At 41.5% G+C, this 72,089-nt stretch overlaps 1 protein-coding gene across 3 annotated transcripts; it reads left to right on the forward strand.

Annotated features, from left to right (window-relative positions):
- Window positions 1-26,302: 26,302 nt before the first annotated feature.
- MATR3 (matrin 3) lies at window positions 26,303-57,120 on the forward strand (the record flags this gene model as incomplete). Of its 3 annotated transcripts, none has more annotated exons than XM_080698072.1 (14): window positions 26,303-26,350; window positions 41,505-41,566; window positions 42,746-42,787; window positions 43,087-43,199; window positions 44,404-44,456; window positions 45,775-45,900; window positions 47,171-47,296; window positions 47,913-48,080; window positions 50,040-50,171; window positions 51,478-51,521; window positions 51,621-51,996; window positions 53,544-53,766; window positions 54,234-54,355; window positions 57,070-57,120. In XM_080698072.1, the coding sequence occupies 14 exons, from the start codon at window positions 26,303-26,305 to the stop codon at window positions 57,118-57,120; spliced, it is 1,686 nt and encodes a 561-aa protein (XP_080554198.1). The 3 variants fall into 3 exon arrangements, with proteins under 3 accessions (XP_080554198.1, XP_080554196.1, XP_080554197.1); XM_080698070.1 differs by lacking the exon at window positions 26,303-26,350 and adding an exon at window positions 34,483-35,394 and having other exon boundaries at window positions 53,400-53,766; XM_080698071.1 differs by lacking the exon at window positions 26,303-26,350 and adding an exon at window positions 34,483-35,394.
- Between the last annotated feature and the right edge of the window lie 14,969 nt (window positions 57,121-72,089).

The raw sequence follows: 72,089 nt of genomic DNA on the forward strand, positions 1-72,089 counted from the left end.
TTGATTAGGCCATTGATTTGCTGTGGTACATAAGTAGTAGATAAGATGTGAGCCTGCACAGTGGTGCACCCCTATAATCCTACTGATTAGGGAGGCTGAGGCAGGAGGATCTAAAGTTTTAGGCCAGCCTGGGCAATTTAGCCAGATTCTGTCTGAAATAAAAAGGGTTGAGAGAAGTAGCTTGATGGTAGAACACACCTGGGTTTGATGCCAAGTAGTGCCCCCCCCCCAAAAAAAAAAAGATGTGAAAATAGTGAAAAAGGATATGATGTTTGTTTTATTTATTTCTGTGGCTCTGGCCTCAAAAGGGGATTTTGAGGGCAGAGGCTCTAAGCTGCTGCACACCTATGTTTACTATTGGTTGACTCTAACCCGGAGTGCTTTGATTGCAGATTATCCAGCTGTGGACCCAAGGCAAATGTGACCCCAGGTGAGTGCAACCCCTGAAGCCCCTTTGGGTCCCAGCTGTAGGCAGCTGCCTAGGTTGCCTTGTACCTAGGCAAGTGTTACACGGCTGGAAGAACAGCAGCTTATAGCTGGTTGGCATTCTGGTCTTGGTTCATGCCAACCCTGTGTTAACTATACCAGGATGTCAGCATAGTAGCTGCTTATCCATCAAAGTAAAGTCTTCAAGTACAGGAGGATTACAGGTTCAAGGCCAACCTTACCAACATAGACGTTTTCAAAATAAAAATCAAGCTGGGCATGTTGGTGCACACTTGTAATTCCAGTTTTTGAGAGGAGGATTGCAAATTCACCACCAGTCTCAGCTACTTAGTGAGGCCCTCTGCAACATAGTGAGCCCCTGTTTCAAAATAAAATTTAAAAAGGGAATGGACCCATCGTGGTGATGCACACCTTTAATCCCCGCATTTGAGAGGCTGAGACCAGAGGATCGCAAGTTCGTGGACAGCCTTGGCTACTTAGTGAGGCCCTTTGCAACTCAGACCGTGTTTCAAAATACAGAATAAAAAATAGATGAAGGTGTAGCTCAGAGGTAGAGTGCCCCTGGGTTCCATCCTCGGTACTATAAAAAGGGGGGGGAGTGGGGGCCACGTGTGGTGGCCCACATTTGTAATCCCAGAACGTGGGGGGGCAAAGACAGGAGGGTTGCAGGTTCGAGGTCAGCCCCAGCTACTTGGTGAGGCCCTGTTTCAAAAACAGAATAAAGCTGGGCGTGGTGGCACATGCTTGTAATTCCAGCATTTGGGAGGCTGAGACAGGAGAATCGGGGTTCACAGACAGCCAAGGACTGGGAGTGTAACTCAGAATGCCCTTAGGTTTCATTCCCAGTACCAGCCCCCAAAAATTGATCTGGGAGTTTAGCTCAGAGGTAGACCTTTGTGTAAAATCGTCACAAAAAGAAAGGCCCTGATTTTTCTGTGTAGCACTGGTCTAACCGGTTTGGTTGATATAAAGTTACTTGACTCACACCTTGGAAACAGCAAAGGTAATCAAGCTAGGGCAGGATATATAAATATGAGGTGGGGGGAATCGCCTAATACATTTTTAGTGATCTAAAAGGGCTTAATACCAGCAAAGAAGTAATAGGGTTTTTGCTAATGTCACTTAAACCAGTGTATAGCCCACGGTGGAAACTAGTCATAATCCTTTCATTAAAGGAATTTTATAGCCAGGCATGGTGGCGCACGCTTGTCATCCCAGCATTTGGAAGGCTGAGACCGGAGGGTCTCGGTTCGTGGGCAGCCTCAGCTACTTAGTGAGGCCCTCTGCAAGTCAGTGAGACCTGGTATCAAAATAAAGAATAAAAAAAAATAAGACAGGGGGTGTGTCTCGGGGGTCAAATACCCCTGGGTTCATCCCCAAACCCGCCAAAAAAAAGGGGGGGGGAATTTTATAACCATTTAAACATGGAATGCTCTATTAGAGAGGTGTTGCTATGAATTTTCTTTAAAATTACAGGTATTGTTGCATCATAATGCATGCCCTAGGAGGTTAAGGTGGGAGGATCACTTGAGACCAGGAGTTTAAGACCACCCTGGTCAACATAATGAGACCCCTTCTTTGTTTTTGTGACACTGGAGATTAAGCTCAGGGCCATTCTGCCTCTGGGCTATATACCCCCAGCTCTGTATTTATTTATTTATTTTTTGTGCTACTGGGGATGGAACTACACTCCCAGACCTACTTTATATTTTATTTGGAAACAGGGTCTCTTAAACCAGCAAGGCTGGCTTTGAACCTGCAGGATCCTCCTGTCTCCGCCTCCCAAGCAGCGGGGATTACAAGCATGCGCCACCACACCCGGCTCTATTTTACTTTTATTTTGAAACAGGGTTCTACTAAGTTAATGAGAGTCTCACTATTTGCTGCGTCTGTCCTTGAACGTGCAATTCTCCTTTCTCAGCCTCCCAAGTATGGGGATTACAAGTGTCGACCACTATGCTTGGCTAGTGAGGCCCCATCTTAACAGCAACAAAATTGGAAATTTCTGAATGTGGTGATGTGACTTTGGGAGGCGAAAGCAGAACTGTCGGTTTTAAGGCAGCCTGGGCAATATAGTAAGATATCATCTCAAAAAGAAACCTCACGTTAGCCGGGCATGGTGGCGCACACTTGTAATCTCAGTATTCGGGAGTCTGAGACCAGAGGGTTGTGGTTTGCGGACAACCTCAGCTACTTAGGAGGCCCTCTGCAACTCAGTGAGACCCTGTTTCAAAATACAGAATAAAAACGGGAGAGGGTGTAGCTCGCAGGTAGAATGCCCCTGGGTTCCATCCCCAGACCCACAAAAGAGAGAAAGAAACAAATATCACTTGATTGAGGTTCTGGGAACTAGGCCTAGACACAACCATACTGATACCTGCTATGAAGTGACAGTGTGACTACTCCTTTGCAGTGGTTTTGTTTTGGAAGGCTAACTTTCTGAGAAGAGATGCCTTGTGGTTCTAGCCAAATACCATTTGGTGACTCTGGAAATTGTCCGATAAAGCTGATTTACTTATTTTTGTGAAAAGTAAAATCCTAGGAAGTTTCCATAGGAAGAAGTGGTGAGGACATTGAGGTACAGGAAAATTAAGTTAACAAAGCTCATTCTATTCCATCAGTTGGCTTGCCCTTAAAAGGATCCTCTCAGCACAATGTTGAGGCTTTGTGTGAATCCCTCAAATGTCATGTGTCTTAAGACTAGTGATAAAGTGTGGTAGCCCACTCTTGTAATCCCAGCATTTGGGACGCTGAGAAAGGTGGCACAAACGCAGTTCAAGGATGACCTCAGCTACTTAGTGAGGCCTTATGCGACTTGGCCAGATCCAGTTTCAAGATAAAGAATAAAAAAATAGGGCTGGGGGTATGGCTCAGGTAGAATGCCCCTGGGTTTCATCCTTAGTAATGCAAGGAAAAAAAAATAGTGATACCCAGAGGGTTTGGGGGTTGGTTACCTTTATGGTATTCAAAGGGAGGAAGAAGGCAAATTGTGAGAAATAAAATGATTTCTGAGGGCTATCAAGTAGGTAAATCACATGGCAGGCAGCACTGCTTCTACTTCAAATTGGGAGCCTTGAACAAGCTTCTGGGTTTGTGTGTGTGGCACTGGGGATTGAACCCAGAGACATGCTACCTCTGAGATACACCCCAGCCCTATTTTTATTTTTTTCTTTTTTTTAAATTTTTTTATTTTTGGTGGTACTGGGGTTCCTGGAAGCCCTTCTACCTCCAGGCTACACTCCCAGACCTATTTTTACATTTTTATTTGGAAACAGGGTCTCCTAAGCCAGTGCGCGCGGCTGGCTTTGAACCTGCGCGATCCAAGCATGGTGATTACAAGTGTGCGCCACCACGCCTGGCTATTTTTTTTTATTTTCAAACTGGATCTTACTGGGTTGCTGAGAAGTTCACTACTTGCTATGGTTGTCCTTGAATCTCTGATCTTCCTGTCTTCTAAAGTTTTGTATATAATATATATTATTGTCACTATTCTGTTAAATCGATCAGTAAAGCATGTTTGGCTTGCCTGCCTTTTTAGATTAAGTAGAGCATTTTCGCCCTCATGAAAGGAGGAAACAGTGGCTGGTGGACAATATGCTCGTGGAGTTTTCAGGTAAATGTTTCTATTCATTTGCATCATTAGGGACCTTTGATGTGTGTGCCAAGTTTGTTGACTAGTTGTTATCCATCAGGAAATATTTGGGTACACATTCACTTATATTTGCCCCCAATAAATATGGTCTCCATGAAGTGAAAGAAGGAATTTGGCAGTTTGTGTATATGGATCTGAAACAAAAAAGATTGGAAGACCTGTTTCATGGCTACTCCAGGAGTTGTCAGCTATCCAGGCTACTGTGATGCCTGTGGTTGTGTTACACTGCTGGAAGAGCAAGCATTGTCTTTTGAGGTTTGGCTCCTAGCACTGTTTTGGTGTTAGGGTCAAGAACCTAAGGACGGTGTTCTGCACCTCTGAGAGTGGAGTGACTTCTTGTGGAGTTGGTCCTAGTCTGGGTGCAAACAATTTTGTGTTGGGGGGAAAAAGGGTGTTAGAAAAAAGGACCCTGGGATGGCTAGGTAGCTCAGTGGTGGGGCACTTGTTTAGCAGGAGTGAAACCCTTGGTTCCATCCCCAGCACCACAGGAGCAACCTGTCTTTCTTTACTTCTGAATCCTAGATACCCTCATCTGGATGAGAGATCTGCCTCCATCAGGACCTCATATTTGACATGCTTGTGTCACAGCAAAATAAGTAATGTATGTAATCATTTTGGTCATGTATTATACTTGGATGAAAGGTAAAACACAGAATCATAAATTCTAGAGAAGGAGCCAGGTGTGGTGCACGCTTGTAATCCCAGCGCTTGGGAGGCTGAGACAGGAGGACCACACAGGTTTGAAGCCAGCCTCAGCTACTTAGTGAGGCTCTCAGCAACTTAGTGAGACCCTGTTTCCAAATAAATTATAAAAATGGGCTAGGAGTGTAGCCTGGAGGTAGAAAGCACCTGGATTCTACCCCCAAGTGCTACAAAAAAAAATTTCTAGAGAAGGCTTGAGGTGTGAAGCCTAGCTATCATTTTCTAGAGCTCTGTTGTACAATAGCTGTACACTAGCTATTTAAGTTGATAAAAATGAAATAAAAATCACTTTTAATCTCAGTATCTGTGTTTGGCTAATGACTACCATATTGGACAGCCAGAATGTTCCACCAATGCCAAGAATTTATTATAATACTGTTATTCTAGAACAAAGGTCTGCAAACTTGTGTGGCCATGTGGTCTTTGCAAATACTTTGTATTTGTAATATTGAAAGCAGCCTTAATATGTCAACAAATGAGCATGGCTGTGTTCAAAAAACCATTTTAAACATTAAAAACAGCAGGGTACAATCACCAATCTCAAGCTACTCTGGAGGCTACAGCAAGGGATTGTAAGACCAGGTTATCTTGGGCAACTTAGTGATGCCTTGTCTTGATGATATTCATAAGCTATTTGGTGGGTGATATTTAGACATGGAGTTGAAGGCTTATTAGTGACAGGACCAGCCTGTCCCACTAAAAATTCCATGTTATCAGTACTTTTGCATTATATGTGTGTGTGTGTGTGTGTGTGTGTGTGTGTGTATGTGTGTGTGTGTGTGTTGCTGAGGTTTGACCCAAGGGGCATTCTACCTCCGAGCTACAACCCCAGCCCTATTTTTATTCTTTATTTTGAAACTGGGTCTCACTGAGTTGCAGAGGGCCTAGCTAAGTAGCTGAGGCTGTCCAAGAACCGCAATCCTCTCTCAGCCTCCCAAATGCTTAGATTACAATTGTGCACGGCCATGCCCAGCTATTGTTGATTTTGAAACAGTCTAAGTTGCAGAGGGCCTCACAAGTTGCTGAGGCTGGCTATGAACCTGTGATTCTCTTGTCTCAACCTCCCAAGAACTGGGATTATAAGTGTGTGTCACTATTTTCATCCCTGTTTCTTTGTGTGTGTGTGTGTGTGTGTGGTATTGGGGGTGGAACCCAGGGGCTTTCTACCTCCAGGCAGTACACCCAGACCTATTTTATACTTTATTTGGAAACAGCGTCTCAATAAGTTGCTGAAAGCCTCACCAAGTAGCTGAGGCTGACTTCGAATCTGTATGATCCTCCTGTCTCAGCCTCCCAAGCTTGGGGTCACAAGCATGTACCACCATGTGGCAGACTGGAAAAATACTAAGCACACCTCCTGGAGGCCTACTTGACCTTTTCACTAGTATGAGTGCTGTGTACTGTGACCTTTCGAGAAGCAATATAGATCAACTGTTCCAGGAAGGAGCCTACAGCTATAACCACAAGAATTTTTACAACACTGTTGCCTCCCTCCCCTCCTTCCTTCCTTCCTTCTTTTACTCTGCATATAAGCTGTTGCCTATCACCAATAAAGCAGGCCTTGATAGGATTAACTACTTGGTCTCGTCTCTCTCGCCCATTTTTATTTACAGATCGGGTCCCCCTCGCCCCCCGAATTACTTGTCCCGCAGGACGGACACGTGGCGCCCAACGTGGGGCTCGAGGCATGGACCCCCCTCAAACGACCCCTCGTCAGATGAACGCAGCTGCACCCCATTCTCGTGGAAGACGGCCTCATCGCTTGTGGGACCGTTATCTTTCTGGTAAGTCTTTTCGTCGTTCCATTTATCAAAATGGGCCATACTTTGTCTAAAGAAGCAGTCTTTATTAGAGACTTAAAATGTTCTCTCAGAGAAAGAGGGATTAGAGTTTTTTAAAAAAGGATCTTATACAATTCTTTTTGTTTATTGATAAGACATGTCCATGGTTTGTTATTGATGGCCCTGAAATTCATTATAAAAAATGGCAAAAGGTTGGCCAAGAATTAATTACCCTTGCCACCACATACTATAAAAGACTTAAATTTAAAGACATTAAAGAGCTCCACTCAGCGGTTAAAAATTATGGCCCTACTGCCCCTTTTACAATAGCTATTCTTGAAGGACTTTCTAGAGGAGGATATTTAACTCCAAGCGAATGGACTCAGGTAATACAATCTGTCCTCTCCAGAGGCGCCTTTCTCAGCTGGAAAGCTGAATTTTTTGATAGATGCCAAACCATAGCTGCCCGCAATTTACATAACTCTCGGGGTGCTGCCCACAACTGGACAGCTGACAAACTTACAGGTACTGGAAAATATGCTGCCGAAACTTAGACAGCGAACTCTCCCATTAGGTATTCTGGCCCAAACAGCTGAGGCAGCCCTAGGAGCTTGGAGGGCGATCCCTTCCAAAGGATCAATTACCGCTCCATTAACAAAAATTTCCCAAGGCCCTAATGAGCCCTTCGCTGATTTCGTTGCTAGACTCCAGGAATCGGCAGAAAGAATCTTTGGACCAGAAGACGGAGATAATAAATTAGTTAAACAATTGGCTTTTGAAAATGCCAACTCTGCCTGTAGGGCTGTCCTCTGTGGCCATACGAAAGGCTGTACGCTTAATGATATGATTCGCAGATGTGATGATACTGATTCCTTTACTCATCAAGTCTCTAAGGCAGTAAGTTTAGCCATAGGAGCAGTGGTCCAATCTAATCAACCCAGAGGAGAAGCTCGCCTCTGCTTCCGCTGCAAACAATCTGGCCATTTTGCAAAACAATGCCCGCAACTACTCTCTTCCCAAACTCCTACAGCAAAGTCTTCATTACCCACTACCCTCTGCCCCCGTTGTAAGAGAGGAAACCATTGGGCCAATACATGCAGATCCCAAATTGATATGATAGGAAATCCCTTGCCTCCCCTTTTTGGAAACGGGGTAAGGGGCCAGCCCCGGGCCCCAATAACCTTTCAGCCGGCCTCGGGGAACAGCCAGCCAAACACACCTACAAACCAATCTGAGCCACCCCTGGCAGCGCAGGCGTGGACTTGTGTGCCACCACCAACACAATATTAACCCCAGAGGAAGGAATCCAGATTCTAGCTACTGGAATTTTTGGCCCACCTCCGCCAAACACCTTCTTTTTAATAATAGGACGAGCCTCCACTACCCTTTCAGGCCTAATTATCCACCCCTCTTTAATAGATAATGATTATTCAGGAGAAATAAAAATCCTTGCCAGCTCTTCTAAGGGACCCATTACAATTAGCAGGGGACAATGCCTAGCTCAAACACTCCCCCTCCCCTTAAATACTTCTTTACCTGCAATTAGTAAAATCCAGGACTCCTCCCAACCAGGATTCTCTGATACTTACTGGGTCCAAGCTATCACCAAGGAACGCCCCATGCTCTCACTTAAGATTAATGGAAAAATTTTTGAGGGCCTTCTAGATTCGGGTGCTGATTCCACAGTCATATCTCAAAACTCCTGGCCATCGGCTTGGCCCTTACAACCTACCCTTACTAATCTACAGGGAATAGGACAATCCATGAATACCCTTCAAAGTTCACAGCTACTGACCTGGGAAGATGCCGAGGGAAATACGGGCACTATCCAACCTTTTGTAGTTCCACAGCTTCCCATCAATCTGTGGGGGCGTGATATTCTTTCTCAAATGAGAATTCTCATGTGCAGCCCTAATGATGTTGTTGCGCATCAAATGCTATCTCAGGGATTTATCCCAGGAATAAGGATTAGGTAAAAAAAGACAAGGATCCCCAATGCCCATCTCTACACCTCCAAAACTAGACAAAACAGGACTTGGATATGATTCCCATTTTTTCTAAGGGTCACTGCTCCTCCTGCATCCCAGGCAGACAAAATCACCTGGAAAAATGATACCCCAGTCTGGGTGGATCAGTGGCCCCTTCCTACTGAAAAATTGACCGTGGCTATTGAGTTCGTGCAGGAACAATTGGCCGTGGGTCGTGTTGAATACTCCACATCACCGTGGAATACACCCATTTTTGTTATACAAAAAAATCAGGAAAATGGCGATTACTCCACGACCTCAGGGCAATCAATAAAACTGTGGTCCCCATGGGGGCATTACAGCCAGGCCTCCCTACACCAGTAGCCATACCTAAAGGATTTTTTAAAATAATAATTGATCATAAAGATTGCTTCTTCTCAATTCCCTTACATCCAGATGATTGCAAACGGTTTGCACTCAGTTTGCCTGTCACTAATTGCATAGGACCAGCACCCCCGTTTTCAATGGAAGGTCTTGCCACAGGGCATGACTAATAGTCCCACACTTTGCCAAAAATATGTGGCCCAAACAATAGATCCCTTTAGAATACAATATTCCCTATATATTATATACTATATGGATGACATTCTCATTGCGGGCCCTAATCATAATCAACTACAACAAGCTGCCCAGCAAATAATAACAGCATTACAAGATAGAGGCCTCCGTATATCACCCGATAAAATCCAACTCACTCCTCCACAGTTTTTTCTAGGATTTGAACTTCTTCCAAACAATATTCTCTCCCAAAAATTTCAGATACGCAGAGATTCCCTATGCACTTTAAATGACTTCCAACGTTTATTGGGAGACATTAATTGGCTACGCCCATACCTCAAACTTACAACGGGAGAATTAAAACCTCTCTTTGACATTCTTAAAGGAGACACAGACCCCTCCTCACCTCGATGTCTTACCCCGGAAGCCCTAAAGGCTCTATCTGAAGTAGAAAAGGCCATAGCCAATCAATTTATAAATTATTATTCCCCACAAGAATCCCTAAAATATGTTATTTTACCTACATCATTTTCTCCCACTGGTCTTTTCTGGCAAACAGGACCTCTTATCTGGACCCACTTACCTGCCACGCCTACTAAACTTCTGCCAACCTACCCCTACCTTATAAGCCAGTTAATTCGCATAGGCAGAGAAATGGCTATAAAAATCTTTGGTAAAGACCCAGATGCTATAATTGTGCCATATAACTCTGCACAATTACAATGGCTTATAGCAAATGAAGATACCTGGATGATCAATCTCATTTCCTATCAAGGGATTATAGATAATCATTACCCTGCAGATAAATTAATATAATTTCTTTATAAGACTCCAATTATATTCCCTAAAATTATAAAAACCTCCCCCATACCTAAAGCCCTCACAATCTTCACCAACGGATCCTTTTCAGGATTAGCCGCTTTTAACGTACAACAAAAAATTACTCGAATTCAAACTCCCTTTTCTTCCGCTCAATTAGTGGAACTGGTGGCCATAATAGAGGCCTTTAAAACCCATACCGATATTTCTTTTAATTTATATACTGATAGTTCATACCTCGCGATGTTCATACCCCTTTTAGAAACAGTCCCATATATCCGGCCCACCACCAATGCCTCTCCCTTATTTGCTGTATTACAAAAATTAATACTTACCAGAGATCAGCCCTTTTTCATAGGACATATTCGTGCTCATTCCAACCTACCCGGACCCTTAACCAAAGGCAATGAGCTCGCTGATCGAGCCACCCAAATCATTATGTATAACTCTAAAAAACTTTCCCTTGAAAAGGCACAAGAAGCTCATGCCCTTCACCATCTTAATGCTAATACTCTACGTCTAAAATTCGCCATCACTAGAGAACAAGCACGACAAATTGTTAAAAATTGCAAAGGATGTTTAACATTTTTACCTGAACCACATTTAGGAGTCAACCCTCGGGGGCTAATACCTGGGGAATATTGGCAAATGGATGTTACACATTATCCGCCCTTTGGAAAATTAAAATACATACATGTATCCATAGATACTTTTAGTGGCTTTCTTTGCAGCACCTTACAAACAGGAGAAGCAACAAAACATATAATTAATCACGTTCTTTCCTGCCTAGCTTATATTCCCCTCCCAAAAACTATTAAGACAGATAACGGACCCAGATATACTAGTCAAAAATTCAAACAATTTTGTGCCCAAATGAACATTAAACATATAACAGGTATTCCTTATAACCCACAAGGACAAGGCATTGTCAAACGTGCTCATCAAACCTTAAAAAATATGATTTATAAGCTCCGCACCGGACATCAATCCATTTATATTGCCAATACAAATCCTAAACTATTATTAAATCATGCACTTTTTGTATTAAATTTTTTAACAGTAGACCAAAATAATAAATCTGCAGCAGATCGCTTTTGGCATCCTACCACTTCACAAACTTATGCACAAGCCTTATGGAAGGACCCTCTGTCACACAATTGGCAGGGACCCGATCCTGTGCTAATCTGGGGCAAAGGATATGCATGCATATATGACTCCAAAAATCAAAATGCCCGATGGCTCCCGGAAAGATTAATAAAGCCATATAATTCATCCAGGGACAACCATCCCTGAGAATTTTTGCATTTCCTCCCTTTTAGATAAAAAGAAAACGATGCCTCCTGCACAATGGCTGATAATTGTTATTCAGGTATGTATACCTCCTATTTTAGCAACATCTCCCCACCAAATATTTAATTATACATGGACTATTATCAATGAGGCAGGAGATATTGCTCTTGCCTCCTCCAGCATTGGTCCTTCTCCCTCTTGGACTCTCATTAGAAGTGGATTTATGTAAACTAGTCCTCGGAGTCCATTCCGATTGGGGAACCCCCAGCACCTTTTTACCCTTATCTGCCCCCGAATTACAGGATAGTACCACCGATCCTGTAATGCCCGAAGGAGAGCCACCCTTGCTGTTTTCCGTGATGGAATATATATATGTCCTGGACCCACCCACAGAGATCGTACCCTAAATCATAAATGCGGGTTCCAGGAAGCTTATTTTTGTGCCTCCTGGGGATGTGAGACTACTGGAGATACATACTGGAATCCTAGCTCCTCCTGAGACCTCATAACCGTTAAAAGAAAATATCCCCCTAAAAAAGTTTAAAATATCCCCCTAAAAAAGTTTATTCTGCTGGTGAACAGCCCTTAAACTCTGAATGTCCCTAGAAAAGCTCCCGTCATGGCTGGTGTAACCCCTTGCTCATTACATTTACATCAAAAGGCAAAAATTTTTTTTTTTTTTTTTTTGGTGGTACTGGGGTTCCTGGAAGCCCTTCTACCTCCGGGCTACACTCCCAGACCTATTTTTACATTTTTATATTTGGAAACAGGGTCTCCTAAGCCAACGCGCGTGGCTGGCTCCGAACCTGCGCGATCCTCCTGTCTCTGCCTCCCAAGCGCGGGGATTACAAGCGTGCGCCACCACGCCCGGCAAAAGGCAAAAATTTTAATTGGGGTTCCCCCGGGGAGCAGAATGAGGCCTTCGATTATATAAGGACAATAAAGACTTTGGCCTCACTTTTAAAATAAACTTATCAAAGAAATCCCTCGTACACGACCTATCGCCATAGGACCTAACAATGCCTTACATCCATACCCTGCTAAACCTAATAAAAATTAAAAAATGCCCCTTTTATCTACCATATCTCCTGAGGTCACTCCTATTTTCCAGCCAACCCTGCCCCAGGGATCCCCATCTTCTGCTCTTTTAATTATAGAAATGGTTAATGCCTCCATTCGAACTCTACATCAGTCCAATCTCTCCCAATTTACTACATGCTGGGTCTGCTATTCCTCCCAGCCACCCTTTTATGAAGGATTTGCCCTTTTCGCAACCCCTAATAAAACCTCCAATGCTGATGATCTCAGATGGGCCCCTAAACAACAAGGTATCACATTAAGCAGGGTGACTGGAATAGGCACATGCCTCCTAGGACCCAATATGCTCCCTCCAAAAGAATTAGTACCTATATGTAATGATACTATAATTGTAGAGACCAATTATACTTATTATACTACTCCTACAGGAACCTTTTTAGCCTGTGCTAGTGGATTGACCACATATATTGTTTCTGCTACCTTCTTAGCCCATAAAGAATATTGTGTCATAATACAATTGCTCCCCAAACTTACTATACATCAACCTGAGGATCTCTTAGGATTCTGGGAAAAAGGCACCCTGCTACCCAGACATAAAAGAGAACCCCTTACCGCTATAACCTTAGCGGTGGTTCTCGGCCTAGGGGCTGCTCGAGCAGAAACAGGCATTGCCTCCCTCATTACCTCTCAACAACAATACACTCAACTCAGCCTAGCTGTCGATAGAGGCATTCAAGAATTACAAAAAGGGCTAGAAAATCTTAAAGATTTCCCTCGTCTCTTTATCTGAAGTAGTGCTACGAAATAGACGAGGCTTAGATTTACTTTTTTTACAAGAAGGAGGGCTTTGCGCTGCTCTTAAAGAAGAATGCTGTTTCTATGCAGATAAAACAGGTTTAGTTCAAGATAGCATTGAAAAGGTTAAAGAAAGCCTAGAAAAAAGAAAAAGAGAACGCGAAAAACAAGAATCTTGGTACCAAAACTGGTTTTCTTCCTCTCCTTGGCTTTCTACCTTGCTGCCCAGTCTTCTAGGCCCCCTCATGGGTATTCTTTTACTTTTATCATTTGGACCCTGGGCCTTCAATCGTCTAACATGCTTTGTCAAGTCACGGGTCAAAGTCACAGCCTTTAAAAACACCGTCTCCATACACTACCACCAAATAGCCACCCAAGAAGAGGATGATCTTACCCCGACCCTGGTCACGACTCATGGCCTACAATTTTCAAAACTTGCCTCTGCCAGATCACCCTTCTGGTCACGATGGGCTGACAATATAAAAACTGGAGGCCATAAGGTGTGAAGTTGCCAACGACAGGATTATTGTGGTACCAAGGATCAGATGCATGTCGCTCGATGCTACAGAGTTACCCTATGACGGGAATAGAATGAGGCCGAGATCCAGAAGCCCACCGTTTATGGTGCTGGAATCGGGAGCACCTCATTTAGCCTATGACTGGGGCTCTGTCACTAGTCGATACTGACCTTGGACACATACCACATAGCCTAAGACAGGTGCTTCACCGACCTCCCCTTTCCCACCCTCTAATGAAAAAAACGGGGAAATGTGGCAGACTGGAAAAATACTAAGCACACCTCCTGGAGGCCTACTTACTTTCTTCTTTTACTCTGCATATAAGCTGTTGCCTATCACCAATAAAGAAGACCTTGATAGGATTAACTACTTGGTCTCTTTCTCGCCCATTTTTATTTACAGATCGGGTCCCCCTTGCCCCCCGAATTACTTGTCCCGCCGGACGGGACACCACCACACCCGGCTCATTTTTTATTTTGAAACAGGGTTGCACTGAAAGACCAGCAGACTTCAGCTTCTAGTAGGGCCTTTGATCACAAACTCTGTTTTGGGTACTGAAATAGAATGATTGTTAGAAAGAAATTTTTAGCCAGGCATGGTGGCGCACATTTGTAATCCCAGCACTTGGGAGGGTGAGACAGGATCACACAGGTTCAAAGCCAGCCTCGACTACTTAGTGAGGCTCTCTCAGCATCTTAGACCCTGTTTCCAAATAAAGTATAAAATAGGTCTGGGAGTATAGCCTGGAGGTAGAAGAACCCCAGGGTTCCACCCCTAGTACCACAAAAAAGAAAAGAGACTTTTATAAGCTGGGCATGATGGCACACCTTTGTAATACCAGTATGTGTGGGAGTCTGAGAGGATTGTGGTTTGCAGCCAGCCTCAGCTACTTGGTGAGACCTTGTTTCAAAATAAATAGTGCTGGGGGATGCAGCTCAGGGGTAAAATGCTCCTGACTTCCATCCCCAGTACCCCAAAAAAGAAAATCTTTACGTCATCAAATAGTTTCATAGTATTATGTGTGTGCACACATGCATGTGCGCACGGAATTAAACCAAGCCACAGCCTGCTATAGGGTTTTTAATCTGGGGGTCTCAATTGCCTTTGAGTGTGCAGGTTGCCTTCCTGACCACAGATGGGGCTACCGGCTTGCAGAGAAGAGGCTTCTATGTCACTACTTAAAAGGGGGTAATTGCCATGCATGGTGGTGAGGATCACAGGTCCTTGGCCAGGCTCATCTACTTATTGAGGCCCTGTGCAACTTAGTGAAACCCTATTTCAAAATAAAGAATAAAAAATAGGGCTAGGGGTGTAGCTCAGAGGTAGAATGCCCCTGGGCTCCATCCCCAGTACCACATAATCATACAATTAAAGTAATTTAATGGGATATCCTAATTGTTGAGTAAAGGCACCTGTTTCAATACTCCCAGACCTAGTTTTTAATATTTTATTTGGAAACAGGGTCTCAATAAGTTTCTGAGATCCTAACTAAGTAGCTGAGATTGGCTTTGAACCTGTGTGATCCTCCTGTCTCAGCCTCCCAAGGGCAGGGATTACAAGTGTGTGCCGCCAAGCCAAGTTCAAAGTAGCTTTTTTTTTTTTTTTCTTTGCAGCAGTACTGGAGGTGGAACCCAGGGACATTCTACCTCCGAGCTACACCCCAGTCCTATATTTTAGTCTTTATAGTTCTTGAAACAGGGTCTCACTGAGTTACAAAGGGCCTTGCTAAGTAGCTGAGGCTGTCCTTGATCCTGAAGAACGCTGGCAATTGTGACTCCATTTTGTTATAAGGCCCCTGGCTACAATAGGTACAATGCTTAAATTGATGTGGTCATTATCGGCCAATTCCTTTGTGCCAAATCACCCCTGCTTAAAAGTCACCCAATCATGTAGTTGCTAAGTTGGAATTTCCCCACCCCTACCCTAACCTCAACAAAAGCTTTGTCTAACTGCTGTTGGGGGCTCTGTATGGATCCGCTGTGTTTGGTTAGGTCTGAGAGTCTGAGCTTAAGCCCAAATAAAGGCTCTTTGCTTTTGCAAAAAATATGGTGACGGTCTCTCTGGTGGTCTTTGGGGACTTCTGAACTGGATGTTACAATCCCTCCAGTCTTTGCCTCCTGAATGATGGATTCCACACCTGGGCCCCAGCCCTGTTTTTTATTCTTTATTTTGAAACAAGTTCTTAATTGCAAAGGGCCTCACTAAGTAGCTGAGGCTGGCTGCAAACTACGATCCTTCTGTCTCAGCCTCTCAGATGAATTCACCTTTACTTGTTTTGGTACTGAGGAATGAAGCCTGGAGTACTCTACTGTTGAGCTCTACCCTCAGCACTTTATTTATTTATTTATTTATTTTTTTTTTTTTTACAGTATGGCTAGGTTGCTAAGGCTCACCCACTGTAATCTTCCCGTCTCTCTGCCTCCCAAGTAGTGGGGTTACAGGTGTGTACCACTGTGCTTGGCTCATGCTTTTTCTCTTATCAGCCTGCAGTGAAACCTGGAATTAGACTGGCAGGGGTCAGGTCTATGAATACCTAGTGCTATAGATAGTAGAAGACAGGGTATTCTCCCTCTTCATAGCTGTGACCAAGTTGCAGGTCTCGTTCCTGTACCCTGTGAAAGGTAAATAGGAGACTAATTAATAGGTGTAATCCTTGACACATCATTTTATATCACTTTTTGCTGAATACAAAGAAACTAATGTGAATGGATATTTTTGAAAAGGGTCTTACTAAGTTCCCAAGCACCTCAGTTGCTGAGGCTGGCCTGCCACAAACCTGTGATACTCCTGTCCCAGCCTTCCAAGGACTGGGATTACCACTGCACCCAGCTGACAAGACAATGAATTTTTTTTTATTTATTTATTGGTGGTACTGTTGGGTGGAACTCAGGGGCTTTTCTACCTCTGGGCTACATTCCCAGACCTATTTTATACTTTATTTGGAAACAGGGTCTCACTAAGTTACTGAGAGCCTCACTAAGTAGCCAAGGCTGGCTTCGAACCTGTGCAATCCTCCTGTCTTGTCTCACCCTCCCAAGTGCACTGGACTGAATTTTTTTATTTTGTGTTTTACTGAGTATTGTTTGGACCCAGGGGTGTTTTACAACTGAGCTGTATACTGTATCCTTTTGGGGGGGAGGGGGACAGGTTCCCACTTATTACTACCCTCAAACTTGTGATCCTCCCGTTTTGTTATCCCAAGTACTGGAATTATAGGCAGAAGCCACCTTGGTTCACACTGGTATTTTGGAACATTGTGTCTCAAATTTCAATCAAGAAAATGAAGCCCAGAGGAGTACATTCTGTGAGCCCCACAGGGACACAAAAAGGTGGCTGACTGCCTAGGAATTCACACAAAGGAAAACAACCTGTTAAAGAGCAACTAATTAAGAACTTAAAAAGAGTGACAGTGACTCCTATGAATCTTATCGCTTAATTAGGGCTTTATGAACAATTCTAGTTAATGGGCCTGCCAGTATACTCTCAGAAAACAATTTCACTGAGATAACAAGTTAACTGTAATACTTAAAATCTCTCCTTAGCAACATCTTAACTGTTATTTAGGAAAGCGTAATGACCCAACTTGCTGGGTCATATATTCATCAATTAAGCAGCCTAAGGCCTGGTTCAAAGGAGTCCCTTTCATAGAGTGTTTGGCTCCTTATCCTCCAATAAAGGCTTTTCAGGGTGTGTGAATGTTTTATGCTGTGTATTAAAGTTGACTTTACACCTTAGAGACTGGTGATAACATGAACCTGGAATAGAAATTACAATCGTATTTATTTTGGTACTAGGGCTTGAAGCTAGGGACATTCTACCTCTGAGCTACTCCCTCAGCCCTTTTTATTTTTTATTTTTTGAGGTGCTGAAGATTGGACCAAGGACTTTTAATTAGAGTTACACCCCCAGCCCTATTTTTTATTTGGAAATCACCTTGGGTCTTCTAATTTAGCACATGCTGATCTGTAACCTGGGATTACAGACAGCACTACTGAGCCTGGCACTATTTTAGAATGATTTTAGATTACCATGTTAAAGGAGAATAAAAGTAGCTGGGCTTGGTGACATGAGTAATCCCAGGTGGTTTTTTTTGTTGTTGTTTGTTTGTTTTTTGTGCTGGGAGTGAAACCCAGGGCATTCTACCTCCGAGCAACACCCCCATCCCTTTTTTTTTTTTTTTCTTTTTTCTTTTGGTGGTACTGGGGTAGAACCCAGAGGCTTTCTACTCCCAGACCTATTTTATACTTTATTTGGAAACAGGGTCTCACTAAGTTGCAGAGAGCCTCACTAAGTAGCTGAGGCTGGCTTCGAACCTGTGTGATCCTCCTATCTCAGCCTCCCAAGCGCAGGGATTACAAGTGTGCACCATCATACCCGGCTCCCTTTTTGTTTTTAAATTTGTTTTTAAACGGGGTCTCAAGGAGTTGTAAAGGGCCTCCCTAAGTAGCTGGGGCTGTCTGGGAACCATAATCCTCCTGTGTCAGCCTCCCAAATGCTGGGATTACAAAATGCGCTGCCACGCCTGGCTATAATCCCAGTATTTGGTAGTTTGACAGGGGAATCCCAGGTTTAAGGCCAGCCTCAGCAATATAGACCTTGCTCCTCCCCTGCACCCCCCCCCATGCTGGGGTAAAACCCAGAGGCATTCTATGTCCAAGCTACACCCCAAGCCCTGTTTTATTTATTTCCAAGTTTTACTAAGTTGCAGAGGACTGCACTAATTAGCTGAGGCTGTCCTTGAACCGAAATCCTCCTAGCTCAGCCTGCCAAGTACTGAGATTACAAGCCTGCACCACCAAATCCAGCTCTGGGGTGTGTGTGTGTGTGTGTGTGTGTGTGTGTGTGTGTGTCAGTCACTGGGGATTCAAACGAGGGGGGGTTTAACCTCTGAGCTATTTATTTTGAAGCAGGATCTCCCTAAATTACTGTGATTTTCTGAACCAAGGGCTTGAAAATAAACCTCAGGTAAAAAGTCCCTGACAAAATAGGAAAATGTATTAACTGTCTGAAGAACACTGGTTAAATTTTTTGTGATCCCTTTTAAAGAAAAAACAATATAATGCTTTCTATAGTGCTAGGGATTAACCCCAAGGTCATACTGTCCAAATGCTCTACCACTGGGCTATACCCCAGGGCTTTTCATTAAAACAGTACACCTATGATAGGCTGAGATGAGAGATCACAGGTTTAAAGATAGCCTCAGCACGTAGTGAGACTGATTCCAAATATATAGGGTTGGGGAGGTAGCCACTAATGTAGAATGCCTCTGGGCTCCATCCCCACTACCATGTACACACACACACACACACACACACACACACACACACACAAACTTAGTGCTTCAAAACAGATATCAATATTCTTGGTTAAGCTGGGTGTGGTGGCACACACTTGTAATCCCAGTACTTGGGAGGCTGATATAGGAGGATTGCAGGTTCACAACCAGCCTCATCTACTTAGCCTTCTGCAGCTTAGTAAGACTTCCAAAATAGAAAGAATAGAAAATAGGGCTGGGAGTGTACCTTAGAGGTAGAATGTCCTTGAGTTCAATCACTAGTACTGCAAAAAAAAAAAAAGGTCTGGGAGTGTGCCCCAGAGGTAGAAAGCCCCTAAGTTCCATCCCCAGTACCAAAATAATAAAAGATATTCTTAATTAATTGGGCTGCAGCCAATTAGAGGCTTCACTTTCACAATCAGTTGGTTTAAGCTGTTAACTGAAAACTCAAGGCTGGACAGCTGCATTTTGGTTCTTTTCATAGATTCTAAAAGTTATATAGCACTCTTCTGCATTTGCTGGTTAAAGCAAGTCATAGGGCTCTTCCAGGTGAAGTGAGAAAATTCAAGTACTGTGATTACAGGTGTGTGCCACCACAATAGAATAACAGAATAATAGTTCTTTTTATGTTAGTTTTCTTTACGGTGCTGGGGATGGAATTCAGGGGCATTCTACCTCCGAGCTACACCCTTGGCCCTATTTTTATTCTTTAGTTTGAAGTACGGTCTCACTGAGTTGGAAAGGGCCTAAGTAGCTGAGGCTAGCTGAAAACAATCCTCTGGCCTCAGCCTTCTCAATGCTGGGATTACAATGCTGGGATTACTTGGGTCTTTTTTTTTTTTTTTTTTTTTTTTTTTTTTTTTTTTGCGGGGTCTGGGGATGGAACTCAGAGGCATTTGACCTCCGAGCTAGACCCCCTGCCCAATTTTTTATTCTTTATTTTGAAACAGGGTCTCACTGACTTGCGAAGAGCCTCACTAAGTAGCTGAGGCTGTCCGCGAACCACGATCCTCTGGTCTTAGCCTCCAAAATGCTGGGATTACAAGTGTGTGCCACCATGCCCGGCACTTGGGTCTATTTGTAAATTTTTTTTTTTTTTTTTTTTTTTTTTGTGAGTCTGGAGATGGAAACCAGGGGCATTTTACCTCCAAGATACATCCCCTGCTTTATTTTTTAATTATTTTGAAACAAGGTTTCACTAAGTTGCAAGGGCATCACTAAGTAGCTGAAGCTGTGCACAAACCATGATCCTCCCGTTTCAGCCTCCAGAATGCTGGGATTACTAGCGTGTGCCACCACGCCCGGCTTCTATTTATTTTATTTTAAAACATGGTATTGCTGAGGCTGGCCTTGAACCTGCAATCCTTGTTTAAGCCTTCCTTGTTGTGTACCACCACACCTGGCTGTAACCTTTAATTCCACAATGATTTTACGTATGCACACACAAGTAAAATACTTGTTATTGCCAGGCATGTTGGTGCACACTTGTAATCCCAGCATTTGGGAGGCTGGGGCAGGAGGATCACAGTTGTGAACAGCCTCAGCTACATAGTGAGGCCCTTTGCAACTCAGTGAGACCCTATTTCAAAATAAAGAATAAAAAATAGGGCTGGGGGTGTGGCTCAGAGGTAGAATTCCCCTGGGTTCCATCCCCAGTGACACACACACACACACACACACACACACACACACACAATACTTATAATAGCTACAGAAAGTTTTTTGGGATTTTCTACTTTGATTTTGTATTTTTTATATACAATTTCCATTGCTTTTTTACAGGGCCAAGGATCAAAACCAGAGCTTTGCGCATGCTAGACAAGCACTCTGCCACTGAGCCAAATCCCCAGCTCCCTAGAAACTCCCCCCCCCCTATATTTTATTTTTGAAACAAGGTCTTTCTAAGTTGTAGAGGGCCTCACTAAGTAGCTGAGGCTGGCCTCAAACTTGCCATCCTGTTTTAGCCTCCCAGGTACTGGGATTACAAGTATGTACCATCATACCCAGTGCGCTCTCTCTCTCTCTCTCTCTCTCTCTTTTTTTTTTCTTGGCGGGTCTGGGGGTGGAACCCAGGGGCATTTGACCTCCGAGCTACACCACTTGCCCTAATTTTGGGTCTTTTTTTATTTTGAAACAAGGCCTAATTGAGTTGCAGGGGGCCTCACTAAGTAGCTAAGGCTGTCTGCAAACCTGTGATCCTCAGGTTTTAGCCTCCTGAATGCTGGGATTACAAGCATGCGCCACCACGCCCAGCAGAAGCCCCCCCCCTTTTTTTTTTTTTACTGGAGATTGAACTCAGGCGTTCTACCTCTGAGCTATACCCCCAGCCCTTTTTTAAATTTTTTTTTTTATTTTTCAAGGCCAAGTCCTTTTCTTTTTTTTTTTCTTTTTTTAAATTTTATTTATTGGTGCATTATATTCATACAACTTATTGGGGTAAAAAACTTGTGTGTGTAGAAACATGTACTCATCGCTGATTTAACCCCTACCCAAATCCCACCCCATTCCCTCCCCGTCTCTCCCTCCCTTGCTTGTTTTTTTTTAATTTTTGTAGTACTGGGAATGGAATCTCTGGGCTACACTCCTAGACCTATTTTTTTTATATTTTATTAGAAACAAGTTCTCACTAAGTTGATGAGAGCCTCACTCAGTAGTAGTTGAGGCTGGTTTCGAACTTGTGCAATCCTCCTGTCTCAGCCTCCCAAGTGCTGAGGGCAGAGAGGGCCTCTGGGTTCAATCCCTATTACCACACACAAAATATAGGACTGGAGGTGTGGCTCAGACTTAGAATGATGCTGGTTTAATACCCAGTCGTACACACAAAAAACCCTCAATTTGAAAAACCTTCAGTTCATAAAAACCTCACAAGAGCTAAGGAAATAAGATGTTTTAAGCTGGGCATGCTAGTGCACCCTTGTAACCCAACATTTGGGAGGCTGAGATGGGATCACGGTTCATACAGCCTCAGCTACTTAGTGAGGCCCTTTGCAACTCAGTGAGACCTTGTTTCAAAATAAAGAATAAAAAAATACTGCTTGAGGTTTAGCTTGGAGTTAGAATACCCCTGGGTTCCATCCCCAGTGCCAGAAAAATAAGCTGGGTTTTGCAAGGTTGCTCAGTCTCACTATTTGCTGAGCTTGTCCTCCAACTTGTGCTGCTTCTGTCTCAGTCTCCCAAGTCCTAGAGTACTGCGTGTGCACCACCACACCCAGCTCGAAAACTTGTATTTACATGGTATTGTGGGTTGAACTCTGGACATTTTCCTTCAAGCTCACCCCCAGCTCTCTCTCTCTTTTTTTTTTAAACAGGCTCTCACCAGGTTGGTGAGTCTCACTACTCGTGCTTGCTAAAATTGTCTGTCATTGAACCTGCAATCCTGCCTGAATCTCCCAAGTACTGAGATTACAGGAATGTGCCACCATGCTCAGCTTCAAATTTTTGTTATTTTTTGGGGATTGAGCTCAGGAGCATTCTATCTCCGAACTATGCCCCCACCCACCCCCCTTTTTTTGTGGTACTGGGGTTCCTGGAAGCCCTTCTACCTCCAGGCTACACTTCCAGACCTATTTTTTATACTTTTTTATTTGTAAACAGGGTCTCTTAAGCCAGCACGGCTGGCTTCGAACCTGTGCAATCCTCCTGTCTCCGCCTCCCAAGCTCAGGGATTACAAGCGTGCGCCACCACGCCCGGCCCCCACCCCCATTTTATTTTTATTTTTGAAGCAGGGTCTCAAGTAATTGTTAAGTCTCACCTACTTGCTGAAGCCTTACTAAATAAGTGAGGCTGGCCATGAACCTGCAATCTAACTGTCTCAGCATCCCAAGTACTGGGATTATAGCCATGAGCCACCACACATGGCTTTTTTTTTTTTTTTTTTTTTAACATTGGAGATTGAACCTCAGGGGCACTCTACCTCTAAGCTACACTCCCACCCCTAATTTATTTTTATTTGGAAACAGGGTCTTGCTAGGTTAATGTTGTATTTTATTTGGAAACAGGGTTTCACTAAGTTGCTGAAAGCCTCACTAAGTCCCTGAGGCTGGCTTCGAACCTGTGCGATCCTCCTGTCTCAGCCTCCCAAGCACAGGGATTACAAGCGTGCGCCACCACGCCCGGCTAACCCCCATGTGTTTGGAGATCAAATCCAAGGCCTTGCACATGCTAAGCACACACAACTGCTAAGCTATATCCTCTCCCTCCGCCTATTTTTTGTTGTTGAGGTATAACGCAAATAGGTGCTTTAGCACTGAGTTATATTCCAGCCTCTTTCTATTCTTCCTGGCCCAATTCCAGTAAGCCTTAAGGGAACATAGGGTACACATTAAGCCTTCAGAAAACAATCTCATCTTTGTACCCCCAGGCACGCAACGTCCTAGTTAAAGTCTGAAAAGGTGAGTCATCTCAGTTACAGCCAATATATACACAAGGACCTTATCCCATGCTTTTTGTCCTCTCCCATTACCGTTAAGGCCTAATGAATTTCCAGTCTCAAAATCTGGACACACACCTCCCCTAATACTCCAAAGTGTATTACTCACCCTGACACAATAACTAGTCCTTCCAGCAGCTGGAAGACTAAGTTTCTTTTCAAAAGACAGCTGAACAAGTAACATCTTTTCCTATGGGATCAAAATTACTGGGGATGGAACCCAGGGGCATTCTACCTCCGAGCTACACATCCAGTCCTATTTTTTAAATCAGGGTCTCACTAAGTAGCTAGATCGTTTCTCTTGCCAACCATAATCTGTTAGCCCGCTGGTTGCTAGCCTCTTTTGGACCCAGTACACAGGATCATTACGTACTCCCATTTTCCAGAGGCTCAGCCTCCTTCCAGTTAAACTCTCCTCTCTAGTTCAAAACTGTATTTGGGGATTTTAAGGGAACCTCAGAATACAAATCCTCCACTCCTAAACCCTCTTCAACCCTGAGGACTGCCAGTTATTCTTCCACACTCTTACAGATCTGTTCATATTCCCTCCAATACACTTGATTATCCAAATCTTCCCACTGTTGAAGAGACCTTAAATCTCACAGCTCATTACCCCAGTACCTCCTATGCTGGTTGTTGCGTCTGTTACAATGTCAGCCCTAAAACTCAAGTTCTATGCTATTACCTCTTTACTCATGGGCTGATCCTGCTATCTCTCCAAGATTATTCTTGGATCACTCATTAAGTAGGGATGGGATTCCAGTGACATTATGGAAATGGCATGAGGTAAAATGTCTTCCAAAAACTTGCCATGCATCACTAGTGATTCAATGGCCCATATTGAACCCTGGCAGGGGATGCCCAAGCCTGCTTTCTTGCTAGTTCCTGTTACCCCCTAACTTCAAATATATTACTTTGACTTTGCAATCTCAAACCACATACACATTTCTCATGTGAATATGTCATCACTGGGATTAAACAAGGCCGATACCCAATGTCTAAGCCAAAGAGATGAAAACCTCCTTTGTCCCAGAGCAGATTCTGCCAAATGTACATCTTTGAACTCAGGGTCATGTTCTATCTCTCACCGCCTTTTTAATTGTTTTGAAACAAGCTTATCAGGGTAAGTATGTACAATGGCTTCTTTGGACCCGTAGCCGAAGTTGGCTAGGACCCAGAACTCTTGTAGTCTTGCAACTCTGCCCAAAACATGCACTGTCTCAATCCCTTACCACCTCAACACTGGCTGTTATATTCCTAGCAGTTATAGGAAGCCACTCATTTTCACATCATCATCCTGTGTTCAGCTTCTGAAGATACTACTGTAAACGGGACTGATTGGTACCTGCATGCTGGTATTGTAGCCCCACCCTCATCACTCTACAGGTCTTGTTCCTGTTCCCTTTATATAACCAGGTCTCCTGTCTAGTTAAAACAGGCAGAACCTATTCTTCTTGTTTTGGGAATTTAATCTAAGGGTGTTGAGCTCTACTCCTGACTATATTTTATGATTTTGAAACATGGTCTCCCCTAAATTACTCCACTCTGGCCTGTAACCTGTGATTGTCCTGTCTCAGCCTCCCAAAAACTCGGATTATTGACATGCATCCCTGCAACTAAAGCCAACACTAGCGCCTCCTTCCGGGGTCTCTAGACACTTTGTTGGGATATTGATGTTCTTGACAGTGCCTTTCCTGCAATAAACCTCTGCTTGCACAGTGTAAGTTTTTCCTGAATTCCTGGAGTCATAAGAAACAGGGACCAAGACCTTCACTCTCATTCGTGGGACCCTATCTACAATCGTGATAATTTGGGAGTGCTGCAGTAGATTGAACCTCCTTTATTTAAAGATGAAATTTCGAATTGCATACAGGAGTGTAGGAGTTTTTGTGTTTATTGGGGAGTGAACTCAGACACGTTCCACTTCTGAGTAATACCCTCATCCCTTTATTTTTTTATTTTTTGCGGGTCTGGGGATGGAACCCAGGGGCATTTGACCTCCAAGCCACATACCCTGCCCTATTTTTCTTTATTTTGAAACAGGGTCTCACTGAGTTGCAGAGGGCCTCACTAAGTAGCTGAGGCTGTCCACGAACCGTGATCCTCTGCTTTCAGCCTCCTTACAAGCGTGCGCCACCACACATATTTTTATTTAGAAACAGGACCTCACTAGGTTGAAGGCTGTCCTTGAACCTACGCAGTCTCAGCTCAGCCACCCAAGTACCGGGATTACAAGTGTGCGCTACAAATGCCCGGCCAGACGGGTTTAGGACCAGTATCAGTCCAAAGGATATTTTGCGTTCAGTCAAGTTCAACAACTACGGTGGTCTTTTGGAGAGAAGGAAGGGATTGTTGTCTTCCACACTTTGCTCCTCCTGCACGGCAATTCCCACAAATTAAAATCCAGCGAAATGTGCAAGTATCTGTTCTCTGCGTGGTGCCATGTTTCGACGCTTCCTACCATTTCTCTGCAGAAGTTAGGTTCAAGCCAGGGACTCCCGGGGATGGTTACTAACATACCCTGCTCGAAACTTTGCAGTATGCTATTTAGGGGTTGGCCAAACCGATCTATCGGGAATGGGACGCGAACTCGCCAACTACAGTTCTTTTCCCGCCCCCAGAGGACGGTGGCGGCCTCGGGGCTGAGAACAAGGAGCGCGGCGGGCCCGGCGGGGGCGGGGCCTCGCGCGGCGGGGGGAGGGGCGAGCTCTCGCGAGACCGCGCTGGCGCTGGGCTGCGGCCGCCGCCGCCACCTCTTCGCGGCGCCGTTGCTGCGGGGGATTGTGGGAGCCGCCGCGTCCCGCTCGCTGGGAGAGAGGCGCCTCTCCTTTCCCTCTCCCTTTCCCTAAGGTAGGCGTGAGGCGGGTGAGAGTCGGGGCGGCGTGGCCGGGGTCTCCGCGTCCGCCGGGAGGGGCGGCGGGAGCGTTGGCGAGGGCCGCGGGGGGCGGCGGCGCGCCCGCCTCGCTCGCTCCCGTCGCCGGCGCTGCCTCCTGCGCGCTGCGTATGTGAGCCGCCCGGTCGGCGGCCGCCATGTTGGGAGCGCAGCGGCGGCGCGGCCAGGCTCCTCGAGCGGCGGAGGTGAGCGGCCCGGGGCGGACGCGCGGCCCGGCGGGGCTGGGAGTGCGGGCCGGGGCCGGGCGGGGGCGGGGGCCCGTTAGCCGCGGCCGCCGCGCCGAGGGAGGAGCAGCGTTCGGGGCCTGAGGGACCAACTGTCCGCCGGGGCCCGGCGCTTGGGGAGGGCGGCGAAGATAGCAGTCCTCGGTGCCGCCCGCCCCGGAGGCCGCGTTCGCCTTTTATGCTCTGGAAACGTGCCCCAAAATGGAGGGTTTGGTAGCCCGGAAGGCTCGGCTGTTGCAAAGCGCTCCTTTCTTGGCCCGCTGTCACAGCCCTTGGCCGTTCCTCGCCCGTCAGTTCCTGGCGTCCCTCAGTTCTCCCCTGCCCTCCGCCCACGCGCGCGCGCGGTTTTAGCCAGGCAATCTGGAACGATTCCTCCCCGCCCCCCCCATCGCGTAAAAATGGCCGAAAAATGAAACGTTATCGCTAGTTTTTCTTGTTGCGTCGTGGATAAAGCCTTCTGCGGTACGCCGCGAGACGGCCGGCTTGCTCTTGTGTGGTCAGTCCGCCTCACATTCCTTTTCTCTTCAGAATACGGTTCATCCAGGTTCCTCTGGAGACGATTGTGTGTTGTGGGACCTTCCGGTTTTGCAGACAAAGGGTTTGGAGTACCGTAGTGTAGTCGCATCGTTTGTTCTTTTGATTGCCGGCCCTGTGCCTTGTTCTGTGTTACTTTTGTCATGGATGAGTATCCTTTAGTGTTGATCCTGGCTCTGTCTGTGGAATAGCCTCTTCTATGGAATATTCCTATTGGATCCGTTACAGTTTTTCAGCTAGACATTTCTAGAACGGTTATGGTGCTTCTGAAATGTCTAGTCTTTTCTAGCTTGTTGGGAAAATGTGAGATTTTGGTTTTGTAAGTGGTAGTCATGGGGTTTTTGTATTGATAAAGCTTGGGTAAAGATTTTAAAATAGTTGACCATGCGGAAAAAAATAATAATTTGGTCTTTTCATAATAAAATTTCTTTTATAAAGCTTATTTTACAGCTCAATCATCTACGCAGTCTATCGACATACTTTTGTGTGGGGGGTGCTGGGGATTGAACCCAGGGGCGTTTTCCTTCCGAGCTACAACCCAGGCTATTTTTCTTTTTGAAACAGGGCCTCGATAAATTTCTGAGGTTGACCTCAAACCTGCGATCCTCCAGTCTCAGCCTCCCAAGTACTGGGATTACAGGAGGGCATCACGGTGCCCGGTTGATATTTATTAATATTAATATTGTCTTAAAAATCAAAGGTTGGAAGAGACGAGTTTATTTTCGAAAACACCCCAACAGTGCCTTTTGCTCTTAAACAGAATGTTTTTGCCAATTAAAATTAAATAACATCAAAGTACGACACTGAGATTATTGTGGTTGGTTATATAAGATCTGAAAAAGATTTAGGCGCAGCCCCAGCGACTCAGGCTGAGGCAGGAGGATTGTTTGAGGACATCTTGGGCAACCTATGGAGAACCTCTCAAAGGTATTTGGGGGGTGGGTATATAGACCAGTAGTAAACTGCTTGCATAGCATGTGTGAGGGCATGGGTTAGATCTTACATATCGCTCAAAAAAAACAAACAAAAAAAGCAGGTCCTTCTCTCTCTTTTTTTCCCCCCATTACTGGGGATTCTACCTTTGAACTGCATCCCCAACTCTTATTTATTTTTCACTTTGAAACAGAATCTTACTAAGTAGCTGAGGCTGGCTGGGAACCAGTGATCCTCAGGTCTCAGCCTCCCAAATAGTGGGATTACAAGTGTGCTCCACCACTCCTGGTTTAAATTTACATTTTTTGGCACTTAGTGTTATATGCTTAGCTTAAACTTTACCCATAGAGAATGTTTTCACTTTACATATGTTCCTCTTTGTGTACATCTTTTTTGTAGCATTTTAAATTGATTTGGAAGGATTTAACCTGTGAGCACTTGTAATAAAGGGATCTGGGTTACTAATTTTATTGCTAATATTATTAAGCCAAGTAATATTACAAGTTAGTTAATGATAACCAATTTTATATTGGGTGTGGTGGTGCACATCTATAATCCTAGTACTTGAGAGACTGAGACTGGAGTATCACAGGTTCAAGACCAGCCCCGTCAGCTTAGACCCTGTTTCCAAGGGTGTTGGGGGTGGGTGTTTGAGGTTGAATGCCCCAGGGCTCAGAGGTAAAATGTTCCCGAGTTCAATTCCAAGTTCCAAAAAAAATAAATGTAAGCATTTGAACATCTCACAAAGTAGTTACCTGCCAGTACCAATATAAAGGGGGTGGGGAATAATGATGTATTCTAAGCTGTATTTTTGATTATGGGTAGAAATTAGAAACAGCTCAAATATTTATCACCAAAATATCTACATATGAGCCCGGCGTGGTGGCACACGCTTATAATCCCCGCGCCTGGGAGGCTGAGACAGGAGGATCACATGGGTTCGAAGCCAGCCTCAGCTGCTTAGTGAGGCTTCCAGCAACTTAGTGAGACCCTGTTTCCAAATAAAGTATAAAAAAGGTCTGGGAGTATAGCCCGGAGGTAGAAAGCCTCTGGGTTCCACCCCCAGTGCCACCAAAAAAAAAAAAAAAGATCTACATATGTATTAGTATATGTGCATTTTTAATGGTATCTCTGTTGTGAAAGTGTAGGTTTGACTCCTGTAAAAAAAGCAAATAAGGGTGTGGTGGTGTATGTCTGTGGTCCTAGTACTTGAGAGGATTGCAGGTTCAGGGCCTACCTCAGCAAGTAGTGAGATTCTCATCATCCTAGCAAGATTCACTTTTGAAAATAAAACTAAAATGGGGCTGGGGGTGTAGTTAGTTCAGAGGTAGAATGCCTCTGGTTTGTAAGCCTGTGGTTTGTAATCTCAGAATTTGGAAGTCTGAGACAAAAGGATTGCAGGTTTGTGGCCAGCCTCAACAATTTAATGAGGCCTTTCTCAATTTAGTGAGATTCTGTTTCCAAATAAAAAATACAAAATAAGCTTAGGGTTTTAGCTCAGAGGTAGAATGCCCAGTGCCCTCCTTCCCCCCCACCCCCACAACAAGCAAATAAAAGTCAGGTGTGGTTGTTAATGTCCAGTCCCAGTATTTGAGAGGGTGAGACAGGAGGATTACTGGTTCAAGACCAGCTTCAGCCAGCTAGCAAGATCCTGTTTCAAGACAAATATTAAGAGGAATCGGGGTATATCTCTGAGTTAGATACCTCTGGGTTCAATCCCAAGTACCACACACACACAAAGAAAAAAAAAAAGAAAAATTCTTCGGAGTTGACTGTGAAGATGAGTTATAGGCCTGTTTGCTAAGAATTGGTTTGTTTGTTTGTTTGTTTGTTTGTTTGTTTTTGTCCTGCAGATAAAACCCAGGACCTCCTAAGTACTAAGCAAGACTTACCATTGAACTACCTGTGTGAGGTTTTTGTTTGCTTTTGGTACTGAGAATTGAAAGCAGGAACATGCTACCTTCGGGCTACACCCCCCGGCCCTATTTTATCTTTTTTGATACTGGGGGTGGAACCCAGGAGCATTCTACCTCCCAAGTTACACCTCTAGCCATTTTTATTTATTTATTTATTTATTTATTTTGTGTACTGGGGATGGAACCCAGGGCCTTTGAGCTAACCCTCAGCCCTATTTATTCTATTTTGAAACAGGGTCTCGCTAAGTTGCTGAGGCCTGCCACAAACCTCTGCAATCCTCTCATCTCAGCCTCCCAAATACTGGGATTAAAAGCATGTGCTACTATACCTTGCTATTTTTTATTTTATTTATATATTTTTGTGATACTGAGGATTGAAAACCCAGGAGCATTATACTTCTGAGCTACACCCCAGCCTTATTTTATTTTTATTTTAAAACAGGGTCTCAGCCGGGTGTGGTAGCGCACACTTGTAATCCCAGCTCTTGGGAGGCTGAGACAGGAGCTACTCTGAGTGAGGCTCTCAGCAATTTAGACCCTGTTTCCAAATAAAGTATAAAATAGGTATGGGAGTATAGCATGGGGGTAGAACAGCTCCTGGGTTCCACCCCTAGTACCATAAAAAATAAAACAGGGTCTCACTAGGTTAATGGGAGTCTCACTATTTACTGAGGTGGTCCTTGAATTTACTGTCTTGGCCTCCCAAATGGGATTACAAACTTGTACCACCGTGCCTTTTTTTTGGGGGGGGTGGTGGTACTGAGGGTGGAACCCAGAGGCTTTCTACCTCCGGGCTATACTCCCAGACCCATTTATATTTTATTTTGGAAACAGGGTCTCACTAAATTTCTGAGCCTCACTAAGTAGCTGAGGCTGGCTTCGATCCTCCTGTCTCAGCCTCCCAAGCACTGAGATTACAAGTGCACGCCACCACCCCCGGCTTTTTTTCCCCCCAGAAACTATGTCTCACCACGTTGCTGTTGTTACCCTTGAATCTTTGATTCTCCCATCTCAGCCTTCCAAATACTGGGATTTATGAAGTTAAAGTTATTGATAAATTCTGCTCCTTTTTTCCCCTCTTAATATTTCCTTAGAGGATGTGGGTCTTTTTGTTTTTTAAAGTCAAAGATTCTACACTGATAGGCATTTAGAATTTATGGGTAAAATGGATTTTGACATTACATCCTCACGTTAGTCTTTAAGGAATTATTTTCAGAATTTGTAATTTATAATGAAAAGACGATTTACAATTACAGGGAAAAATAAGTTAAAAGCTAATCTTTTATGTATTTAGTAATTTACTAAATGTCTTAATATTGTGCTAACTTTTGTGTTTGTGTGGTACTGGAGATCGAAACCAGGGGCATTCTACCACCAAGCTATACCCCCAGCCCTATTCTTTATTTTTTATTTTGAAACAAGGTCTGACTAAATTGAGAGGGGCGTCACTAAGTAGCTGAGGCTGACCAAGAACCTTCAATCCTCCTGTCTCAGCCTCCCAAGAACTGGGATTAACAAGCATGTGCCATCTCACCTGGCTTTTGTACAAACTTTTCTATTGTGCAGCAGGTCTCATGTGAATGAGCCCTTAAAAATAGTTTATATGAGAGCCAGGGGTAGTTGCACACACTTTGTAATCCCAGCATTTGGGAGGCTGAGAGGGAGAATTGCAGTTCACAGATAGCCTTAGCTACTTAGTGAAGCCCTTTGCAACTCAGTGAGACCCTGTTTCAAAATAAAGAATAAAGAAAGAGTTTATATGTATCATGTTCAAAAATTGATTTTGAAGATACTAAGAGGAATTGTTTTTATGAAAGGCTTTTTTTTGTGTGTGGGGGGGGGTGTGTGTGGTCCTGGGATGGACGCCCCAGACCTATTTTACTGGGATTATAAGTGTGTGCCACCATGCCTGGCTTTTATGAATGCTTTCTAAACCAGTGCTGTCATGTCTGATTTTTTGTTCTAATAAAAATATTTTTGAGAATTTGGTTTCTCTGTGTTTCAATAAAAAAACCTAACAAGTTTTTTTGAGTAATGCTATTCTAATGTCCTTGTATGGAAATGCATTTTAAGTTCAAACCCCAATTATCTTTAAAATACTAAGATGGTTTTAATGTAGTTACGCTTTGTCATGTGATTTACATTTTGTCTTGCCTCTTTTTTCCCCACGGACGTCCATTTTCTGTTTTGTCTTTAGATTGTCATCTTCTACCTTCTCTTTTCCTTTTACAGATCCACTATTCAGTATAAGGTACCCAAAAGTGGAACTAATATCTTTATTTTAATAACTATTTTCCTAAAGGAATAAACTTTTTTTTTTTTTTTTTTTTTTGGTACTGGGGTTCCTGGAAGCCCTTCTACCTCCGGGCTATGTTCCCAGACCTATTTTTTATGTTTTTCTTATTTGGAAACAGGGTCTCCTAAGCCAGCACAGCTGGCTTCGAACCTGCGCGATCTTCCCGTCTCTGCCTCCCAAGCGTGGGGATTACAAGCATGCGCCACCACGCCCGGCTGAAGTAATAAACTTTATGTGATTACCATTATAATTTTTCCGAGGGAAAAGTTCAAAAGTTTGATTTTCAGTATTAAAAAATTTTGGCTAAGATCAGGTGTGGTAGCACACACCTGTAATCCCAGTACATGGGAGGCTAAAATAGGATCACAGGTAGAAGACAGCCTTAGCAAGTAGTGAGATTTTTATCAACCCAGTGAGAACCTGTTTCAAAAAATGAAAATAAAATAGGGCTGGGGGTGTAGCTCAGATGTATAATACCCCTGGGTTCAGTCCCCAGTGCCCCCCCCCCCAAAGGACTCTAAGGTGAAAAGTCTGAGCTGCAATTAAAAAGTAAATGCTTTAAAGCATTTACTCTGAAACCCTCTCTAAAGGTATTGACTTAAAAAGATAAAGTAGACATGAAAATTTAGAGGGGCCCATCAATATCAGTGTACATATTATTTCAACTGCCATTCTGTATGGCATTTTTAAGATATCACAGAAACTCATCCAAAGTTCACCTGTTCTTCATTAATCTTAAAGTTGTTTACATAGTGGCTCTTGTATAGAACTATTTTCTTTGGTGTCTTCTCTCAAATTTGCCTTTCTTTGTGTGCAAAAACATCTGTTGTAACTTCAGCCACCTCTGCATTTCTATTACATTTTTTAATGTAGTCTAAATCTTGCCTATAACTTTTTTGTGTGTTCTCTGCCACTGTATTTGTCCAGTATATCCTTTCTTTAATCTATCTTTGATGGGATTGGTCCCATAATGGACTTGTAACTATTGGATATTTGGATTTTCATGTAATAAAATTTAGCTTATTAAATTACCAGTTGTTGGGTATATAGAAAATACATAAAACTTAATAAGCAGTGCATAACAGAATTTTGTAGGAAAAGCATCATATCTGCCTTTTTATGTGGTTATGATTATAAAATTGTCTCTCTGAGGACATTTGTTTTGTACATCTTCAAACTAATATTTTGTAGATTCTTATGTGACATTTTTTAAGATATGGTAATAATGATTTAAGAAAGAAAATGAAAAGTTTCATCCATAAGCACATCTTGGGGAATCATAATAAGAATTTTAAATTTTCAGGTGATTTGGCTAATCTTGCAAAAACTTTGCAGAAATCTGTGTAACCAAGATTTTATTTTTACCTGCTTTTGAGCTCTGGAGGTGCTGTAACCTTGAGCATCAAGTGAACACTGATGGACGCTAACTTGGGGTATTTCCCTTCTTTAAATCGCCCACCTATATTTCCTGTACCTGGGTTTGTTTTCCTTTGGAGGTCTCCTATGTCTCTATTGACCAGAGTTGGTTCTCCTTACCTTATAAACGTAGATATGAAATAAATACTAAGTAATCTAGGATGGTCTGTTAAGAAGGCAGTTAGTTGAATGGCTTAAATTTGTGCAGAAATTCTTAAAATTAGGAAGTGACTTATTTTTCTTACATCTGTCTTTGCCTCAAATTTATTTTGCTGCATGAAGGTCTCAACTATTTGGTCTTAGCTCTTACATTAGGTACTTGACCCCCTAAGCTTCGTTTACTTGTGATTTTACTTGTTTCTTTCTGATAGTGATAATTGTTCTGGTTTTCCAAAGCAGATTATAACTGATTCATCTTTGACTTGCTGACCTTGATTTTTTTGTTGTTGTTGTTTTTAAGTCTTCTCCTAGAACTTAAACATCATACTCTAGGGTGCGTTTTTATTCTTCTAAAAGAAGAAGCCCATCTATGTTTTCACTGAAATTTTGATGTGCTCACACATCTAGCCCTTCAGTTGAAATGTTTTAAACTCAGTATGAAATTCCCTTTAATAGTTAAATTTTAGCATGAAAAACTTTTTAAATATCTATATGCAGCCTCTGCATACATCTGGAATCTGTTTAAGATATGTAATAAATTCCTTATAAGTTTGAGATCTTAAATGTTTTTTTTTTTAATCAACATGATGCATAAGTTTTTTTTCTTAAAAAAACGGCATCTACTTAAAGGGATTTATGACTAAAATTGCTTATTTTTCTACAGAGTTGTCTGCTGGTTCTCAGCTTGAAGAAGATTCTACAGTCCTTATTGATCCTTTTTCTTGGCGTTACCATTTTTTGAAGCAAAGTTAACCTAGCTTTCTAGTTTGAGCTTTCTTTTTGGCCGTCTTAAACAATTTTTTTTTCAATCTATAAAATAGACAAGAGATAGTTCTACAATGTCCAAGTCATTCCAGCAGTCATCTCTCGGTAGGGACTCACAGGGTCATGGGCGTGACCTGTCTGCAGCAGGAATAGGCCTTCTTGCTGCTGCTACCCAGTCTTTAAGTATGCCAGCATCTCTTGGAAGGATGAACCAGGGTACTGCACGCCTTGCTAGTTTAATGAATCTTGGAATGAGTTCTTCATTGAATCAACAAGGAGCTCATAGTGCACTGTCTTCTGCTAGTACTTCTTCCCATAATTTGCAGTCTATATTTAACATTGGAAGTAGAGGTCCACTCCCTTTGTCTTCTCAACACCGTGGAGATGCAGACCAGGCCAGTAACATTTTGGCCAGCTTTGGTCTATCTGCTAGAGACTTAGATGAACTGAGTCGTTATCCAGAGGACAAGATTACTCCTGAGAATTTGCCCCAAATTCTTCTACAGCTTAAAAGGAGGAGAACTGAAGAAGGCCCTACATTGAGTTATGGTAGAGATGGCAGATCTGCTACACGGGAGCCACCATACAGAGTACCTAGGGATGATTGGGAAGAAAAAAGGCACTTTAGAAGAGATAGTTTTGATGATCGTGGTCCTAGTCTCAACCCAGTGCTTGATTATGACCATGGAAGTCGTTCTCAAGAATCTGGTTATTATGACAGAATGGATTATGAAGATGACAGATTAAGAGATGGAGAAAGGTGTAGGGATGATTCTTTTTTTGGTGAGACCTCGCATAACTATCATAAATTTGACAGTGAGTATGAGAGAATGGGACGTGGTCCTGGCCCCTTACAAGAGAGATCTCTCTTTGAGAAAAAGAGGGGCGCTCCTCCAAGTAGCAATATTGAAGACTTCCATGGACTCTTACCGAAGGGTTATCCCCATCTGTGCTCTATATGTGATTTGCCAGTTCATTCTAATAAGGTGAGTTAATGTAACAGATGCTTCTAATTTCTTTTACATTGTAGTGCCTATTCTGTATTTACCTATATCTTTTACTCTAATTCTGTAGTCTGATGACACTGAGTTGGTCAAGAATTTTTAACTTTTGAGAACACTTACTTTATTTGGAAGGTAATTGTTTTTGAGCATTTTAAACCAGGGCTTTACATTAATACAATCTGCCTAGATTACTTCTGGCCACAAAGCTGTCATCCACTGGAATTATCTTGTTGGTTTTTGGCATCGATATGTTCTTCTTAATCATATATTTAAGCAGGTTTTTTGTCTGCTTTGTTGAATTGTTTTAATTTTTTTCTGCAATGTGCTCTACCATTTAGGATGCTAGATTTCAGCTCTCCATCTGTCTTGATTGCTGATTTGTATGTAGTAAAGATGTATTCTTGAACAATTCTCTTTTTTTTTCTTATCTGTGGCTACAGGGAAAGAGTTAATGTAGAGCCCTGGTGTTTGTTTCAGTATGTTTCACATTTTAGATTAGTTCATTCTTCCTTTTTTTAATTTCCCTTTAACACAAACTCTCATACTATGACTGAAATTTTTCATCATTTTTTTTCTCCTTTTCCACAACTTTCTTAAACATACTTCAAAACTCACTTTTTATTATCCCATATTGCATCTGTCCCTTTAGTGACTTGGATAAATCAACTACTATAGTGTCCTGCTCTGTGTTCCTCATAAGCAAATTCTTTTTCTGATGTAGGCTTTTTAGACTTCTGGTATAGTCATTTGAAGAAAAAAAAAAATCTAATTCTCCTTTACCTTAATTATCACATCTGGCAAAATGGAAACTTTTTCAAAATGCCCTTTTAAATATGTTGTCCTTTCTCTTTCAACTTTTTCAGTGTTACTCATTCTCACTGTTTTTTTTAATACATATTGCAGTTGACTTAAAAGTCAACATTATATAGCACCCCATTAGCTTGATCTATAATCTGTGACCATCCATTTTTCCCGATGTGCTTTATAGTTGCTTAACTAGAGTAAGTTGCTGCCATGAAATTGATTTGATGGTTACCTGTAATGGGTTTTTATTTACAGTAAAATATAGAAGGGTTATTTTCCTTTCATATATATTCCTTTTAAGTGCATTTTTTTTAGTGAGTATTGATTTTTAAGTATATTAATGTGGATAGAGATTTTATTTTTAATATAAAATAGTATTACCAATCACTCCCTTTCCTATGTTTGGATCTCAGCATTTTTGTCTTTTAATCTTTACTCCTTCCCAAAATAAGTTTAACATAAATATTAAATTTAGGTTCCATAAATTCGTTTTAGTTTAGGAAGTAGAACCCCAAATATTATATATTCAGCAAATTTTAATAAATATGTGTTTTAGTGCTATTTCCAAATTTGTTGACTATACTGAATATATAATGGAATTTTTGTTTTTCTTCTATACTAAACTTTAGGTCTAGTATGAATTAATGTAATGAAAGGTATATTAAATGTTGGTGACTCCAAATTTTTCTGTTAACTTATTGCTCATTTACAAAGAAATAATAGCAGACATGGCACCATGACCCAGTGTTCTCAAAAATGATCTCTAAATTTTAAGGAAAATATTTATATTGTTTCATGAAAATGATCTTAAGGGACTTAAAATCTTTACTATTGGGGTCATAAAGCTGTTGGCATATCAAAAAGGAATATAAAAGGGAATGATAGGGCATATAAGTTTCTATTGTTATGTATGATTTTTCTTTTTCTCCAAATTTTGCTACTTTTTAGTACCTGAAGAACGCTAATAACTTAAACAGATCTAAATTAACAAAAGAGCAGTTTAAAATACTTGATGAAACTTTGGACCAAGAGTAAAATACCTTACCCTAGTGCAAGAGGTACTTTTTACCCTGTAAAAATGATTAGAGCCTAGCTTGTTTTTATATTCTGCAAAAATACCGAGCATATTTTAGAGGCCTTTTGTTTTTGTTCGATTTATAAAATTTATGTTTATAAGTTGAACTAATTTTAAGAAATCTAAACACATGGATTCTCTTAGTGTTTTCTAGTTGCCTTATCATAGTGATGTTTCATTGTATATATGTATATATATATGAAATAATTACATCACTTTAGCAGTGGACCCTTAGTGTTTATAACAAACATAGAAATAACTTGAGAAAATTCCTGAATTGAAATTAGATTGTGACAGTTTTTTAAACATTTAATCCTGCTCTCTGGTATTGCTGCATAACTTGGAAAATCTGTTGTTCAGATAGAGGCAATGTTAGATAGACTACATGATCAAAAATTATAAAATAAGAAACTTAGGTGAAAAAATAATTTGACACGAAATTTATTTTTATATTTTGGGGTTACTTTAAGTGATAGTCTTGCTTTAATTTTTTTCTAGGTCATCTTAGAAACATCAAGTTGCTTTTCTATACAGTATCAAACTTCAAGTTTCTTTTAACTTAAATTAAAAAAAATTTTTTTTTTCTTTTTGGTGGTACTGGGGTTCCTGGAAGCCCTTCTACCTCCAGGATACACTCCCACGGGATACACTCCCAGACCTATTTTTTTAACATTTTTATGTGGAAACAGAGTCTCTTAAGCCAGCAAGGCTGGCTCCGAACCAGCGCGATCCTCCTGTCTCCTCCTCCCAAGCATGGGGATTACAAGTGTGTGCCACCACGCCCGGCTTAAATAAAAATTTAAAACGTGAATCCTTATTCTTTATTATTAATCTCATTTTAGAGAGTTTCCTCAGTGTCGAATCTAGGGATAAAGATTTGTCTCAAAAGTCCCTTTGACTCCTAACCTCACTTTAAACCAAACAGCAAGAGGGCAGGTATAGTAGTACAGATTAGTAATAAGTAAGTTTGGAAGGTACTTGACTCATTTTCTGATCTCGTCCTTCTTTCCAGCATTTAGAAAGACTAGGCACACTTGTACCACAAATTTAAACTATTAATTAGCACATGGAGCCAGCATGGTGGCACACACTTATAATCCCAGCTCTTGGGAGGCTGAGACAGGAGAATCACACAGGTTCAAAGCCAGCCTCGGCTACTTAATGAAGCTCTCAGCAATTTAGTGAGACCCTGTTTCCAAATAAAGAATAAAATAGGTCTGAGAGTATAGCCCTGAAGTAGTAAAGCCCCTGGGTTCCACCCCCAGTAACACAAAAACAAAAAAATGAGCACATGGAACTGGGTGCTGTTGTGGTGTACACCTATAATCCCAGTACTTGGAAGACAGACAGGAGGATGTGAGGTTGAGGACAGCCTCAGCAACTTAACAAGATGCTGTTTTAAAATGAGCCAGGTGTGGTGGCGCATGCTTGTAATCCCTGCACTTGGAAGGCTGAGACAGGATCACACAGGTTCGAAGCCATCCTCAGCTGGTTTAAGAGACCCTGTTTCCAAATAAAAATAAAATAGGTCTGGGAGCGTAGCCTGGAGGTAGAATAATAATAAAATAAAATAAGAGCTGAGGATGTAGTTTGAAGATAAAAGACCCCTGAGTTTAATCCCCAGGACCAAAGGGGAGGAGGGTTGGCATTATTTCTGTTTAGATTATATACCCTTTTTATCTCATGAATTAGAAACATGCCTTCTTCTAAAATAGTAGTCGGTTGCTTTGCTAGTAGAAATTATGTATTCCAAATATCTGATCATAGAGCCAGCTACAGAAAGTTCCCATTAGTGTTTTGGGTTTTTTCTTTTTTAAGAATAGTTTTAAGAAACATGGGAGTAGTAGTTGATGGGCCCCCATGTTCTAAATACCATTTTTTTTGGATGTGTTCCATCTTAGTTCTTTAATAGGATTTTAGTTAATTAACTCAGCATATAATATTTGTAAATTTATAATTAATATAAATCAGCTTTTAGAAATTAAGATCCCATTTATAAAATACCATTCTGAAGTTTTTCAAAACAGTTCATCTTGTAATTTGTTTCCATATTTTTGTTTAGCTAAGACTCTTTTTGGGGAAAACATTGTGCTTGACTGTATTCCCATCATAACTATATTAAGTTACAGAAATTGCCTCAATTTGTGGGAATTGTGAAACATCAATAGTAGATGTAAAACAAATTTTAAAACAAGATGGATTTAGATGTAGTACAGTGGTAATTCACTTCCGCCCCTCACTTGGAGTACTTTCCATGTGCCTAGCAATATTCTGAAGCAATTTACCTTTGTTTTTCACAACCCTGTAAGAATATCAGGGTGAATTTAAATAATTTAAGACTAAAGAGTCAGATCTAGTAATACACAGTTTAGAAATGGAACCTAGGACTGAGCATAGTGGCACATGCCTATAATCCCAGTACTTAGGAGGCTGAGGCAGGAGGATCACAGTTTTGAGGCCAGGTTCAGCAACTTAGCAAGACCCTATTTCAAAATAAAATAAGTGGGGCTGAGGGTATAGTTTAGAGGTAGAATGCCCCTGGATTCAATCCCTAGTAGACAAATAAGTAAATAAAACAATATGTATTTCTTTTTCCTAAAGGAAGGGATCAGAAATTTAATCTCTTCACTATCAAAATAAATCACAGAGGAACACATGTGGATGGAATTTAATGTTTCTTACCTTAAATTTGCTTCTCTGGTTTTAGGGTAATATGGGGACTTAATTATTTAATAAATGACCTTTTTTTTTTTTTTTTTCTTGGGTCTGGGGATGGAAACCAGGGACATTCAACCTCCAAGCTACACCCCCTGCCCTATTTTTTTATTCATTATTTTGAAACAAGAGTCTCACTAAGTTGTGGAGGGCCTCACTAAGTAGCTGAGCCTGTCCCTGAACAAGATACTCTAGTCTCAGCCTCCTGAATGCTGGGATTATAAACATGCGCCGCCACACCTGGCGGATAAAAGATATCTTCTAGAGAAACCATTTTCATTAAATCATGTTACCTTTTTATGGCAGTGTTAAATAAAATGTTCTTTTGAGTACCTATTCAGTAAGTGATACTCTTGAAGCATGCATGAAATTAAAGATTTTTAAGCTGGGTATGGTGGCACATGCCTGTAATTCTGGTACTTGGGAGTCTGGGATAAAAGGATTGCAGATTAAAGGGTGAGACCCACAGCCGGGCGTGGTGGCGCACGCTTGTAATCCCTGCGCTTGGGAGGCTGAGACAGGAGGATCACACACGGGTTCGAAGCCCGCTTCAGCTACTTAGTGAGGCTCTCAGCAACTTAGTGAGACCCTGTTTCCAAATAAAATATAAAAAAAAGGTCTGGGAGTATAGCCCGGAGGTAGAAAGCCTCTGGGTTCCACCTCCAGTACCACCAAAAAACAAAAACAAAAAAAGGGTGAGACCCTGTTTCAAAATAAAACAGGACTGGTGGTATAGCTTGGAGATAGAATGCCCCTGGGCTCAATCCCCAGAACCATCACCAAGAAAGAAAAAAAAAGATTTTAATTATTCATATTCATATATTTTCTAGAAAAGTAGAAATAAACAAGGATGGTTTATCATTTAGTGTTATAAAATAAAGAATTCTAACCCGGGCCTGGTGACGCATGTTTATAATCCCAGTACTTGGAAGGCTAAGATCACAGGTTTGCAGCCAGCCTTAACTTAGGCCTTCTGCAAATTACTGAGATCTTGTTTAAAAAATTTTTTTTAAATTAGGGTAGGGGTTGTATCTCAGAGGTAGAATGCCCCTGAGTTATATCTCCAGTACCAATACATACATACATACATACATACATACATACATACGTACATACATAATAAAATAGCAATGCTAGTAGTAAATAGTGAATACTTCTGTTTGATCTACAACAGAAATTAATATGCTTAACTGATCTAGAAGTCATTTACTATTCTTGATCTTTTTTGACTCTTATCTTTTCCCTGTCAGTACTCTTTAAGTATGTTGACAAGTTAATCCAGTTTTTCCAAGATAATGCATAGCATATTTGAGGGCAGGATCAAGCTTCAAGGACTCAGAGAAATAGTTTTAAATTAAATCAGTGTGATTTAACAGATTGGCATGTGTTTGTATAGCCTCTGATATTACCTAGATATTAACATCCTAGAGTTTGAATGGCTCAGATGAAAAAACTTTGAGCTTTATTTTGTTAATTCTACTAATTTACTTTGCTGCAGGAGTGGAGTCAACATATCAATGGAGCAAGTCACAGTCGTCGATGCCAGCTTCTTCTTGAAATGTAGGAGTTTGAAATACCTTTAAAGCATCCTTATCATGAATCAGAAACAGCCATTATTGGTTTGGGGAAATTTATCATTTATTTGTAATTTCCGGTGTTATCACAGGGTTGATACAATCCAGCCAAAATTAGTTATAATATGTTTAGGTCTGTAATCTTAAATTGATTATGAGATGTAGTGATGGTGTTGCTTTATTTTATTTTATTTCTAAGATACACATTGGTGCCCTTTTTATGCAAGTGGAAAGAATTTTAATAGACTAATGAAAGATAGCCTTTCATATGTAGAATAAATTTATAACGATGTTTTTAATTTACCTTTTTCCCCCAGTACTGGTATTCAACCCAGGGCCTTGTGCATATTAGGCAAGCACACTCTACCATTGAGCTACATCCCCAGCCCAATGGTGTTTTCAATAAGTTCATTCATGCTCTAAAAATGAAGATTCAGGTACAGTGGTACGTGCCTGTAATTCTAGTACTTGAGAGGCTAACACAGAAGAATCGCAGGTTAGAGACCAAACATGGTAACTTAGTGGGACCCTAATAAAAATGGTCTGGGAGTGTAACTTAGAGGTAGAACATGCCTTGATTCAATCCCCAGTACCCTTTATTTATCTGTCTCTCTTTTTCCCTCCCTCCCCCCCCCTTTCCCTCTCCCCCTTCTTCTCTTCCCCCTCCCTCTCCCCTCTCACACCACACCACACCACATCAAATACATACTTATGTATAAAGAGAATATATGGAGGAGGTGATTAAAAGTTCGTAAATACCAAGAAAAATCCTTCGTGATGTATTGTTTTGCTTTTGAGATAATTCTAGATTCTGAGTTAAGGCTGCTATAGTCTGTTCCTGTTTTTCTATGTAGCCCACATTTCTAATTTCCTGTGCAATATTTTTTCTCTTTATAAGTTATGAAATATAGGGGAAATTAATTTTAACATAAATCATTCACATTAACACAATACAAAACAAGTTTATTTTCATTAGTTTGGATTGTTTTTTAAGTTACTGAATTCTTTTTAAGTATATTACACACTTTAAAACTGTAATATTTCTAACACTTAGGCTCTCAGATAACTTTAACTAATACATTATCTCTATTTTAGAGGCCAAACAAGGCTACTTTTGTAAAAGCGATAGTTTTATTTTAAAGTTAATTTTCTGGTCTTTTTAAAGCTACCCAGAATGGAATCCTGACAATGATACAGGACACACAATGTAAGTTAAAATTTTTAAGCTATTGTTTATAAAGGAGATCAATGTAAGGAATTCAGGTTTTACTTTCAAAATTTTGTAAACAAATGTTTTCAGCATTGTCTTACTGAAGAGTTTGGTAGAAAATATTTTATGTAGTAATTCTTATTTTATTACTAGAAGTTTTCCCCCTAGTTACTTCATATATAAATGTTCCCAAAAATGAAATGGTCATACTTGTACAAGGGATGCTTTAACAATAAATATTAACTTCTGGTGCACCTTTTTACTGTGCTTTGTATTTTATTTCTTCACATTACTAGGGGTGATCCATTCATGTTGCAGCAGTCTACAAACCCCGCACCAGGAATTCTGGGGCCTCCGCCTCCCTCATTTCATCTTGGGGGACCAGCAGTTGGACCAAGAGGAAATCTGGGTGATTATATAAAATTTATATTACCTTTCCCTAAAATGGTTTTGTTTTGGTTTACTGAAGTTGGAACCAAATGGGCATTCTACCTGCAAAATATACCCCTAAGCGATTTTTTGTTGTTGTTGCAGCTGGTCTGGGGATGGAACCCAGGGGCATTGGACCTCAGAGATACACCCTCTGCCTTTTTCTTTTTTTTTTCTTTTTTTTTTTTTTTTGGTGGTGGTGGTGGTGGTACTGGGGTTCCTGGAAGCCCTTCTACCTCCGGGCTATACTCCCAAACCTATTTTACACTTTTTTATTTGGAAACAGGGTACCTGCATAATCCTCCTGTCTCTGCCCCCCAAGCGCGGGGATTACAAGCATGTGCCACCACGCCTGGCTTATTTTTTGTTTTAAAACAGTCTCACTGAATTGCTGAGAGCCTCACTAATCCTGTCCCAGCCTTCTAAGTAGTAAAATTATAGATGTGAGCCAGGCGAGGTAGTTCATGCTTGTAATCTCAGCATTTGGGAGGCTGAGACAGGAGGATCGCAGTTCATGGACAGCCTCAGCTACTACTTAGCCCCTTTGCAACTCAGTGAGACCCTGTTTCAAAATAAAAAATAAATAGGGCTGGGGGTGTAGCTCGGAGGTAGAATGCCCCTGAGTTCTATCCCCAGTACTGCAAAAAAAAAAAAAAAAAAAAAAAAAGATTGTAAGATTGTAGGTGTGTGCCACCGTGCCTGGTGGCCCTAATAACTTTTACCATAAAGATTAAACGTAACTATGGACATAAAAAAGATAATCATATATTTGTAATCACTTTTTTGGGGGGGTCCTAGGGATGGAACTTAGAGGTATTGTATCTCTGAGCTAACTTCCCATAGCCATGTGTGTTTGTGTGTGTACATGTACAGTTTCACTGGGTTGATGAGAGTCTCACTACTTGCCAAGGCTGTCCTCAAACCTCTGCCACTCTCGTGACTCAGATTATCTCAAGTACAAACATGCACCACCATGCCCAGTCTTTTTTTTTTTTTTTTTTTTTTTTTAATATATGGGACTCTAGCCCAGGCCCTATAGCATGTGAGAGAAGATAAGCATTTCACCACTGAACTATACCCTCATCCATAGAATCTTTACATTTGTGTTTGAAAGATGTTTGCTTTTCAGTTTAAATAGCTGGTTTTAGCAAGTATATTTATTGAATATTTTTCCCCATATAAAGGTGCTGGAAATGGAAACCTGCAAGGACCGAGACACATGCAAAAAGGCAGAGTGGTCAGTAACATCGTTGTTTTTATTGTATTTACTCTTTGGGAAATGAAAGGTTTAATTTAAATGCTTACTGATTGGATCTCTGTTATGGTCCTTATTACAAGAACAGTGTTAGAATTTGAAAAATAATTTAGCTTTTAACGTGATTGGTAATAAGCTAAAACTTTAATTTTTACCCATGGTCAAAAAAGATCTCACCTTGATTCAGTATCTTAGAAACTTTTCTATCCAGTTACATAACACAGTGTTCAGTTAAAAAAATCAGCAGACTGGTTGGGATTTTGTTTGGGTGGGGGTACTAGGGAAGCTCTTTTTTGGGGGGGGGTGATACTGGGGATGGAGCCCAGGAACCAAGGGGCATTCTACCTCTGAGCTACACCCCCAGCCAGCCCTTTTTGTGTGTGTGAGTGTGTGTGTGTGGTACTGGGGTTCCTGGAAGCCCTTCTACTTCCGGGCTACACTCCCAGACCTATTTTTACATTTTTATTTGGAAACAGGGTCTCCTAAGCCAGTGCCCGTGGCTAGCTTCGAACCTGCGCAATCCTCCTGTCTCTGCCTCCCAAGCGCAGGGATTACAAGCGTGCGCCACCACGCCCGGCCTTATTTTTTTATTCTTTATTTTGAAACAGGGATCTCAGTAAGTTGCAGAGGGCCTCACTAAGTAGCTGAGATTGCCCGCAAACCTGTGATCCTCCTGTCTCACCCTTTCAAGTATTGGGGTTTTTTTTTTTTTTTTTTTTTTTTGTTGTTGTTGTTGTTGTTGTTGTTTTGGTGGTACTGGGGTTCCTAGAAGCCCTTCTACCTCCGGGCTATACTCCGAGACCTAATTTTACATTTTTTTAATTTGGAAACAGGTCTCCTAAGCCAGCAGCGCTCTGCTGGTTTAGAACCTGTGTGATCCTCCTATCTCTGCCTCCCAAGCACGGGGATTACAAGCGTGCGCCACCACGCCCGGCCTAAGTATTGGGATTATGAGCATGTACCAACCACCATGCCCAGCTATAGAAACTGGTTTTTGAAACTTGGTGATAGTATAATCATTTGATTTTAGGCAAAAAGAATCTCTTCTAGTATAGTAACATTTGGTTTTCTGTAACGGCTTTAAATTCTCTGGATTGTTAGTTGTTTTAAGTACTTAAACTTTGCTTTTAGACTAAAATTCTAGTGCATAGCATTTTTCATGATTATTTGTTTTAGATAGAAATTGAAACCACGACTTGGCACATACTAAGTCTGCTCTCCTCCACTGTACTATTCCCCCAGCCCCCTTTTGTTGGTTTTGAAAGACTTTTATTGACTTGTTTTGTTGTTGTTTTCCCAGGAAACTAGCCGGGTTGTTCACATCATGGATTTCCAGAGAGGGAAAAACTTGAGATACCAACTGTTACAGCTAGTAGAACCGTTTGGAGTCATTTCAAATCATCTGATTCTAAATAAGATCAATGAGGTATGAGTTGAAATAATCATATTGTAAATATAACTAATATGTTTCCTAAGTGAATGAAATGATTTTGGATTAGAAAAGGAACTTTATGTAAACTTAAATCATTAGTTTTAAGTATGTCTAATATTCTAGTTCTAATTGGTTATGTGGCACATACCTATAATCCCAGCACTTTGAAGGCTGAGACAGGAGGATTACAATTTAGGATTGCCTTGGCAACTTGGACCTTCTTTTAGAATAAAAAAGGAACTGGGTATAGTGGCTCACACCTGTAATTCCAGTACTTCGATACTGTGATCAGGTTTGAAGCCTGCTTCAGGAACTTAGTAATATTCTGTTTCGGGGGGGGGGGGATAGGGCTAGGAGTATAGCTTAGAGGTAAAATGCCCCTGGTTTCAATCCCCAGTGCCACAAAACAACAAAAAAGGTATGAATATAATCTGAGATAACATTTTAATAAACTAGCAAATTGGCAACACGGGTTGTTTGTGGGGATTGAACCCAGGGGCATTCTACCTCTGAGCTATACCTCAGCCCTGCTTTAATTTATTTATTTTTACATTTTACTTATTTTGTGGCTCTGGAATTTGAACCCAGAGGCATTCTACCTCTGTGCTACTCTGGCCCTGGATTGAACCCACAGGCATTATACCTCTGAACTACATCCCCATCCTTATCTTTTATTCTTTTAAACACAGTCTCACTAAGTTTTGGGAGGGCCCTATTAAGTAGCTGAGACAGGCTGTGAAGCTGTGATCCTCCTATCTCAGCCACCTAAGTACTGGGATTACAGGCCTGCACCAACACGCCTAGCTTATGTTTTACTATTATTATTATTTTTTTTTTTAACAAGTAAATTGTGAGAGGCCTCACTAAGTTGCTGGTGCTAGCCTCAAACCTCCCATGTCAGTCTCTCCTAAGTACTGGACTTAGAAATGTGTGCCACTTCACTGAACTTTTTTGCAGGTGTGGGGATGGAACCCAGCGGCATTTGACCTCCGAGCTACACCCCCTGCCCTGTTTTTTTTTTTTTTTTTTTTTTTAATTCTTTATTTTGAAACCGGGTCTCACTGAATTGTAGAGGGCCTCACTAAGTAGCTGAGGCTGTCTGCGAACTGTGATCCTCCAGTCTCAGCCTCCTGAATGCTGGGATTACAAGCATTGCACCACTACGCCCGGCCTCACTGAACTTTAATTCTTGGAATACTTTCAATTTAATAAAATGTTTAGAGATGATGTTATTTATAGGAAATAATTTTTTGTTCAATTTCAGGCGTTTATTGAAATGGCAACCACAGAAGACGCTCAGGCTGCAGTGGATTATTATACAACAACACCAGCATTAGTATTTGGGAAGCCAGTGAGAGTTCATTTATCCCAGAAGTATAAAAGAATAAAGGTAATCCGGGCGTGGTGGCGCATGCTTGTAATCCCCGCAGTTGGGAGGCTGAGACATGAGGATCGCACAGGTTCGAAGCCAGCCTCAGCTACTTAGGCTCTCGGCAACTTAGTGAGACCCTGTTGCCAAAGAAAATATAAAATAGGTCTGGGAGTATAGCCCAGAGGTAGAAAGCCTCTGGATTCTACCCCCAGTGCCACCAAAAAAAAAAAAAAAGAATAAAGGTATAATGTCTTCCCACACCATATCAGATAATCAGTTTAATGCATCATTTTGGTATTTAATAACTTTGTCAATTTAAAATCATTGATTAAATTAGATATGCTATAAACCCTGGCTTATGTTCCAAAATAACTGTTATTTAATGTTGGTAGTATATTGAACTTGATGAATAGCTTTAATTGTATGTTTCAAAGTCAGATGTTCACATGCTTAAACCCACCCTGGGTATCAGAATTTAAGCAATTGAAAATGTATAAATGTCTCCTTAATATACTGATTAAAGCAAAAAATAAAATTACTGATTAAAAACTAGGGTATTACTATTTACTGATAATCATAGCATACCTACTAACCTTTCACTTTTTCCTTCTCTCCCTAACCCATTTCTTAAAAGAAACCTGAAGGGAAGCCAGATCAGAAATTTGATCAAAAGCAAGAGCTTGGACGTGTAATACATCTCAGCAATTTACCCCATTCTGGCTATTCTGACAGTGCTGTTCTTAAGCTTGCTGAACCTTATGGAAAAATAAAGAATTACATATTGATGAGAATGAAAAGTCAGGTAATATATAGAGAGAGGTTTTGTTTTCTGTTTGGGTTTGTTTGTTTGTTTGTTTGTTTGTTTTGGTGGTACTGGGGTTTCTGGAAGCCCTTCTACCTCCGGGCTACACGCCCAGATCTATTTTTACATTTTTTTATTTGGAAACAAGGTCTCCTAAGCCAGCGCGCGTGGCTGGCTTCGAACCTGTGCGATCCTCCTGTCTCTGCCTCCCAAGCATGGGGATTACAAGCATGCACCACCACGCCCGGCCATATAGAAGTTTTGAAAAAATTAATTTATCAAAGTATTTAAAGATATTTTACTTGGCTGGGAGTATATATCATTGGTAGAGCACTTACCTAAGTGAGGACCTCCCTAGGTTCAGTCCTTATATATTTGGGTTTGCCTTCATTTGAAAGTGTAGGTGGTAATTTCCTTTTTTCCATAGGTAAGTTTCTTAGCCCTATAGTGATGAATGGTGGACGTTTGTCTTAATAGTAGTTCATGGTGAAGCACTGAATAAATTTTGAATAGAACAGAGTGAATAATAAAGGTTTCTTTGGCTAGCAACACTTTTTATGGTCTGCTTCCAAAGATCTTATACAGCCATCCTTTCTGGGTTTTTTTTTTTTTTCTCCTTCTTTCTTTTTCAACTGGTATTCTATATGGTTTCATTGAATTAACAAATTTAAGCCTGGCTTGGTGGCACACGCTTGTAATCCCCGTGTTTGGGAGGCAGAGATAGGATTGCACAGGTTCGCAGCCAGCCTCTCTGGCTTAAGAGACCCTATTTCCAAATAAAAATATAAAATAGGTCTGGGAGTATAGCCAAGAGGTAGAAGGGTTCCATCCCCAATACCACACACACAAAAAAATTAACAAATTTAACCTCTTGCTCCCTCCCTTCCTTTTTTACCTGTGCCATTAGTGCTTCTATGGATTTCATAGCATTTACAATTTTTTGTATGCCACGGATGATGGTGCATGTTTGTAATCCCAGCATTCAGGAGGCTTGAGACAGGAGGATCCGGGTTTGCCGACAGCTTCAGCTATTAGGCCCAATACAAGTTAGTGAGACCCTGTTTCAAAGTAAAGAATAAAGCCAGGTGTGGTGGCACACGCTTTGTAATCCCCGCGCTTGGCAGGCTGAGACAGGAGGATCGCACAGGTTCAAAGCCAGCCTCAGCTACTTAGTGAGGCTCTCAGCAACTTAGTGAGACCCTGTTGCCAAATAAAATATAAAATAGGTCTGGGAGTACAGCTCAGAGGTAGGAAGCCTCTGGGTTCCACCCCCAGTACCACCAAAAAAAGTAAAGAATAAAAATAGGACTGGGGGTATATGGGAGTGTAGCCCAGAGGTAGAAAGCCCCTGGGTTCCATCCCCAGTACTGCAGTAAGTAATTTGGGGGGGGGGGTAATTGAGGATGGAATTCAGGGATTTTCTACCTCTGGACTACATTCCTAGACCTATTTTTATATTTTGTTAGAAACAGGGTCTCACTAAGTTGCTGAGTGCCTCACTCAGTAGTTGAGGCTGGCTTCGAACCTGTGTGATTCTCCTGTCTCAGCCTCCCAAACACTGGGATTACAAGCGTGCACCAACACACCTTGCTATTAATAAAATTTTTTGTGTTTCTTGCCTTTTTTTTTCCTTCTTAGGTAGTGGGGATTGAACTGAAGGGCATTCTCTATCAGAGCTACACCCTTTTTATTTTTTGTTTTTTAAACATGGTCTCACTCAGTTGCAAAGGGTTTCACTAAGTAGCTGAGGTTGTCCGCAAACCACAATCCTCCTGTCTCAGCCTCCTAAATGCTGGCATTACAAATGTGCGCCACCACATCTGGCAACTTTAAATTCTTAATAGATGTTGATGTGCTGTTCTGAAGATTAAGTTTATCTAACAAGTGGATAGAATAATAAAAGTTCTGTACAATTCTGAAAAATAATCTTTTGTGGGGTTTCTTTTGTTGTTGTTTTAGGCCTTTATTGAGATGGAGACCAGAGAAGATGCAATGGCAATGGTTGATCATTGTCTGAAAAAAGCCCTTTGGTTTCAGGGGAGATGTGTAAAGGTTGATCTGTCTGAGAAATATAAAAAACTGGTACTAAGGGTATGTAGTACTTGATTTGTCATCATTGAACGACTTACTGACAAGATTTCACTGTGTTACCCAGGCTGGCCATGTGAACCCCTGGGCTCAAGCAATCCTCTTGATTCAGCTTCACATATAGCCGAACCTATAGCTTCACACCCAGTTGAAGCCCCAGCATTCTTATTAAAGAAAGAGCAAGCGCGCGCAGCGCGCGTGTATGTTGGGGTTTTTCTGTTTTGTTGTTTTGGGTTTGTTTGTTTGTTTTTGGTACTGGAGATTGAACCCCTAGGAGCATTGTACCTCCAAGCTACACTCACAGGCCTTTTTATTTTTATTTTGAAACAAGGTCTCACTAAGTTGTGGAGGACCTCACAAAGTTGCTGAGGCTAACTACTTCCCAAGTGCTAGGATTACAAGCATGCTAGGAAAACAAGTTTAGCAGAAACTTGTTTTTTGTTTAGAACTGGGGATTGACTCCAGTGGCATTCTATCTCTCAGCTACACCCCCAGCGCTATTTTTCATTATTTTTTTGGTAGTACTGGGGGTGTAACCCAAGGATTTTTTTTTTTTTTACAACCTCCAGGCCCCCCTTTTTTTATGGTATTGGGGTTCCTGAAACCCTTCTACCTACGGGTTACACTCCCACAGACCTATTTTATATTTTTATTTGGAAATAGAGTCTCTTAAGCCAGCAAGGCTGCCTCTGAACCTGTGCAACCTGCCTCCCAAGCGTGGGGATTACAAGCGTGTGCCACCACGCCTGGCACTCCCAGACCTATTTTATACTTTATTTGGAAACAGGATCTTAACTAAGTTGCTGAGACCCTCACTAAGTAGCTGAGACTGTCTTCAAACCTATGCAATCTTCCTGTCTCGACCTCCCAAATGCTGGGATTACAAGCATGTGACACCACAACCAGCTTTATTCTTTATTTTTAAAACAGGGTTTCACTAAGTTATGGGGGGCTTCACTAAGTAACTGAAGCTGGCCACAGGTTGCGGTCCTCCAGTCTCAGTGTGCACCAGCACACGCGGCCAGCAGAAATTCTTTTAACTGGTGTTTTATAAAGAAGACCTTTATTATCTATTTATGATTTTATTTCAACTGTTTTCCTACCAAAATGTTTATTATCCGCTTCTGTGGGTTTGGTGATTATGATGAGCTTCTGACTAGCAGCAGTTTATAATTCTTGAGTATGGTTACAAGGATTGAACTGAGTTAATTATATAAGGGACACTACCAATTGTTGATTGGGTGATTATATTCTGCAAATGAGTATGTATTAATGCATTTTTTTCACTTCTGCAAAACTTGTTTTTCAGATTCCCAACAGAGGCATTGACTTACTGAAAAAAGATAAATCCCGGTAATTTCATTTTGTATATGTTTATATGTATTAGCATATTGAAATTTTATTTTTCCAACCCAGAAAAATTGTGTGTGTTGTGTGTTTTTTTTTCCCCAGAAAAAGATCTTATTCTCCAGATGGCAAAGAATCTCCCAGTGATAAGAAATCCAAAACTGATGGTTCTCAGAAGACAGAAGGTACAACTGAAGGTAAAGAACAAGAAGAGAAGTCAGGTGAAGATGGTGAAAAAGAAACAAAGGATGATCAGACCGAACAAGAACCTAATATGCTTCTTGAATCTGAAGATGAGCTACTTGTAGATGAAGAAGAAGCAGCAGCACTTCTAGAAAGTGGCAGTTCAGTGGGAGATGAGACTGATCTTGCTAATTTAGGTGATGTGGCTTCTGATGGGAAAAAGGAGCCTTCAGATAAAGCTGTAAAAAAAGATGCAAATGTGAGTGCTTCAGCAGCAGCAAAGAAAAAACTAAAAAAGGTAAAAGATTTTTATATTGACTTATTTTAATAAAAGAGATCAGATCAATTTTCTAGGTTATTTACTCGAGGCCAGATAATAATAGTTATAATACTTATATTAGAAAAAAATGTATGATTCTGAATGCAAATATTTAAGTCAAAACTGCAAAAAAATAGGACCTTTTTATAGTTGGAAGAAAAAAAACTCAACTGGTAAAGAGGGCTTTTTTTTTTTTAGTAATGAAAGTGAAAGTTTTAAAACTTTGTTGTGTTATATTGGTAGTGTATAAGTACTCATGGGACAGCTTTGTAGTACAGTTTGTTCTCTAAAATATAAGGTATGAGTTTGCAGTAATTTAACTGACTCTGCATACTAAAATATTGCCACTCAGTAATCCCAGTACTCAGGAAGCCAAGGCAGGAGGATCACAGGTTGGCAGCCTGTCTCAGTAACTTGATCCTGTTTCAAAATAAAAAGTAAAATCAGGCCTGGGGTTTTGCTAAGAGGTAGAACACCTCTGAGTTTAATCCCAAGCACTAAGGGGGGAAAAAACATACTGCTACTCAACTTACAATTTACAATCGCCTTTGAATTCGAATAATTTTTTTCTGTTTGAGAAAAATGTTTGCTTTAGAAACTTTAATGACTTTTAAAACAATTTTGTTCCAGTACTCAGGAATCTGAGGCAGGAGGATCATAGATTCAAGAACCCTATTTCTTTATCTCTCTTTTTTTTTTTTTTTTTTGGGGGGGGTAATACTGAGGATTGAGCCCCAGGGCATTTTACCTCCAAGCTACATCCCCAACGCATTTTATTTTATTTTATTTTAAAACAGGGTCTTGCCATGTTGCTGAGAGTGGCCTTGGACCTGTGATCTTCCTTTCTCAGTCTCCCAAGTACTAAACATGTACCATAGCACTCAGCTTTTCTTTTTTTCATTTATTTATTTTTGCTGTGCTGGGGATCAAACCCAGGGACTCTTACATGCTAGTTAATTCCTCTACCACTGAACCCTCAGTTCCAGTTAATTAATTTTAAAACAATTTAATTTTTTTTAAGTCATCAGCATCCCAACATGGTGGCACACACCTGTAATCCCAATACCTTGGAGGCTGAAACAGGAGGATTGCAGGTTCGAGGCCACCCTCAGCAACTTAGCGAGGCCCTCTGCAATTTAGACTCTCTTTCAAAGTAAAAAATATAATAGAGCCTGGGGGTGTAGTTGATAGGTAAAATGTCCCTGGATTCAATCCCTAGTACCAATAAAAAAATAAGTCATCTCATTTTTTGGAGGAGATAGGAAAAGTCAGTATTTTGAGAGAATAAATAAAGACAAAGACGCTATCTTTTCCCTTCAAGTAACAAATGGAAGGGATGCTGCAAGATAATTGTTGCAGAGTAAATTTGTCTTTTTTAACAGCGTCGTTTCCCAGGGAGTATGGAAGGTTTTGTCACTCTAGATGAGGTTGGTGATGAGGAAGATTCGGAACTTCAGAAACTTCGTAAATCGGGCATGGCATTTAGATCTGGTGACAAAAATGATGATGGTTTGGTTGAAATTAAGGTGGACAAGATCGAGGAACTTGATCAAGAAAACGAAGCAGCGTTGGAAAATGGAATTAAAAATGAGGAAAATACAGAACCAGGTGCTGAATCTGCTGAGAATGCTGATGATTCCAACAAAGATACAAATGAAAATGTAGATGGCCAAAATGATGAAAACAAAGATGACTATACAATCCCAGATGAGTATAGAATTGGACCATATCAGCCCAATGTTCCTGTTGGTGAGCTTTAATCCTTTTTTCATCTCCCGTCTCACTTTCCCACCCCAACAAATGTATTAAATATAAGATTTTAAAGTTGCTTTTGCATAAATTCTGATTGTGTTAAATTAGCTTTTTTCCCCTTAACACATTTCCTGATTTTGTATTATTTTGTTTTCATTTCACAGTGTTCTCCCTTCTCATAAAGTTTCTGCAATCTACATATTTCTCTGTGTTTGTGCTTCTATGTTATATTTCTGTCTTTTCATTTAATTTAAGAGTACAATATAGTTAGGTTGGACTTTGAAAATCAGTTAATTAGAACATCAGCTGGTAATGTCATGGTTTTGTTATTTTTCTGTTCATATCTTAGGCTATATTGGACTTTCACAACTTTGTTGTCTGATTCAAATTATATTGACAGGAAAAAAAAGTTGAGACTACTAAATCTTCACTTAATTTGTAAGAATATATGTTTGTGTTTCTAGGTATAGACTATGTGATACCTAAAACAGGGTTTTACTGTAAGCTGTGTTCACTCTTTTATACAAATGAAGAAGTTGCAAAGAATACTCATTGCAGCAGCCTTCCTCATTATCAGAAATTAAAGGTAAGGCTGAATCTAAAAGAGGAGAGTTTTTTGTGAAAACTAACATTATTTCAATGAGATATATAAGTAAAGTGTGTGTGTATCTTTAAACCCAGCTCAGTGCTTTAGCTTGATGATCATTTTTCTCTCTGAATGGATGGGCTTTAAGCAGCTCTACCACTAAACTACACCCCCTAATATTTTGCTGGCTTTAATGAAAGTTTTTTGGGGTCATTTTTGTTTTGTTTTGTTTTTTTGGTACTGGGGATTGAGCCCAGGGGCATTCCACCTCCAAGCTACATCCACAACCCTGTTTTTTATTCTTTATTTTGAAACAGGATCTCACTAAGTTGCAGAGGGCTTCACTAAATAGTTGAAGCTGGCTGTGAACCTTCAGTCCTCCTGTGTTAGCCTCCCAAGTAGTGGGACTACAAGCATGTGCTACCACACCCAGCCAGAAATTTCTGTATAATTGTCTAGAAGAATATGGAAGTAATGTGAAAGTGCTTTCTAGGTGCTTCATACTTTATAAACAATACTATGCTTGATAATTAAGTAGTTGGTGTGTTGTACATGGCTCACTTCATTATTATGTCCTATTAAAGAAATCTTGTTACCTGGATTGATGGCATATACCTATAATCCCAGTACTTGAGAGGCTGGAAGAGGATTGCAGATTTGAGACCAGTCTCAACAACTTAGCAAGATTCTCAGCAACTTAACAAGATTCTGTTTCTAAATAAAAGGGTTGAGGGGTATAGCTTGGAAGGAGAATTTCCCTGGGATCAATCCCCAGTACTGCCCCCCAACCTAGAAAAGGGGACCCTATTGCTTTTCTTAGTCACTGTCCCCATACAAGGTACAGTTTTGGTACAGTTGTGCTTTACTGGTTCTTTTTTTCAATTTTCCCCCTAAAACTCTTTAAGTGTGTGAATGACATTCCAGGTTTAAGTTATTCTATTATTAAATAAAGCATAGTTTCTTTTTTAATTACTTTGTAGTATTGGGTTTGAACCCAGAAGGGTTTTTTTTTTTGTTTTTGTTTTTGTTTTATTTGTTTGTTTGTTTTTTGCCATACTGGGAATGAAACCCAGGGGCATTCTACCTCTGAGCTACACCCACTATTTTTTATTCTTTATTTTGAAGCATGGTCTCACTAAGTAGCTGAGGCTCTCCGGGAACCATGATCCTCCTGTCTCAGCCTCCCAAATGCTTAGATTACAAGTGTGGGCCACCACACTCAGCTTTCTTTTTTAATTTTGAAAGAGGGTCTCCCAAAACTTGCAGAGGGCATTACTTAAGTCCCTGAGACTGGCTGCAAAACTTGGCTACTCCTCTCTCAGCCTTCCAAGTACTGGAATTACATGCTTGCACCACCATGCCCTGCTGATTACTTTTCTTTACTCGGTGTTTAGTTTGGGGGGCTTTGTTTTCTTTTTTATTTTAAGGATATAGTGACTACTTTTAACCTCATTTTGCTGCCAGAGTTGATACATTTCATCCAGAAGCTCACTAGGCTATAGCTTCTGAATAGAACACATTAGATCCCACCCCCACCCCCGGTACTGGGGATGGAACCCAGGAGCATTCTACCTCCTAGCTACCCCTCAGTCCTATATTTTTATTTTTAAATTTGAAACAGGGACTCACTGAGTTGTAGAGGACTTCACTAAGTAGCTGCGGCTGTCCGCAAACGTGATCCTCCTGTCTTAGCCTCCTGAATGCTGGGATTACATGCATGCCCCACCATGCTTGGCATAGATTTCTTTATATTTTTGTTTGTGCGTGTTGCTGAGGATTGAACCCAGAGGCATTCGACCTCTGAGCTACACCCCAGCCGTATTTTATATTTTTATTCAGAAATAGGGCCTAAGATGCTTAGAGTTTTTCTAATTTACTGAGGCTGGTTTTGAACCTGCAATCCTCTGTCTTAGCCTTTTATGTACTGAGATTACAGGTAATGTGCCACTTCCATACCATTAGTCTTTTTAAGATTCATTAAAGACTCTAATGGGTCTTTCTCAATTTAGAAACCCTAGAAGGCACAAGTCTAATTAATAATAGGGGTCAACAAGCTATACTTCAGGCATAGGTGCTTTTAATAAAGTTTTATTGGAACACAGCATTGTTTTTTCTGTATTGTCTATGGCTGGTTTAGTCCTAGTAGTTACAACAAAGACCTAGCATCTTACAGTTTTAATAAATGAAAATATTTATTACCAGTCTTTTTTTTTTTTTTCCTACATCCCCTGCCCTATTTTTTATTCTTTATTTTGAAACAGAGTCTCACTAAGTTCCCAAGGGCCTCACTAAGTAGCTGAGGCTGTCTGCGAACCACAATCCTCCAGTCTCAACCTCCCGAATGCTGGGATTGCGAGTATGCTCCACCACACCTGGCTTATTACCAGTCTTTTGATAAAACATTTTTCTACCTGTTTTAATAAGTACATTGGATAAATTTTAATATATGTTCTTGGAGTAGTGCCAGTTCTGTGTAACTGTGTTCTTTGTTATTTTCATCTCTAAAAGTTAGGGTTAATTGCACATTGAAGTATCCATTTTCCACATTTACCACCTTTTCCATTTATTTGTGGTGTCCTGAACCGATTTAGTTATGTACACTAAGAATGAGCTAATCTTAAGATACTAATAAAGTTTTAGTTTAAATTGTGCTCAGGTCCCTAAACTTGTATAGAGTGTTTTAGTTTGAAATTCTTCTTTTTTTTTTCTCTCAGAAATTTCTGAATAAATTGGCAGAAGAACGCAGACAGAAGAAGGAAGCTTAAAATGTGCAAGAAGCTTAATGATTTCAAAGAAAACAATGGTTCTTTGTTTTTAATGTTAACCTTTTTTAAATACAATTACTGATAGTTAGAAGAAAACTATTGTACTCTTTTGTTTTAGTGGAAAAATAATAGATGTCTGTTCAAGTGTTAAGTGTCATAGCAAAAAATACACATGCGGTTAAGTTAATGAAGAATAGTTTTTGTTTCATCAGAGTGTCATCAGACAGAAGTCCTTTGTAGAGACTGACTATGCTACCGAAGACAACTTGCACCACTAAGAAAAAGTAACATAGAACCATTCAGAGAAATGAAATTTAGTAGTTCCAAGCTTCAAAGAGATGCCAGTTTTGATTTCATTCAATAAAGAACAAAACCAATTGTATTTTAATTACTTTCATCTGAAACATTCCATATTATAATCTGAGCCTTGCAGACCTTTCATTTGGATTTTGAAGCTGTTTTGGTTGCGTTTTGTTTTGAGAGAACTTCATTCTTGTGAGATTGCAATTCAAATGCAGGTGCAGTTTTTTTTTTTTAATGTCATGTTGTTGTTTAGGTAATAAGAAATATTAAGTAATTGGCTCTAGATTTTGTAATTTTTTCCCTGAGTTCCTGCTAGGTTTTGTATTCTAGTAGTCCATGTATTTTCAGTGAAATGTAAAAATATTCCCGTTCTCTTTGAACAGTATTAATTTCTTGAGATGTTATTGCTTGTCACTTGAATCCTATAGTTGTCATACATCTCTGGTATAAGCAATATTTGATTTTTGAAGTGTGTAGACCATCTCTTCATATTTTCAAGATGTAATTTTACATTTCTGCATTTTAAAAAGAAGTTTGGCCATAATTCTAGACGCACGCTTCTAATTCATGTACCTGCATATGTGACCTTTGTGAACAGAAATTTGCATGTATAATCTGTGTTTACTTGTAACTCTCTGGTTATATACTGCTTATATCTGTGGATTCAAGTTACTGAAGTGAATACCAATAAAAACCTAGGCCATGTTCATTGGTTATACATGTTTGGAATGTTAACCAATATATTTGTCACTTGTGGTTTTTATTCACTATTATACTTTTGTGCATGCTTTAACAGATTATTACTTTTTTAATCTAGAGAGTGTTCAAAAGACTGCTACTAAAGATCTGAATTTTAAACATTTTGGTGCTGGTGGATTTCTTGTTCCTGTTACATAACTAAAAATGATATGGTTTTTTAAAACCTTGTGGGTTTAAAATGCTAAGGCTGAAGAAATTGTAAAAGCTATGTTACACATATGTTCATGCCTTTAACAATAAAATTGGAAGTAATGTGGAGTAGCAAAAATTAGTTCTACCAGCCTTTTAATGTAATTGGGAGTTCTTAGTGTATTTGATTATCTATTATCCAAACATTTAACTCAAATTTTTAAGCTGGACATGGTGACACACGCCTGTAATCCCAGTACTTGAGAAGCTAAGACAGGAGTATCACAAGTTTGAAGACAGCCTCAACAAGTTAGCTGAATCCCTGCTTCAAAATAAGAAATATAGCCAGGCTTGGTGATGCACACTTGTAATCCCTGCACTTGGGAGGCAGAGACAGGAGGATCACGCAGGTTCGAAGCCAGCACAGCTGGGTTAAGAGACCTGTTTCCAAATAAAGTATAAAAATAGGTCTGGGAGCCGGGCGTGGTGGTGCACGCTTGTAATCCCCGCGCTTGGGAGGCTGAGACAGGATTGCGCAGGTTCAAAGCCAGCCTCAGCTACTTAGTGTGGCTCTCAGCAACTTAGTGAGACCTTGTTTCCAAATAAAATATAAAAAAGGTCTGTGAGTATAGCCCAGAGGTAGAAAGCCTCTGGGTTCCTTCCCCCAGTACCACCAAAAATATATATATAGGTCTGGGAGTGTAGCCCGGAGATAGAAGGGTTTTCCAGGAACCCCAGTACCACAAAAGAAAAAAAAAGGAAATATAAAAAGATGGTGTGAAATGCACTTTGGAAGTAGAATGCCCTTGGGTTCAATCCTCAGTAACACCCTAAAGAAAAAGGGATTGTAATTCAAACTCTTGATCCCACCAGGCATGGTTGCACAGTTTTGTAATCCAGTACTTGTGAGGCAGAGACAAGAGGATTGCAGGTTTATGGCCAGCCTCAGCTACTTTTAGTGAGGCCCTGTTTCAAAAATAAAGAAAAAATAGGGCTGGGGGTGTAGCTAAGAGATAGAGTGCCCCTGGGTTCAATCCCCAGCACCATAAAAGAAAAAAATTACATCTTAAGTGTATTAAAGGATATTTTGAATGGCTGGATAAGTTTTACAGTCTCCAGTGAAAGAGGTCTATTTTGATGTAGCATGTACAAAAAATCCTTGCCAGTTTACTTCAGTTTGATTTTAGCCTTACTAATAATCCACTTCTGTTTTAATTCCAACTTTTTAACTAACAATAGCTAAAGAAAGCATTAGAGATACAGTGGAATCCTTGTTTTCTTGTCATTTATAACTTTCTTCATGCTAAGAAGTTCCTTTGTTGGATTTAGCAACTTGAAAGAATGGTATGGTTTATTTATTATACTTTATAGCATTTAGAAGTCAATTTTTTTTTAAAGTGGAACCCAGGGTTCCAGTTCCTACCTCTGGGTTATACTCCCAGACATATTTGGAAACAGGGTCTTGCCAAGTTGCTGAAAGTTTACTAAGTAGCTAAGGCTGGCTTTGAACCTATGCAATCCTCCTGTCTCAGCTTCCCAATACAAGCATGCGCCTCCACACCCAGCTAGAAGTCAGACATTTTAATGAATAAGATGCTAGTGACAAATCATACCAGATTATGGAGCCGGGCACACTTGTAATTCCAGTCCTTGGGAGGCTGAGACAGGAGAATCACAGGTTCACAGCCAGCCTCAGCTACTTAGTAAGACCCTCCACAACTTCGTGATACCCTGTTTCAAAATGAAATTTTTTTAAAAAGGAGCCAGGTGTGGTGGCTCAGGCTTGTAATCCCAGCATTTGGAAGGCAGAGAGAAGAGGAATAAAAAAATAGGGCTGAGTGTATTGCTTGTAGGTAGAATGCCCCTGGGTTCCATCCCCGATACCATGAAAAAAAAATAGGGCTGGGGGTGTAGTTTAGAAGTAGGATGCCCCTGGGTTTAATCCTCAGTGCCATGGGGGTGAGGGGAGATATCAGATTATGGTAGATCTCTTTATGGTAGTTGCCACTTTAACCTGCTCTAAAGTTCAAGAATAATTTTCCTGCCACTATTTTATATTCTAGTCAGGTTATTCTATGATAACCTAAGGTTTTACTTTGATTTTACTGTTTTTGGGGTTTTTTTTTTTTTTTTTTTTTCGGTACTGGGGATAGAACCCAGGGGCCTTCTACCTCCAGGCCACACTTCCAGACCTATTTTATATTTTATTTGGAAACAGGGTCTCTTAAGCCTGCTGAGGCTGGCTTCGAACCTGCGCGATCCTCCTGTTTCAGCCTTCCAAGCGCGGGGATTACAAGCGTGCGCCACCAAGCCCGGCTCTGTTTGGTTTTTTTTTTCCTTTACTCCTTGCCGGTAAATTTGTGATCTGATAGTCTCACTGACAAGACAGGTTCCTTATCTCCGGTGTTGCTTTGGCTATGCTAAACATTCTGCAAGGCGCAGTGGCTTGTAGTCTCAGCTAATAGAGCTGAGCCAGATCACTTAGCCTAAGTTTGTGGCCAGCATAGGTAACACAGGGATACTCTGTCTCGGGGGATAAAAAGTATTTTCTTCATACAACATAACTTATTCTCAAGAAGACTTTATGACAGTAGTGTATGCCAACACCTCCAAAGTTTTTGTTTTTTGATGCTAGACATTTAACCCAGGGGCATTCTACCGCCAAACTACACCCCTAGCCCTTTATATTTTTCATTTGAAACTGCTAGGTTCCTGAGGCTGAGCTTGAACCTGGAATCCTACTATCTTGGCCTCCCTAATACTGGGATAACAGTCATATACCACCACACCCACCTCTAAGGATTCTATATTTTTGCAGTACCAGTGGCATTCTAACTCCAAGCTATATCCCTACCTGTTACTCTTTATTTTGCAACAGCATCTAAATTGTGGAAGGCCTTACTAGGTAGTTGAGACTGGCAAGAAACCTGTGATCCTCCTGTCAAGCCTTCCAAGTACTGAACTTCTGCCACCATGCTTGGTTTAAAGATTTTATTTTTGCAGAACTGGGGACTGAAACCCAGGGGCATTCTATCCCTGAGCTACACCTCCAGCCCTATTTTTTTATTCTTTACTTTGAAACAGGGTCTCACTAAGTAGATGAGGCTGGCCATGATGAACCAGTGATCCCCTGTCTCAGCCTCCCAACTACTGTGACTACAAGCCTGTACCAGCACAACTGCCTCTTAAAATACTTTTTATTTGTGTGTGTGGTACTGGGGGTGGAACCCAGGGGCTTTTCTATCTTCAGGCTATACTCGAAGACCTATTTTATACTTTATTTGGAAATAGGGTTTCACAGAGTTGCTGAGACCCTCACTAAGTACCTGAGGCTGGCTTCAAACCTGTGCGATCCTCGTGTCTCAGCCTCTCAAGTGCTGGGAGTGCACCACCACGCCTGGCTAAAGATTTTTTTTTCACCCGGGTCTGGGGATAGAACCCAGAGGCATTTGACCTCCGAGCTACACCCCCTGCCCCCCCCTTTTTTTTCCTTAATTTTGAAACAAGGTCTCACTAAGTTGCAGAGGGCCTAAGTAGCTGAAGCTGTCCATGAACCACCATCCTCCGGTCTCAGCCTCCCAAATGCTGGGATTATAAGCATGCGCCACCACTCCTGGTTCAGCTAAAGATTTTAAATACTAAAATTCTAAGGGTGTGTGCACGTTCGTGTGTGTGTGTGTGTGTGTGTGTGTGTGTGTGTGTGTGTGTGTTTGCAGTGCTGGTGGTTAAACCTAGGGCACTATCAGATTAGTTATATCCACAGCTCCTGTGTGTGTGTGTGTGTGTGTGTGTGTGTGTGTGTGTGTGTGTATGTATGTTCTGCGGATAGAACCTACGGGCATTTCTACCTGTGAGCTACATCCCTTCCACACACCCTATTTTATTTTTATTTGGAAACAGAGTCTCACAAAGTTGGTGAGAGCCTCCCTATGTTGTGGATCCTGGCTTTGAATCTGGGATCTGCCTGTCTTGGTCTCCTGAATGCTGCATTTACACACATGTGAAATCATGCCAAACTTTTTTTTTTTTAATAATACTGGGAATTGAATTCAGGGTTTTTCTACCTCTGAGTCACATCCTTAGCCCAATTTTTAACCCCCCTGCTGGTAGTACTGATTGGACCCAGGAGCATTTTACCTCTAAGCTACACCCCCAGACATATACATATACATATATATATATATATATATATATATATATTTTTTTTTTTTTTTTTTTTTTTTTTTTTGCAGGTCTGGGGATGGAAACCAGGGGCATTCGACCTCCGAGCTACACCCCCTGCCCTATTTTTTATTCTTTATTTTGAAACAGGGTCTCAGTTGCAGAGGGCCTCACTAAGTAGCTGAGGCTATCCACAAACTGATCCTCCTATCTCAGCCTCCAAGTGCTGGGATTACAAGTGTGCACAACACTCCTGGCTCAAGATGTATTTATTGTTTGTTTGGTGGTACTGGGGGTGGAACCCAGAGGATTTCTACTTCTGGGCTATACTCCTAGACCTATTTTTTTTTTTTTTGGTGGTACTGGGGTTCCTGGAAGCCCTTCTACTTCCGGGCTACACTCCCAGACCTATTTTTACATTTTTTATTTGGAAACAGGGTCTCCTAAGCCAGCGCGCGGGGCTGGCTTCGAACCTGCGCGATCCTCCTGTTTCTGCCTCCCAAGCGCGGGGATTACAAGCGTGCGCCACCACGCCCGGCTCCTAGACCTATTTTATATTTTATTTAGAAACGGGGTCTCACTAAGTTGCTAAGAACCTCACTAAGTAGCTGAGGCTGGCTTTGAACCTGTGCGATCCTCCTGTCTCAGCCTCCCAAGTGCTGGAATTTCAAGCATGTGCCACCATGCCTGGCCTTCAAGATGTCTTAAACATAGTAATGCATAAGTTTTATTTTTATTTTTATTTTTTTGCGGGGCTGGGGATGGAACCCAGAGGCATTTGACCTCCAAGCTACACCCCTTGCCCTATTTTTTATTCTTTATTTTGAAACTGGGTCTCACTGAGTTGCAGAGGGCCTCACTAAGTAGCTGAGGCTGTCTGCGAACCGTGATCCTCCAAGTCTCAGCCTCCCAAATGCTGGGATTACAAGCATGTGCCACCATGCCCGGCTTAATGCATAAGATTTTTACTTTATTTATTTTGCGCGCACATCTTGTGTGTATGTGTGGCACCAGGGATTGAACCCAGGGGCATTCTACCTTTAAGCCACACCCCAGCCCTATTTTTTATTCTTTATCTTGAAACAGGGTCTCACTGAGTTGTGGAGGGCCTTACTAAGTAGCTGAGACTGGCCACAAACCTGTGATCCTCCTGTCTCAGCCTCCCTAGTACTGGGATTACAAGCATGAGCCCACCATGCCACTCCAGTCATCTAAAAGAGTATGAAAGCAGTGCAGGGAGAGAGGGTCAAGAGCTGCAAAAGCTGCCCTAAAATGGCCCATAGCGCCTCAGATCTATACTTTCTTATAGGGCCCACTAAGAGGGAGTAGCCAAGACACATGGGATAGAGGACACCTGCTTTGAAGCTAGGGTAACAAAAAGTGGGAAATCATATGTTTTTTTTTTTTTTTTCTTGCAGCACTGGGGGTGGAACCCAAGGGCATTCTAACTCCAAGATACACCCCCAGCTCTATTTATTTTTATTTTTTGGTGGTGCTGGGGCTCCTGGAAGCCCTTCTACCTCCGGGCTACACGCGCAGACCTATTTTTATATCTTTATTTGGAAACAGGGTCTCTTAAATCAGAGAGGCTGGCTTCGAACCTGCGCGATCCTCCTGTCTCCACCTCCCAAGTGCAGGGATTACAAGCGTGCACCACCACGCCGGGCTTTATATTTTGAAACAGGGTCTCACTGAGTTACAAAGGGCCTCACTGTCCTCGAACTGCAATCCTCCTGTAATCCTCCTGTCTCAGCCTCTCAAATGATGGGATTAATGACATGTGCCACCACGCCCAGCTGTGAATTCCATTTTTTTTTTTAATTTCTTTTGGTGGTACTGGGGTTCCTGGAAGCCCTTCTACCTCCGGGATACACTCCCAGACCCATTTTTACATTTTTTTTATTTGGAAACAGGGTCTCCTAAGCCAGCGCACGCGGCTGGCTTCGAACCACGCCTGGCTTGTGAATTCCTTTTAAATAAGAATACCAGGGAGCAAGTGAAGACATAAAGCTTGGTTGCAGGACTCTAACAAAAGATGTGACTTTTCTGGGGATCTTCCTGGAGGTGAGCCAAACTTTGACAAAAGGTGAATCTCTCAGATTTAATTGCCTCAGGAATTTCCTGAGCCAGCCCATTATGACTTAAAAGTACGGGCCTGGCTTGTGTGTGTGTGTGTGGAGGGGGGTCTGGGGATGGTATCCAGGGGCATTTGACCTCCAAGCTACACCCCCTTCCCTATTTTTTATTCTTTATTTTGAAACAGGGTCTCACTGAGTTGCAGAGGGCCTCATTAATAGCTGAAGCTGTCCACAAACCACGATCCTCCAGTCGCAGCCTCCTGAATGCTGGGATTACAAGCATGCACCACCACACCCGGCTCGGCCTGACTTTTTTTTTTTTTTTTTTTTTTTTTTGCGGGTCTGGGGATGGAACCCAGGGGCATTTGACCTCCGGGCTACACCCCCTGCCCTATTTTTTATTCTTTATTTTGAAACCAGGTCTCACTGAGTTGCAGAGGGCCTCACTAAGTAGCTGAGGCTGTCCGCGAACCGCGATCCTCCAGGTCTCAGCCTCCCGAATGCTGGGATTACAAGCGTGCGCCACCACGCCCAGCTCTCGGCCTGACTTTTTAAAAGAATAAATAGTCCCAACATTTGGGAGGCTGAGACAAGAGGATAAGGGTTTGAGGACAGCCGCAACTACTTAGACCCTTTGCAACTAAGTGATACCCTTTTTCAAAATAAAAAGAATAAAAAATAGGGCTGGGGTGTAGTTTAGTGGTAGAATGCCACTGGGTTCCATCCCCAGCACCACACACGCACACACACACACACACACACACACACAAATTCTGCTATGTCCTTGCATATTTGGGATGTGTATAGTATTAAAGATGGAACCCAAACCGGCTGTGGTGGCACATGCTTTTAATCCCAGCATTTAGGAGGCTGAGACAGGAGAATCCAGGTTCACAGCCAGCCTGAGCTACATAATGAGGCCCTTTGCAACTCAGTGAGAACCTGTTTCAAAATAAAGAATAAAAATCGGGCTGGTGGTGTAGCTCGGAGGTAGGATGCCCCTGGGTTCCATCCCCAGGACCACAAAAAAGGAAAACAAAAACATAGATGGAACCCAGGAGGTTCTAACACAGACCTATACCCCCAGCCCCCCCCCTTTTTTTGTGGTCCTGGGGTTCCTGGAAACCCTTCTACCTCCGGGCTACACTCCCAGACCCATTTTTATATTTTTATTTGGAAACAGGGTCTCTTAAGCCAGCAAGGCTGGCTTCGAACCTGCGTGATCCTCCTGTCTCCACCTCCCAAACGTGGGGATTACAAGCGTGCGCCACCATGCCCAGCTACCCCCAGCCCTTTTTAATCTTTGTGTATGTGTGTGTGTGTCTGTGTGTGTGTGAGAGAGAGAGAGAGAGAAAGACAGACAGACAGACAGACAGACAGGGGATTGAACCTGGCTGTTCAAAGGTTTTGAATTTAAGGTTGTATTCTCTGACAAAGATCTGAGCTGATTGTCAAACCAGCTAGTTTAATTTGCCCACTCATGCAAGTTTTATGACTGTCAGAAGTTTAGGCTAAGATTATTAGACTTGACACTAGAATATAAATGGTGTGTAAAGTCTGCCTTGAGTACCAGTGGTTCTCAGTGATACATCAAAATTATCTGGAGGGAGACTTCCGGAAAGATGGCAACTGAGAAAAGCAGCCTTTACGAGTCCTGCTAACACTCGATTTCTATTGCCACAAAATCAGTGCTTTACATAGCCAGCAGAGAAATAAAAATTGTAAATACAAGGGTCAGAGAAAAAGAAGACTAGAAGAACAACCAGAGGCCAGAAAAGGAACCAGCCCACACTGAGGTGGTGGAGCCGCGCCGGCGCCATCTTACCTCACAGAAACAGGCTCCAGAGAGGAAAGATAAACAAGGAGCTGAAGTGCGCAGCTGCGCCTCATTCAGGTGTAATTCAGCATTTCCTTCAGCGCAAAGAATGTCTAAAATTTCCAGTGGCCACCCTCCAGGGATTCAGAACGGAGCTCAAAACCAGAAAAGAAATACACCAGCCTCACAGCCCAGGGCACAAAAGCAGCGCCATATTGCCAGCAGCAGCTGCAAGTTCACCATGCTCACCACAGCTCCAGATCAGCATGCACAAAAACCGTAAGTGGAAAAAATAGGGACAGAGGGTATAGCTCAGAGGTTGAATGCCCCTGGGTTCCATCCACAGACCCATAAATAAATAAATAAATAAATAAATAAATAAGTATAAAAACACTGCAGAGAACTGGAATAGAAGGAACATATCTCAACATCATAAAGGCAATCTACAATAAGCCCACTGCCAACACATATTAAATGGGGAAAAACTTGAAGAATTCCCCCTAAAAACAGGAACAAGACAAAGATGTCCATTATCACCACTTCTCTTCAATATAGTACTAGAGACTCTAGCCAGAGTGATAAGGCATGAAAAGGAAATCAAAGGAGTACAAATAGGAAAAGAAGAACTCAAACTTTCACTAGTTGCAGATGACATGATACTATAATTTATAAAACCCAACAAACTCAATCAAAAGGCTTATAGAACTGATCAACAAATTCAGCAAAGTATCTGGATACAAAATCAATCTTAGCATGCTTGTAATCCCCGCGCTTGGGAGGCTGAGACAGGAGACTCACGCAGGTTTGAAGCTAGCCTCAGCTACTTAGGCTCTCAGCAACTTAGTGAGACCCTGTTTCCAAATAAAATATAAAATGGGTCTGGGGGGCCTTTTCCCTCTCGGGACTCTCTCCCCTTTAGGGAAGCTGTTCTCTCTCTTGCAGGTCGTGTTAGCCCTGAGAGAAGGCAGAGTGCAATTGAGGGCATGTGGCTCGGGATATTCTCAAGTAGTGACCTGAAGGCCTCTGCTGGACATCAAGGCTGACCAGGGCCCCTAGGAGTGACCTGCACCTCTTTTCAGGCAGATCGCATGGACGCTGGGAGAAAGTAGTTTGCAACTGACGACACTTGGCTCAGGCGACAATTGGGTAGTGATCTAAAGGCAGTTACTGGACACCAGAAGACCCAACAGCCCGAGTGGTGTTCTGCCTCTTTTCCTATTCTCTTCTGGCAGATCGTGTGGACTCTGGAAGAAAGCACCCTGCAACTGAAGGCAATTCGACTTGGGCTACTCTCAAGTATTGTCCTGAAGGCAGCTGCTGGACCCAGAGTTCCAGCCCCTTTGGGGTGTTCAGTCACCCTTCCCCATTCCCTGCTGCTTCCAATAAACCTTTTACTCCCAATAAATAAATAAATAAATAAATAAATAAATAAATAAATAAAATGGGTCTGGGAGTATAGCCCAGAGGTAGAAAGCCTCTGGGTTCCACCCCCAGTACCACCAAAAAAATAAAAAATAAATCAGAAGCTTTTCTGTACACCAACCATAAATCCACTTAAAAAGAAATTCAGAAAATACTTCCACTCAGGATCTCCCACAAAAAAATAAAATACTTAGGAATAAACTTAACCAAGGAGGTAAAAGATCTCTACAAAGAAAATTATAAAATATTGAAAAAAGAAATCAAAAAAGATCTTAGAAGATGGAAAGATCTTCCATGTTCATGGATTGGCAGAATAAACATCATTAAAATGGTCATCCTTCCAAAAGTGATCTACAGATTAAATGCAATGCCCATTAAACTACCAAGATCATTCCTCACAGACATAGAAAAATTAGTCCTTAAATTTATTTGGAATAACAAAAAGTCCAGAACAGCCAAAGTAGTTCTCAGTAACAAAAACCATGCAGGAGGAATCACAATACTTGATTTTATACTACCAAGCCATTGTAATAAAAACAGCATAGTACTGGCACAAAAACAGATACATAGAACAATGAAGAAGAATAGAAGACCCAGAAACAAGTTCACACACTTTCAGCCAAGTGATTTTTGACAAAGGGGCCAAAAACATACACTGGAAAAAAGCCTGTTCAACAAATGGTGTTGGCAAAACTGGTTAACCATTTGCAGAAAACTGGAAATTAATCCCACTTTCTCACCCTGCACAAGAGTCAATTCAAGATGGATCAAAGACTTGGAAATTAAACTGAAGAGGGCATAGGTCCAACACTGCAACACATAGGCACAGATAAACACTTTCTCAACAAGACCCCAAAGGCACAACAAATTAAAAGGTGAATCAATATGTGGGATTGCATGAAACTGAAGAGCTTCTGTTTAGCAAAGGAAACTGTCAAGAACCTCAATCAAGAGCCGACAGAATGGGAAAAGAGTTTTGCCACCTACACCTCCGATAGAGGACTAATATCTAGAATATACAGAGAACTCAAGAAACTCAACACTAAAAAAACAAATAATCCAATAACAAAATGGGCAAGCGAACTAAATAGACACTTAACGAAAGAAGAAATTTAAATGGCCAATAAGGGCCAGGCGTGCTAGCACATGCTTGTAATCCCAGCTTTCAGGAGGCAGAGACCAGAGGATCACGGTTCACGGACAGCCTCAGCTACTTAGTGAGGCCCTCTGCAACTTAGTGAGACCCAATCTCAAAATAAAGAATAAAAAAATAGGGCAGGAAGTGTAGCTCAGAGGTAAAATGCCCCTGAGTTCCATCCCCAGACCCGAATAAATAAATAAATAAATAAATAGCCAATAAATGCATGAAAAAATGCTCAACATCATTGGCAATCAGAGATGCAAATAAAAACTACCCTGAGACTTCACCTAACTCCAACTAGAATGACAATCATTCAAAACACAACAACAAATGCTGGCAAGGATGTGGAGATGTGGGAACTCTAAAACATTGTTAGTGGGATTGCAAATTAGTGCAACCACTTTGGAAAACAGTATGGAGAATCCTCAGAAGAATGGGAACAGCCGGGCATGGTGGCACACACTTGTAATCCCTGCGCTTGGGAGGCGGAGACAGGAGGATCACGTAGGTTCTAAGCCAGCCTTTCTGGCTTAAGAGGTCCTGTTTCCAAATAAAAAATATAAAATGGGTCTGGGAGTGTAGCCTGGAGGTAGAAGGGTTCCATCCCCAGTACCACCAAAAAAAAAAAAAAAAAAACGGGTATGGTGGCACAGGCTTGTAATCCCTGTGCTTAGGAGACAGAGACAGGAGGATCGGGAAGGTTCGTGGCTTTAGAGGCCCTGTTTCCAAATAAAAACGTATAAAATAAGCCTGGGAGTGTAGCCAGGAGGTAGAAGGGCTTAGAAGAACCCCAATACCACAAAAAAGAAGAAGAAGAAGAAGAAGAAGAAGAAGAAGAAGAAGAAGAAGAAGAAGAAGAAGAAGAAGAAGAAGAGGAGGAGGAGGAGGAGGAACAAATCTACCATTTGATCCAGCAATACCACTTCTAGATATTATGAAGTAAACCAAACTACCAAACTAATGCATGTGTATCTATGTTCATAGCTGCACAATTCACCATAGCCAAACTATGGAACTAGCCAAGATGTCCATCAACAAATGAATGGATTACAAAACTATGGGATATGTACACAATGGAATTTTATTCGGCCATAAAAAAAACCACAATTACATCATTTTCAGGGAAATGGATGGAACTGGAGGACATTATGCTAAGCAAGATTAGTCAGTCATAAAAAATAAATTGGATGCTTTCCCTAATATGTGAAAGCTAAGGAAAAATGGGTCATAGGAGAAACTCTGGATGCAAAAGGAAATCTTATAGAGGAGTAAACAAGACAACCTAAATGAGGGGATGGGTGTGGGGAAGAAGGAAATTCTCTAAAACACACAATGTACTTAAACATATCGAAGTCAACCACTAAGCCAAGCAAGGGAAGGAGGGATGGGGAGGGAATGGGGTGGGAATTGGGTAGGGGCTAAATGGGCAATATGTACATGTATGTACACACAAGTTTTTTACCCAATTATGATGTATGAATATAATGCACCAATAAAAAAATTTTTTTTGGTACTGGGGTTCCTGGAAGCCCTTCTACCTCCAGGCTATGCTCCCAGACCTATTTTTATATATTTTTTATTTCTTTTTAATTTGGAAACAGGGTCTTCTAAGCCAGCGCAGCTGGCTTCGAACCTGTGTGATCCTCCTGTCTCCACCTCCCAAGCGCGGGGATTACAAGCGTGCGCCACCACGCACATTTAAAACATTTTTTTAAATAAAAAAATTTAAAAATTATCTGGAGGCCTGGAGTGGTGGTGCATGCTTGTAATCCCAACATTTGGGAGGCTGAGACAAGAGGATCGCAGTTCATGGATAGCCTCCCCTACTTAGTGAGGCCCTTTGCAACTCAGTGAGACCTGGTTTCAAAATAAACAATAAAAAACAGGGCTGGGGGGTATATCTCAGAGGTAGAATCCCCTTGGGTTCCATCTCCAGTACCACACACACACAAAAAAAAAAACCCACCTGGAGTTGGCAACATAGCATAGCCATTCTCCCACAGTTTTGTTTATTTTTGTGTTACTGGGGATGGAACCCAGGGGTCTTTTACCTCAGACTATACTCCCAGCCTGATTTTATTTCTTATTTGGAAACAGAGTAGAGTCTCACTAGCTTGATGAAAGTCTATTTGGTGAGGCTGTCCTTGAGCCTATGATCCTCCAGTCTCAGCTTCCCAAGTACTAGAATTACAAGTGTGTGCCACCATGTCTGGCTTCCCAGTTTTAATTTGCTGAGTTTGGGATGGTTCCTAATAATTTACCTTTCTTGGAGGGGGGAGTAAATTCAGGGCCATCTTACCTCTAAGCTGCACCTCCAACCTTTTTTTTTTTTTTTTTTTTTACTTTGAAACAAGGTGTTTCTAGGCTGCAGAGGCTGTTCTCCAGCCTGGAATATTCTGTCCCAGGCCCAAGTATTGGGACTACAGACATGGACCACCATGCCTGACTGGTAATTTGCTTTTTTTTTTTTTCCAGTACTAGGAATTGAACTCAGAGGCATTCTACCTCCAAGCTACATCCCTAGCCTTCATTTGGGAGCCCATCTAATGCAAAGCATTTCAGCTATCAGTGGGAAGCAGGGATAGTGGCTTGCCCCTGAAATCCCAGTACTGAAAGGCTGAGGCAGGAGGATCACACTTTTGAGAACAGCCTCAGCAAATTAGTAAGACTCAGCAACCTAGTAAGACCTTATTTCAAATAAAAACTAAAAAGTCCTCAGGGTATAGCTCAGCAGTAAAATGCCCCAGGTTCAATCACACATCAAACAAAAACTAAATAAATAAAATAAAAATAAATAAAAAATAAATGGGAAAGCCGAACATGGTGGGATACTCTTGTAATCCCAGCATTCAGGAGGCTAAGACAGGAGGATCGTGGTTCACAGACAGCCTCAGCCACTTAGTAAGGCCTTTGCAACTCAGTAAGACCCTGTTTCAAAATAAAGAATAAGAGCCAGGCATGGTGGCTCACGCTTGTAATCCCCGTGCTTGGGAGGCTGTGACAGGAGGATCACACAGGTTCGAAGCCAGCCTCAGCTACTGAGTGAGGCTCTCAGCAACTTAGTGAGACCCTGTTTCCAAATAAAGTATAAAAAATTGGTCTGGGAGTATAGCCTGGAGGTAGAAAAGCCCCTAGGTTCCACCCCCAGTACCACATAAAT

Source organism: Muscardinus avellanarius (assembly GCF_963383645.1).
Source record: "Muscardinus avellanarius genome assembly, chromosome: 1".
Taxonomy (NCBI): domain Eukaryota; kingdom Metazoa; phylum Chordata; class Mammalia; order Rodentia; family Gliridae; genus Muscardinus; species Muscardinus avellanarius.